This window comes from Octopus bimaculoides, chromosome 6 (assembly GCF_046866305.1).
Source record: "Octopus bimaculoides isolate indiv1 chromosome 6, ASM4686630v1, whole genome shotgun sequence".
Taxonomy (NCBI): domain Eukaryota; kingdom Metazoa; phylum Mollusca; class Cephalopoda; order Octopoda; family Octopodidae; genus Octopus; species Octopus bimaculoides.
In genome coordinates, this window is record NC_142933.1 from 88,755,819 (window position 1) to 88,827,907 (window position 72,089).

General features: G+C 36.1%; 3 protein-coding genes, 1 long non-coding RNA gene and 1 other non-coding gene across 5 annotated transcripts in view; 2 read left to right on the forward strand and 3 right to left on the reverse strand.

Moving 5' to 3' along the window:
* The window catches only part of LOC106869346 (N-alpha-acetyltransferase 35, NatC auxiliary subunit), a 44,764-nt gene extending 37,055 nt beyond the window's left edge, over positions 1-7,709 (reverse strand). The window contains exons 1-5 of the mRNA XM_089354213.1: positions 7,472-7,709; positions 3,623-3,760; positions 2,588-2,702; positions 1,346-1,420; positions 1-64 (exon numbers count right to left, since the gene is read on the reverse strand). The exon at positions 1-64 is cut by the window's left edge and continues 104 nt beyond it. Coding sequence (XP_089210339.1) covers positions 1-64; positions 1,346-1,420; positions 2,588-2,702; positions 3,623-3,760; positions 7,472-7,539 — 460 coding nt within the window. The 5' untranslated portion in view covers positions 7,540-7,709. The remainder of the gene's footprint in view (positions 65-1,345; positions 1,421-2,587; positions 2,703-3,622; positions 3,761-7,471) is intronic.
* A 727-nt stretch (positions 7,710-8,436) lies between these two features.
* On the forward strand, positions 8,437-11,663 carry LOC106869345 (uncharacterized). Its single transcript, XM_014915060.2, has 2 exons — positions 8,437-8,849; positions 11,654-11,663. Exons 1-2 carry the CDS (start codon positions 8,437-8,439, stop codon positions 11,661-11,663), a joined length of 423 nt encoding a protein of 140 aa, XP_014770546.2.
* Positions 11,475-11,546, reverse strand: Trnaw-cca (transfer RNA tryptophan (anticodon CCA)). The gene has a single exon. It is a non-coding gene; the product is annotated as a tRNA-Trp (tRNA).
* An 89-nt stretch (positions 11,664-11,752) lies between the features above and the next one.
* On the forward strand, positions 11,753-19,640 carry LOC149135298 (uncharacterized). Its single transcript, XR_016242353.1, has 4 exons — positions 11,753-12,033; positions 13,832-13,885; positions 18,065-18,143; positions 19,503-19,640. It is a non-coding gene; the product is annotated as an uncharacterized LOC149135298 (long non-coding RNA).
* Positions 19,641-24,109: 4,469 nt separating this feature from the next.
* LOC106869358 (GTP-binding protein 4) lies at positions 24,110-50,925 on the reverse strand. The gene is made up of 17 exons (XM_089354214.1): positions 50,834-50,925; positions 47,965-48,135; positions 46,671-46,774; positions 43,405-43,488; positions 43,124-43,277; positions 41,940-42,032; positions 40,842-40,991; positions 39,508-39,615; positions 38,251-38,340; positions 37,370-37,477; positions 36,847-36,924; positions 35,782-35,833; positions 34,842-34,942; positions 34,431-34,543; positions 26,761-26,905; positions 25,961-26,095; positions 24,110-24,333 (listed from the first exon to the last, which is right to left on the reverse strand). The coding sequence occupies exons 1-17, from the start codon at positions 50,879-50,881 to the stop codon at positions 24,181-24,183; spliced, it is 1,887 nt and encodes a 628-aa protein (XP_089210340.1). The 5' UTR covers positions 50,882-50,925; the 3' UTR covers positions 24,110-24,180.
* Positions 50,926-72,089: the final 21,164 nt, after the last annotated feature.

Genomic DNA, 72,089 nt, shown 5'->3' on the forward strand with positions numbered 1-72,089 from the left:
GGTTGTGCAGATAAAGGTTAGTAAATACTGTCTGAGCAAGAGAATGTCCCTCTAACCATGTAACCTAAAAAGAGATGAAACAATAGCAGAAGTTAACTAATCATTGTTAACATGTACTCATCACCGAGCATAAAGCCACCTCCCTCAGTACTACACCCCAAAGTTGAGAAGGATCTTGTCTTGCACACACACACAACTGTGTAGTTAAAAAGTTTGTTTTCCAATCACATGGTTTTATGGTTTTGAGGTTAGTATCACTGTATGACACCTTGGGGCAAGTGCCTTCTATTATAGCCCCAGGTTGATCAAACCCTGTGAGTTAATTTGGTACATGGAAACTGAAAGAAACCCAGAGAGAGAGAGAGAGTGTGTGTGTGTCCGTCCGTCCGTCCGTCCGTCCGTCCACACCTTGACATCACATGGTAGTTGGAAACAAGTGAGTGTTGGCCACAGGAAGAGCTTATTTACCACACTGAGTAATATTTCCCACAGCCAGATATACAATCCACAGAAGACTGGAAATGAACAGTATCATATAATGATGATGCTCGTTTACAATTATCACATGATGTCAAGACAAGGGTATAGAAAAAAATATATATATATATCACACACACACAGTGAAACATGTACGTTGCACAAAGTTGTAAGGTGATGCAAAAGCACTCAGTTATGAATGCATTGCATCTTATAGCAGAAACAACTGTAAGCTATTAAAGTCCATTACATAACTTCTTGTTCGCTTGTCATTTATATAATTTATTACACTCTGTACCTGACAAATGCTTTCTCTGAAGCATAACTATATTGAGTTTTAACACCAGGTTCTTAGCATCACTATACCTAAGCAAAATACATATATATATATATATATATATATATATATATATATCATCATCATCGTCGTTTAACGTCCGCTTTCCATGTTAGCATGGGTTGAACGATTTGACTGAGGACCGGTGAAACCAGATGGCTACACCAGGCTCCAATCCGATCTGGCAGAGTTTCTACAGTTGGATGCCCTTCCTAATACCAACCACTCCGAGACAGTAGCGAGTGCTTTTACATGCCACCGGCACGAAGGCCAGTCATGTGGTACTGGCAACAGCCATGCTCAAAATGGTGTATTTTACATGCCACCTGCACAGGAGCCAGTTCGACGGCACTGGCAACGCTCTCGTGTGTGTGTGTGTGTATGCAATCACCATCTGCATCTTCTGACATTCCAAAACAGATTGGTTGCAACATTCCTCGAATGCCACACTCACACTACATACCTATTTACCAAACATTGTTCACAAACTTATGTATAGATCATTGAAAATAATGTCACTAAAATACTTACTAGACAGGCCAAAGTAGCATCCATGATACCAATTAATTTTGGAAACTTGAGATCTTTTATTGACACAGTACTAGCCTGAAAAATAAGAAGAAAAAATGCAATCAGTAGTTATAACTTCTATTTTATGAATTATATATGTAATTTTTTTATACTGTTATTTCTTAACATTGGTGGTGATATTGTTACATAATACTATTATTCCTAGTGCAGGATATCAGCATTAGTGTTGCATAATGCTGTTCTTTAAGCTGCTATTTTTACATAGCTTTTTTATTAAACTCATAAGAAATATTCTTCATATTTTTATTCTTTCATGGCCATATATCTAAAAGAATTTTGATTAATTTTGAAAATGCTCAAGAATTTAGAAGAATTTATTGAAATAATCAACTTCAATATTAAATTGATGTTTAGAATATAACTGATAAAAAAATTCTTACATAGAATTATAATACATTATTTGAATTGAAATATGAACACCTTATAACAGTAAGATTTGTATCATAGAACCAGGAACGGTCTCAGGTAAATTGGTTATCAAAAGGATGATGATTATAGCGAATAAATTCCCGATACATGATTACAATACTAATTCAAAGGTTATCAGTTCAAACTCTGCTTACAGCATTTTACTGACCTTAAGTTTTTCATTATCTTTTTTTTTTTTACGTTTTGGAATGTTCTCATAACTTTGACTATTAACTATTAGCAATAAATTCTGAGGCAGAGTTAAGTCACTAGGTAGTTGACCACTGACCACAAAGTCAAAGTTTCATATCCCATCACTTCCACTGCACTATACCTCGGATCAAAGTACTTTAAGCCCTTTAGCATTCAGCTTACTCAATCATTTAAACAGCTTATTTATTACATTGTTTTGAATTAATCATGCATCGTCTTGTAACTTCAAGATTTCAATGACGTGATTGCTTATTTTTAGAATGATATTGTAGCCTAGGTGTAAGAGGCAGGATCTGGTCAGTTTGAAAATAAGACAAGTAGAATATTTGGTTAGGAATGTCCAGTTTAAATGCTGAAGGGTTGAACTCAGAAATCCAAGCACAAATCTTGGTCGTTGTGTTTTATGACCAAGAAACATAACTCTATTTGAATTAACCTGCCTGCTCTTCCTAAGAATAGAATTCATTCCAACTCCACAACAAGGAACAATGGGGAGAGCATCCATTGCTCTAACCCTAAGCAATTATTCAACTGAGCAAAAATCATTAGTGAATCATTTACCTTTATAGATTGCTCAAAATTTAACACTTTTCTCTTGGTTTGATTACAAAGCATACCAGCATCCATTTTGGGGTCCATCATTTCAATTGCTGACATTGCTTCAAAGAGGGTAAATCTGTAAAAAAAGAAAAGCTTCTAATAATAATAATAATAATAATAATAATAATAATGGTTTCAAATTTTGGCACAAAGCCAGTAATTATAAAGGAAAGTGTAAGCCAATCACATCGATCCCAGAGTTCAACTGGTGTTTATTTTATCGGCCCCTAAAGTACAAAGGCCAAAATAAACCTCGGCAGAATTTGAACCCAAAATGTAAATAGAGATGAAATACTGCTAAGCATTTTGTCTAGTGTGCTGACAACTCTGCCAGCTCAGTACCATAATAATAATAATAAAAATATCAATCCTTTCTAAGATAGGTACAAGGCCTAAAATTTTGTGAGATGCTAAGTCAATTAAATGGACCCCAGTACTTGACTGGTACTGATTTCGCTGACCCTGAAAAGATGAATGGCAAAGTCAACGTTAGCAGAATTTGAACTCAGAACACAAAACCAGAAGAAATGTCTCTCAGTATTTCGTCAAGCATAATAATGATTCTGCAATCTTGCTCTCTTAATATAACAATAATGATGATTCCAAGTTTTTGGCCACAAGGCCAGCAATTTCAGGGAAAGGGGTAAGTCGATTACATCAACCCCAGTGCTCAACTGTTACTCATTTTATTGACCTCCAAAAGGATGAGAGGCAAAGTTGTCCATGGCAGAATTTGAACTCAGAATGTGAAGACAAACAAAATTCCACTAAACATATATTTATGACAGGCTTCTTTCTGTTTCCATCAACCATGTCCACTCCCAAGTCTTAGAGGTCTGCTCAGAGCTAAAATAAAAAGCATTTTCCGAAAGTGTTGCACAGTAGGACTGAACCTGAAATCACATATTTGGGAAGCAAAGTTTTTAACTACATAACCATCTCACACAATCACACACAAACACACATGCTCACAAATATATATATAAATATACTCACGAAGAATCTCTAAGTAATTCGCCAAGATGTAGCTCAGAACATGCTTGGGAAAATTCATCTGTAATATCAACCCACTGGTAGACAAGTCTTGTAGGTTGTTGGATTTGTTCAGAAACCTCTGGTACCATCTCATTTTCACTGAAAATATTTATTTTAAATTATATATATAAAAAAAATTTACTGAAATTTTTTTTAATCAAATTATAGCTAGTTCTTTAGTATCAGGCTGTTAATTTCCTCGAGAAAATGCATTCTATTTTATTCTATAAACTTTTCTCAGGTGAAAATTTTCAATTGATCAATTCACAACTGAATCTAAATCTTTTAAAAGTGTAAAAATCGTTTATCAATTTTTATCAATTTTAAATGTCAGATTTCATGGGGGGACGGGGTAACTAAATTCCAATTTAGGTTCAAAATTTGATTCTCATTTAAAAAATATTACTTCTTTCAGTCAAGCTTTCCCCCATAGATCCTGGCTTTAAAAAATGTTTTATCAATTTACAATTTCAAAATAAAATAACTAAAAAAAAAAACAAGAAAAAAAGTTAGCAAATCAAAATTTACATAGGTTGTTTGTTGATAATTTAATTTCTATAAAAGACAATGCTTCATCATCATCATCCTTTTAACATCTACTTTTCCATGCTGGCATCATGGGTCAGACAGAATTTGTTGAAGTGGATTTTCTACAGCCAGATGCCCTTCCTGTCACCAACCTTTACCTGTTTCTAAGTAAGGTAATATTTCTCCATGACCAGATATGTTTTCACAGAAGATTGGAAATGAAGGACACCACTTGCATGAATGGTGATACTCATTTACAATTATCAAAGCAAGGAGACAATAACACACATGCATTCATACATATATACACGATGAACTTCTTTCAGCCACTGCCCACCAAATCCACTCACATGGCCATAGTTGGCCAGAAGCTATTGTACAAGACATTTGCCCAAGATACCACGAGTGGAACTGCACCTGGAACCATGTGGTTGGGGAACAAACCATCCACCATACAGTCACTTCTGCATATCAGTATGTTGAAAATGTAGTTTTAATTTAATTATAAATAAAGTGTTCAATGTGTCATTCAACAGCAGTTCATTTTTATACAGAGTCAGAAAAGTTAGAACTCTTTTGAAGAAGTGTCTTTATATCATCCTCATCATTTAACATCCTACCCATGCCAGCATAGGTTGGCTACTTTGACAAAGCTGCATTGCATGTCAGCTTTGTTATGGTTTCTATGGCTAGATACCCTTCCTAATGCCAAACATTTTACAGATGCACTGGATGTATTTTTCATGCCACAAGCATGTGTGTGTGTGTGTGTGTAGTCTTACTATTTGAGGCAGTTATAGTTCTTAATCTTTATTAGAAATTTAAATATATAGAGATTAAGCATAAGATAAAATATATTGCATCATTATATTTAGAAAATATGTATTATCTAAGTTATCATATGCTCATATGCAGTATAGCTTATATGTGTGAAATGAACTATATTTATATGTATATGTACATATATCATCATCATCATATTTAACATGTTTTTCCATGCTGACAAGGGCTGGCAATGTTCATATGTATTTTTATAACATAACTCCTTTCAATATTCTCCAAATTAGAGTTAATTTACTAAAACGGTAATTATAATTGATTTTCAGAATGCTGATATGTTTATTATAGATCTTCTCTAACTGCAATCTAAATCTCTATTATTTTATACAGATATATTGGCTAGCTTCACCATATAATGTTAGTTCATTCATAATATCATCTATGCCATAAGATATTTAAACAAATCCAACAGTTCTATAAACCCTAGATGTTTTATCAATTTGGCTGTATCCAATTTGTCTTCGATGCACTGCAGAGGTAATGCTAATGCAACAATCATTCAGCATCATAGAAATTTTATACAGAATGTTAAACCATTTCTCTTTGAGAAAGACTGTAGCTGATACTGGGGGTGAAAACAACAGAGCAAAATGTCAAAAATGCAGAACCAACAGCACCATATTCAGAGCTTCTTCGAAACTATTTCAGAAAGGCATTATCAAATCAAAGTTAGATTTCAATGTCCCTTTTAAAAAGGGTGTCAAATAAAATTCCAGTCAAAATAAAATTACACTTATTTTATCGTTTGATTTCAACACATGGAAAGACTAACGACGTAAACTAGAGTTTGATGGGTAATAAAAATCATATATGGAAAAGAAACGGTAGTAGCCAAAATGTACTAAAATGGGACTGTAGACTTAATTCAGATGCTAAATAAACCCAATAAAAACCATTAAAAAATTCTATTACAACCAAAAACTTTTGTATTCTATTCATTTGAGTCTTATCCTTCAAATATTCTGTTGAATTAGAAAACTAAGCTTTTAACTAATTAACTGTTTCTAACGTAGACATAAAACTAGAAACTTAGGTAAGAGAACAGCCGATTATATCGTCTCCAGTACATGGCTAGTACTTTATTTATCAAGCCCAGAAGGATGAAAGGCAAAGTTGATCTAGGCAGGATTTGAACTCAAAACATAAAAAGCCAGAACTAATGCTACAAAAGCATTTTAATCAACACCGATTTTGCAAATACATTACCCTGAACAGACATCCGTAAGTTGAAATCTGTACAAAAGAAATGCTATATGATTTACTCTCTACCCTTGTAATCAAGAATCATTCGGAAAGAGGACTGCTTCATTCATATGTAGATCTGTTGAACAAACAATCGTTCAAAGAGACTAAGAACCAAGATCCATATTTATTTTTTCATGTTAATTAAAATTATAAATGTATGATTTGAAAACAAACTATGAAATAATTCCAACAGAATGTTACTAAAAGCCGCTTCAAATCTTCATATATAAATGATATTCAGGGTTGCTTTTGATTTTGAAATATAAATTTAAAATAATTATCTATATATATATATATAAATCATAGTTTTAAAACAGAAAGGAAGATTAGTGTTGCCGCAATATTCAGGCAGAACCAAAGTATTTTCAATGAGTGGTGAAGCAATTTCGAATACCTACGATTATAAGAGATTAGAACTTGTTTGATTTTTAGGCGTTATCTATTCTCGCACGTATTTTAGTCTCTACATCTGAACATTTCGTTTTGCTTAAACTATAAACGTTTATATTATTATGGCTGGCGCAGAAATCTAAACAAAATATGGCCGACCAAAGCCTTGTGAGTGGATTTGATAGACGGAAACTGAAAGAAGCCCGTCGTATATATGTATATATATATATATGTGTGTTTGTGTGTCTGTGTTTGTCCCCCTAGCGTTGCTTGACAACCGATGCTGGTGTGTTTATGTTCCCCCGTCACTTAGCGGTTCGGCAAAAGAGACCGATAGAATAAGTACTAGGCTTACAAAGAATAAGTCTCGGGGTCGATTTGCTCGACTAAAGGCGGTGCTCCAGCATGGCCGCAATCAAATGACTGAAACAAGTAAAAGAGTAAAAGAGAGTAACTAAAATTCAGCGTTTCTTCCTTAAAACGGTTAAATTATAACGGACCTTGATCTGCAAATATGATTTTTCAAATCTTTCAATATTGAAATACCATTGTTGAATATTGACTGGTAAGGTTTAAAATAAACTCTAAGAAGCAGAACAAACAACAAGGAAAATAAAATTACAACTGTTTGAACCTCGGATACGCATGTTCGCTATAGAACAGGACTCGAATCACACAAGCTATAGAAGATAGAGTTTTGGTTTCCAGATAACAATTCAAACGCAAAAAAGATCTACTTGTATAGATAAAAATGTATTTCATTGCTCCTGGTCAAGACAGAATAGGAAGCAACTAGGATCCACTTACACGATGCCATCCTCTGCTTGGACTGCCATTTTATCAACAGCGTAGTCTGCGTAATACAATTTTTCCATTGGACAAAATAGTTTCGATTTTTCACGTTTAAATTTTCTAGATAAAGATAGAAAATATCGTTTCTCAATAAAAATTATATTTAAAAATGTTAAATTTCAGTCATTTTCAAAATTTCGGACTTATAAAAATCAGCGTTGAACCGAGAACTTCTAACCGGTGATTGCTAAACAAATGTTCCGAATGACAAGGAAGAGCGGGATAAATTGCGCTAGAAAAGAAACTTTAATAATAATAAAAGTTGAATTATTTGAATTATATCTTATGTGGATGACTGTTTGATTTGAAGTGAGGAGCTTGTTTTGTTTTTGTACGAGTGGGCCTTTTGGTTGTTTAATAAAATTATTTACATTCAAAACTATTATGCGTTACACAAAAGCATAAAAAATCCCAAACAATGTAAAATAAACGGTTAAACTAAAGGGTTTGACCCGAGCAGAAAAAAATAAAGAAAAAATAGTGGAATAGGTGTACAACAACATGTAGTAAACGAATATGAAAAAAATGTGCGCTCGCAAACGGGGGGTGGGGGAGAGGACTTGGAAAATTCATATCGTCAGACCATGACCTTTAAACTCTAATGTTTGACCCGAGCAAAAATAAAAATTTTAATAATGTAATAGGTGTACAACAACATGTCCTTTAAACTTCAGTGTTTGCCCAAGGTGCCATGCAGTGGGACTGTACCCGGAACCTTGTGGATGGGAAGAATATCCATTTTGTTTAGGGAAAAAATCGGATCCTGTGAATTGTCCTGTTCCTCTCTCCCCTCTGTTCGCCAGTGTTTTCAACCTCTCGATTTAGCAGCATCCGAGATGCCTACATGTAATATCAGCAAAAGCTCAGATCAGGGGCAGATACTTAAAAGGTATCATCTAATCGTCTGGGATGAATGCACCATGGCTCACAAGGGAACTTTGGAAGCATTAGATAGAGCCCTGAAAGACATCCGAGACTGTCAGGCTCTAATGGGAGGTGTAACACTTCTGTTGTCATGTGATTTCAGGCAAACTCTTCCTGTCATTCCGAAAGGAACTAGAGCAGATGAGGTTCAAGCATGCCTAGAGTCCTCTGCCCCGTGGCATCATGTTACGATCCTCAGTCTTACTACTATCACGAGAGCTCAGCTACACGGTTACCAAATGTCTGCAAAGTTTGCACAGAACATTTTGACACTTAGTGATGGCAAAGTGCCTCTTGATGCTGCAGGAGAAATGGAAGTGTGGCCATTTTCCTCTGTTGTTAATTCTGTAGATGAACTCAAACAGAAAGTCTTTCCCAGCTTCACAGAAAACTACCAAAATCACAATTGGTTGTGTGAAAGAGCAATATTAGCTCCAAAAAACGTCACTGTTAAAAGAATAAATCAACAGCTAATGCATTCTCTTCCCGGCACTCTTCACACTTACAAGTCTGTTGATACAATTCCAGATAAAAATGAAATGGTGAACTATCCTCCTGAATTTCTCAATTCGTTGGAGCTTCCTGGATTACGTCCCCACATATTAGCACTTAAAGTTAGAACTCCTATCTAATGTTTTAATTTGAAACTTTCAGTTGGCAAAGTTCCCCACAAAAATGTATGTCTGTGTGTGTGTATGTGTGTGTGTGTGTGTGTGTGTGTGTATGTGTGTGTGTGTGTGTGTGTGTGTGTGTGTGTGTGTGTGTGTGTGTGTGTGTGTGTGTGTGTGTGTGTGTGTGTGTGCGTCAATGACCAGAACACTGATTTAATATACATTGCTTTCAACACTCCATAAACCTTAGACAAATTTCTGTTTGCTGCAATTAATATCTTGTGACATTAATTATAAATTTACCTACAAACTGATTCATCATCATCATCATCATCATCATCGTTTAACGTCCGCTTTCCATGCTAGCATGGGTTGGACGACTTGACTGAGGACTGGTGAAACCGGATGGCAACACCAGGCTCCAATCTAAATTTGGCAGAGTTTCTACAGCTGGATGCCCTTCCTAACGCCAACCACTCAGAGAGTGTAGTAGGTGCTTTTACGTGTCACCTGCACGAAGGCCAGTCAGGCGATACTGGCAACGGCCACGCTCGAAATGGTTTCTTTTATGTGCCACCCGCACAAGCCAGTCCAGGGGCACTGGCAACGATCTCGCTCGAAAATCCTACGGAAGCCAGTCAGGCGGTACTGGCAACGGCCACGCTCAAAATGGTGCATCTTATGTGCCACCCGCACAAGAGCCAGTCCAGGGGCACTGGCAACGATTTTACTTGGCTTGCCGGGTCTTCTCACGCACAGCACATTTCCAAAGGTCTTGGTCAGTAGTCATCACCTCGGTGAGGCCCAATGTACGAAGGTCTTCCTGGGCCTACCTCTTCCACGGATTCCCTCAACTGTTAGGGTGTGGCACTTTTTCAGGCAGCTATCCTCATCCATTCTCACCACATGTCCATACCAGCGCAATCGTCTCTCTTGCACACCACAACTGATGCTTCTAATGTTCAGCTTTTCTCTCAAGATACTTACACTCTGACGGGTGTTCACATTGACATTACACATCCAACGGAGCATACTGGCTTCATTCCTTGCGAGCTTACGTATGTCCTTAGCAGTTACAGCCCATGTTTCACTGCCATGTAGCATGGCTGTTCGTACACATGCGTCATACAGTCTGCCTTTTACTCTGAGTGAGAGTCCCTTTGTCGCCAGCAGGGGTAAGAGCTCTCTAAACTTTGCCCAGGCTATTCTTATTCTAGCAGCTACACTTTCAGCGCACCCACCCCCACTACTAACTTGGTCGCCCAGATAGCGGAAGCTATCGACTACCTCTAGTTTTTCACCCTGGAATGAGATTAACATTGCCAATTTACTTTTCAGATATATATCTGGAATTACTTCAAAATATATCTCCATATCTTTTTATCTTTTACTTGCTTCAGTCATTAAACTGTGGCCAATAATTTTAGTCAAACAAATCAGCTCCAGTACTTTGTTTTTTTTTTAAAGATTAATACTTAATCTATTAGTCACTTTTTACCAAACTATTAAGGGTGATGAAGCAAACCATCATTAGTTGTTCCGTAGTTGCCAGGAGAGAGTGAGAGACATACGCACTCACACACACATGCATATACAACAGGCTTCTTTCAGTTTCCATCTACCAAATCCACTTACAAAGATTTGGTCGGCCTGGAGCTATCGTAGTAGAGTAAAAACACTTGCTTAAGATGCCATGCAGTGGGACTGAACCCGGAACCATGTGGTTGGGAAGCATACTTCTTACCACACAGCCATGCCTGCACAAATTTTCAGGATGAGTGTTTTTGGTATTATTGGCTGTAGCATTTTATTTACTGAGAACAGAGACAGATGTTCTTCAAAACTGTTATATTTCATGTAAAATTTTGCTTCAGTTGTTTAAACAAATTCAGGAGAAAATCTTGATATCAAGTTATTATGATAGTTTTCTAATTTATTGTAACAATACTAGTTTCTTTGAACTTTTAGTTCTTCTATCTTTGATAAACGAGTAGCTGAAGATTGCTCTAAGATTCATTTGTTTTACTAAGGCAAGATACGTCTTAATGGGTTCTTGTGTATTTGTAGTACTCCTCTGATACTATAAAAGGGTTCCAGTCCTGCTGTAAAGGAATAGCAAGTTCATTTTCTGGATTGTTAACTTAATCTGTTGTCCTATTGGACACTCACTGGTCTCATGGAGTATTTTTGTGGATTCCTCTAGTCTGGGAATAACTTTTGCCTTTCATCGAGTCCTGGAAAAAAATCATGTGCACCACCCTTCCTTCTCTGAGTGTTCTCTTAAACAGGGGCCCAAACATCACATCTACCAAGTTAGCTTTTTGATGTTAAAGAATGAAAAAAGCAGAAGTAAAATTGAAATGAAACATTTCAATTAACTGCCAACAAAGTATTAATAAAATTTAAGGGAAAAAAAAGTATTATGACCCCGACGTGATTCGAACACGCAGCCTTCTGATCTGGAGTCAGACGCGCTACCGTTGCGCCACAGGGCCTTACGATACTTCGGCTTCGAATATAATTATTTAATTGCAATATAAGGTTGAATTGTGGATAATTGTTCTATATTTCTTTTGAATTTTAAAATTGTTTATACTAATAGCATTCGATAACTTAAATAATCTGTTTCACCTTCTGCTCCAAATATCCATTTCGCCATCATATGATAAAAATTACTTCATTGTTCTGACTTCCTCGTTTACCCTTTGTATGACTTTCGTTATATAACTCTGTAGTTAAGTTGGTAGTTCAAACAAAGAAAGAAAATATTAATACTTATTTTATTAACAATTAAAATAGGTATATTCAGTAAATATCGAATTACTGAGCACATGCTACGTAACTTCGGATAGAAATATCAGAAATATATAGGTTATTTGTAAACAAATACACCAGTTTCTCCCTTTCCTTTTAAAAATGGAGACGGCACTCATGTTCAGTGACGAATATTTGGCTGAAAGGAAGACGGAGGCGTCACGAAAGGTTATTTATACATATCTAATTATTATACATAATGTTATGCTTTGGCGATTTATCTGTTATTAAATTGTTTATTTCAAGTTTGAAACGTCAGATAGCTTCAAAGAATAAAATCGCCATCTCCGAATAGGTTGTACCTATTTACCTCAACCAAATAATTCGGCACTTATTTGTCTTAGTGGGAAGAAAAAACGACTCTAACCCTGTTGGAATAGGCGGGGAAATATGAACAAGTGCTTAATTATAAAATATAAGTAGATTAATTAAGGGTGCTAGTGCACTTTCTCTAACAACTTCTCTTTACGTCAGGTTAAAAGCTATATATATAAACTCTGCATTGGTTCCCGTCAAGTATATTTTCACTTTGACGTGTTTTCTTTGGATGCTATAATAAACAACGTAAGCAAAAAATGAGTTCAAAATTTTGCCAGTACAGATTGGCTACGATTCAACCACTGAAACTTCACAGATTATTACCAGTTCCAACATTGGGAAAATTGTGACTCTGAGCTAAATGAAAGTAAAGTGCTATTGGTGCCCAAGAAGGAATTGTAGGACTGCCCATACCATTAACTATTATCCTGCTAAAAGCCATAAGATTGCCTTAATCCACGATTACGGCTTTAAATAAACTCAGTTTTCTGTCGTACATAACTTCCGATTAAACCTACCCACTTAATTTTTCTTCTCAAATTGTAGACTTCGTTATAAACATTATGATATATTGATAGTGTGCCACCTGATTGTTTATTTTATATTACAATACGAAATTGTGTAGTGTAATTCTGATACAGTGTACACTACAGGTGAATATCATTATCTGCTCTGAGATCGCGATCACCTAACTATCGAAAATAATTCTGAGTGGACAGATATACATAGACCTTTTTTTTTAGAATGTCCGATTCTAGTTCTGGAGATTATGACTGTGACTTGTATTCCTTAAATTACGAGGGTTCAGATTAGTAGAAATTAAATTTTCAGATTCGTTGGCCGATGTAGACACCAGCTTTCCGTTACACCTTGATTCAGTGTGAATGATCCTTGGTCTGTTACTGCTCCTGCCCATGGTTTCCATTGTTCAGAGCAAACCGGGATGTTAACGGCAATTTGAACTATTAACTTGGAACTAGTAGATTTCTTTTTGGCTTTATTTATTCCAAACCTCTGTCAAAGAAATTGTTGAGGAGACTAACAAGTACAGAAACAGACACCTCTGAGAACGACGATTGATAGATAGGATTGATCCCAGCTTATAGCTGGAGGGATGAAAGGTAAAATAAACTTTAGTGGGATTTGGACTCAAGATGATGGACGAGGAAATCAGTTGACCACCAGATAAAATACCTGGCAATATTTAGTTATATCCATTTACATTGTGAGTTCAAATCCCGCATAGTCAATTTAACCTTCCAGGATCAACAGAATAAATATCAGCCAAATACTTGGATAGATTCGATTGACTGTGATTCTGTGCTAATGTTAAAAACCTATGATAAAATAAAGAAATACTTGATACCCAGAATGGTAAATAGAGTAAAAACTTGTTGAATTTCTTTGCCATCTACATTGACTTAAAGTACAGGGTGCTCAAATAAATAAATATGACGGTTTGCATAAAAGGAAAAGAAAATAATATCTCATCCAAAAATAAAATTAAAAAATATCAACTAGATTATGGCTACTCAAAGTAGCCGTCCTCAGCTTCTACCATGGCCTTAAAATGGCTCTGGAATCTGGGGCATGTATTCCTCATTGTATGCCTGTGAATATATGTTGTTTGTTCTCTCTATTTTTTCAGCTTCAAGAATTTATTGTACTGCAGGAAGAACTTAAAACTATTAAAAAAGATGCTGTAAGTATGCTGTGGTCATATATACAATGCTTCATTTACTTTTGTCAGTTCTTAAGTCTCCACAAGAGAAGCGGCGATTGTAAACATTTTTGACTGAATGCGACTGACTAGGGAAGATGAGGGCAGTTAATTTAATTTTCTTAGTCACCTAGTCACCTACCGCTCCGGCAGACACTCTAGCCAAATCGACTACATCCTCGCCAGAAATAGGGAAAGAGGGCAGCTTATAAATGCCAAAACCTACCCTGGCGAAGAATGTACCCCACAACATAGATTAGTAGTTAGTGACTTTGGGATCAAGGCAAAATGGGAGCCCGGAATTAGACCGGCTTGGAGGAGAAGGGTGTGGAAGCTTAAAGACCCTGCAAATGGACAGAGACTTAGAGACAAGTTACTTGAAGCATTTAACGAAATAGAAGGGGATATAGCATCATACAACGTGGAAGACAATTGAAGATTTCTGCGGGACAACCTGTTGAAAGCCACCGATCAGATCTGTGGCTGGTGTAAGGTCCCCTCTCGACCCAGAGTAACGTGGTGGTGGAACAAGGAGGTAGACAGGGCTATTAGACAAAAGAAACAGGCTTGGAAGGACTGGAAGAACGGTGGTAGCAGGGAATTGTACCAATGTGCCAGAAGGGAGGCTAGGCGACAGGTTTATTTAGCCAGAGGGGAAGCAGATAAGAAAAGATTTACCAATGTTCTGCGCTGTGAGGACCAAAGACTCGAGGTATTTCGTGTTGCAAGACAGTGTAGGAGAGAGAATAGTGATGTCGTAGGAGAGAAATGTGTTCTCATGGATGATGGTACGCTTGCACTAAATGAGGATGCAAAGAAAGAGGTCTGGAGATGCCACTTTGATAGATTGCTTAATAAAGAGAATGAATGGGAGGAAGAGAGCCTGCCGTATGTCGACCCAGTAGAGGGACCAGCTATCCGAGTTGATAGTACCAGGGTAGATAAAGCAATTAAGAGTATGAAGACTGGGAAAGCCCCTGGCCCATCAGGAATCACTGCAGAGATGCTCAAAATATCTGGCAGTGTTGGCTATAGCCTACTCACCCGTATTACAAACCAGGTGATACACGAAGGAGTCATACCCAATGACTGGTGTAGCAGCATCATAGTCAACTGCTACAAAGGTAAAGGTGACGTTTTAGATACAAATAATTACAGAGGCATCAAGCTTTTAGATCAGGTTATGAAAGTTACAGAGAGGGTCATAGCCCAACTAATTAGGGAGCGAATCAATTTAGATGAGATGCAGTTTGGGTTCGTGCCAGGTAAAAACACTACTGATGCCTTATTTCTAGTAAGACAGCTGCAGGAGAAATACCTAGCCAAGGATAAACCTCTGTACCTGGCTTTCGTTGACATGGAGAAAGCCTTTGACAGGGTCCCCCGATCCCTTATCTGGTGGTCAATGAGGAAACTTGGGATAGAAGAATGGTTAGTGAGAGCTGTGCGAGCCATGTACAGAGATGCTGCCAGTAAGGTGAGGGTTGGAAATGAGTACAGCAATGAATTCCGGGTAGAGGTAGGGGTCCACCAAGGTTCCGTCCTCAGCCCCCTCTTATTTATCATAGTCCTCCAGGCAATCACAGAGGAGTTCAAGACAGGTTGCCCCTGGGAGCTCCTCTATGCTGATGCCCTTGCCCTAATTGCGGAGTCACTATCAGAACTAGAGGAGAAGTTTCAGGTGTGGAAGCAAGGTCTAGAATTGAAGGGCCTTAGAGTCAACCTAGCTAAAACCAAAATCCTAATAAGTAGGAAGGTAGATAAAACACAAACCCCTTCAGGTAGATGGCCCTGCTCAGTATGTAGAAAAGGAGTAGGTAGTAACTCTATAAGATGTACCCGGTGCAAGCTATGGACACATAAGAGGTGCAGCAACATCAAAGGCAGGTTAACTAGGAAGTTAGTTTTTGTTTATGGCAGATGTTCAGGTGCAATAAAAACTGTAAACAAACAGGAAACAACTTCTATCTCATTCCAGGGTGAAAAACTAGAGGTAGTCGATAGCTTCCGCTATCTGGGCGACCAAGTTAGTAGTGGGGGTGGGTGCGCTGAAAGTGTAGCTGCTAGAATAAGAATAGCCTGGGCAAAGTTTAGAGAGCTCTTACCCCTGCTGGCGACAAAGGGACTCTCACTCAGAGTAAAAGGCAGACTGTATGACGCATGTGTACGAACAGCCATGCTACATGGCAGTGAAACATGGGCTGTAACTGCTGAGGACATACGTAAGCTCGCAAGGAATGAAGCCAGTATCCTCCGTTGGATGTGTAATGTCAATGTGAATACCCGTCAGAGTGTAAGTATCTTGAGAGAAAAGCTGAACATTAGAAGCATCAGTTGTGGTGTGCAAGAGAGACGATTGCGCTGGTATGGACATGTGGTGAGAATGGATGAGGATAGCTGCCTGAAAAAGTGCCACACCCTAACAGTTGAGGGAACCCGTGGAAGAGGTAGGCCCAGGAAGACCTGGGCTGAGGTGGTGAGGCAAGACCTTTGTACATTGGGCATCACCGAGGCGATGACTACTGACCAAGACCTTTGGAAATGTGCTGTGCGTGAGAAGACCCGGCAAGCCAAGTAAGATCGTTGCCAGTGCCCCTGGACTGGCTCTTGTGCGGGTGGCACATAAGATGCACCATTTTGAGCGTGGCCGTTGCCAGTACCGCCTGACTGGCTTCCGTAGGATTTTCAAGCGAGATCGTTGCCAGTGCCCCTGGACTGGCTTGTGCGGGTGGCACATAAAAGACACCATTTCAAGCGTGGCCGTTGCCAGTATCGCCTGACTGGCCTTCGTGCAGGTGACACGTAAAAGCACCTACTACACTCTCTGAGTGGTTGGCGTTAGGAAGGGCATCCAGCTGTAGAAACTCTGCCAAATTTAGATTGGAGCCTGGTGTTGCCATCCAGTTTCACCAGTCCTCAGTCAAATCGTCCAACCCATGCTAGCATGGAAAGCGGACGTTAAACGATGATGATGATGATGATGATGATCTATGGAAATGCTGCATGTTTCAATGAAATGTACAGCTCTGTAGATAAGATTACTCAGTCTTTAGCATGGCATTTAGTTGCAGGACTGGTATTGACAAAAGTGGAAATGACATAATCATTGAGTTTATCACAAAACCTCTGTGGCAGTTTTAAAGGTAGAGAGAGGACATATGACATGTGTCAGCAAATTAAATATTGTTTAATCAACCTCATCTTATGTCTGCTTTCCATGTTATTATGGGTTGGAGAAATCATCACAATTCAGTCAGTTCGTTTGCCCTTCTGGATGTGGCTAAGAGACCACACTCTGGAGAGCAGTCTCTTCTCATTTTGGAACGGTTTTCACAGCTGGATGCTCTTCCTAACACCAGATTCTTTATACTGTGTATTGGATGCATTTTTTGTGTGGTACCAGCGCTGCTTTTCCTACAAGTTATTGTTTGTATTCCCATTTTAGAATAAGTAAATAGCTACACTACATTATTGTTTGTTGCAAGAAGTGACTAAAAGAACTGGCAACAAGAAAAGCAGCCAGCCATAAAACATTACCATTGATAACCTATTCCATGCATGCAAGCATGGAAAAGCAGACTCAAAATGACAATGATGATGGCGGTAATGGTTATGGTGATAATTTTTTTTTTTACAAGTAATCCACATAGTCTAAAAGTGGAATGTGTTTTCTGTTTGGCACATTCATCTAAATAGCTTTATACTTTGCTCATGAGCAGAGAACATCACAGTTATTGTACTTCGTTAAAATGTATTTATTAGAATCAGCAAATACAGAATAGAATTGTTGTTTTTTTTTAAGCCTTGGTTTATTAACTTATTAATAATGTATCTTAACCAAAAAGCTAATGCAATTTTTGTAACAAATTTATAAATTATTGCCAAATTCCATCACGTAATCTTCACAAGTTCTTTTAAATAAGCACAATGTCAATTTTTATAGACATTTGAATTGATCTGAGCACATTACAGATATTTATTTAACACATATTAGAGTTGATAAATGCAAATTTAAACTCTAGCATGATTTGAGTTCAAAACCAAGAGAAACAAACTTAAATATAGTGTTTAGTCCAGTCATCTTCACTTCTTTATATTACAAAACATTATTGAATATTTGTGTGCAGTAAGCTTCAAATATTTTAATTGCTTATCTTTCAGAATTTTTATAATCAACAACCAAACAGTAACATATTCTTTAAGGTAGACAATAAAGACAAAGTGTCACTTCAGTGTCAAGGTATTCTGTTTTTTTTTCTCTCTCTTCATTTGTAATATCTTATTCATCAATGTTTAAAATAATTTTATCTCATAAGTTAAATGGTAATCTTAGATTACCTTTTGCTAACATCTTTCAATTTGATATCTTTTTATGCTGTTCACATGAATCCATTTTTATTGAGTCATTCTGCTGAAGAGTTTCTTATGCTGCAGAATAAACTTGTCTTTTGATAATAAGCTAATCTCTATGGCTTCATGTATTTTAGTAGAACTTAGAAAGTTAGGTTTTATAGAGGAAATAATGAAAGAATGAAATTTTGCTCCACAACCACATGGTTTCATGTTTAGCTCTATTAGACAGCACATACCTTGAGCAAATGTCTTCTACTATAGCTCCAGGCTGACCAATGCCTTGCAAATCATATTGGTTGGCAGAAACTGTATGGAAGCCTGTTGTGTGTATGTGTGTACATAAATGATGATATTCTACAATTTTGTTTGTCACTATTTCAGCAAAAGAGCTATATAATGTTTACATTCTTTGTTGACATTCTGACCAGTTAGTTGTTCTACAATTTTGAAGATCAATCACTTACTTGAAAAATTATAATGGTTGGCAACAGCAAATGCATCTAGCCATAAAAATACTGACTCAAGTCTCTTTTCAAACAAATGATAGAAAAACCGATGTTAAATGAATGAACAAAGAATATATTGATGTTGCCACTTCTCCAAAGTTTTTCTCTCTGGATTCAGATTATTAAAGCTTTCGGTTTTTTTGTTATGAGTTTTCAGTAAGACAGCAAGTTGGCAGAATTATTAGCATGCCAGACAAAATGCTTAGCAGCAATTTGTCTGCCTTTACATTCTGAGCTCAAATTCTGCTGAGGTCAGCTTTGCTTTTCATCTTTTCAGAGTCAATAAAATAAATACCAGTTAAGTACTGGGGTCAATGTAATCTAACTTCCTCCTCCCCTCAAAATCTGTTGACCCTGTGCCAAAATTTGAAACCATTATGAGTTGACAGTGTGAGAAATTTCTTCATTATCACTATTGCACTATTTTAAATTTGTTTATTCAATACTGACGTAGTTTTTGTCTTTAGCTAAGAGATAATTTACTACTCATATTATCTCCTGACTATAGAGAAATAGAGATGCATAAATGAGGAGATTTGTAAGAAAGGATAGCCTGACCCAGAAGACTTTAAAACATTAACAACATAAGAAAAATGTCTAAAAAGGGTTATATTTGTTATATCTTTAATTACAAAGAGTAAATGGGTGAGAGATTTTTAGCTGCAGTTTATTCTGCAAATAAACTGAATACATAAGGTTTCAAATAATCCTTAAATTTGTGATACAAATTTATTTTTCAGATTCCATAGCAAAACTGAAAGAAGAGATGAAAAATTTGGAACAAATGACACCCAAAACAAGCTGAAAATATTTCTCTAAGAAATTTGTTTGTTTCTGTAAAATGTAAATAAAATAAAAAAAAATATATTTTTATTAAATATTGTCTTATTTCAATTGAGACCAAAAAAATAAGTATTTTCATCATTTACAAGATAATTAAAATTAATTACTTTAAGTCTCTAACTGTGATATCTAATTTTGTGATTATTCCAGTAATGATTTTAAATATCAACCAAAAAATAAAAGGGGATTTTCGCGCAAGTCACATTACCTCAGTAAACTTGATGTATTTCAACAAAAAATAATTTCAAACATGACATTCCCAAACAAAAGATAGATTGATGTAGAAAACTGCTTTCTGCTGTTAAGGGTAATGAAATTTTGAGGTGATATATATATATATATATATATATATATATATATCTCTGATGTCTGCAGTAAAAAGGTTGAGTCAAAGTGGAATTTTTTATTTATATATATTACTCTTTTACTTGTTTCAGTCTTTTGACTGTGGCCATGCTGGAGCACCGCCTTTTAGTCGAGCAAATCGACCCCAGGACTTATTCTTTAGAAGCCTAGTACTTATTCTATCGAACTCTTTTGCTGAAACGCTAAGTTACGGGGACATAAACACACTAGCATCGGTTATCAAGCGATGTTGGGGGACAAACACACACATACAAACATACACACACACATACATATATATATATATATATACAACGGGTTTCTTTCAGTTTCCGTCTACCAAATCCACTCACAAGGCTTTGGTCGGCCCGAGGCCAAGATGCCGCGCAGTGGGACTGAACCCGGGACCATGTGGTTGGTAAGCTAGCTACTTACCACACAGCCACTCCTACGCATATATATGTGGTTTAAGGGAGATTATATATATATATATATATATATATATATATATATATATATATATATATATATATATATATATATATATATATATATATATATATATATATATATATATATATATATATATATATATATAATCTCCCTTAAACCACACTCTTCTGCCTTAAATAAAGAATATTCTATGATTATAAACATAATTATAATTAGGGGTCAGCTAATTGCTTCACCACATACCGAATTTAGAAATAGGAGTTAAAAATTCCTTTTCTGATTTTTCAAGGATAGATAACTCCTACTGCTTGTTAGAATTAAGGAACTTCGTTTAAATAAGAATATCCACGACAGTCACACACTTTCTTACGTAGGCAAAGATACAAAAGACAGGATTTCGCTCTTGGTTCACATCGTTCATTTGTTAAATATTTGTTATTCCAAGTTAGCATGGGTTAGATGGAGACATATGAGTATTTGAGGCAGCATTTTGCAGTCAGATGCCTTTACTGTTGCTAACTCTTATCCAGGTTTTTTAAATTTTTTTATTCAACTGATCAATGTGGAATATCATTTATGCATGCACTCACATAAAGATATATATATATATATATTGTCATTAATACTTCAGTGTCCACTTTTCCATGCTCTCATAGGTCAGGTGGAATTTGTTGAGGCAGATTTTCTGTGGCTAGATGCTTTTACTATCACCAACCCTTACCTGTTTCCAAGTAGGGTAGTATTTCACCATAGCTGTATCTATTTTCACAGAAGACTGTTAGTGAAGGACACTGCTTCCAAGACAGTGATGCTTGTTTGCATCTATGTGGAGAAAAGAAGAGACCAACACATACACAAAACATATATATATGTGTATACAATGGGCTTCTTTCAGTATTTATCAATGAAATCCACTAACAAGGCTTTGGTCAGCCCAGAGATCTAGTCGAAAAACACTTGGCAAAGTTTCGTGCAGTGGGACTGAACCCAAAACCATGTGATTGGGAAGCAAGCTTCTTAACTCCAAAACTGATGCACCTAATTTTAAGTTGATCAAGAAAAATATCACATTTTATATATTGAACATAAATCATCTGGATATATAGATTTTGGAATATCTGTGATAATTGTTTAGATCTGTAAAGGACATTTTTTGTATCAGAGAACCAGAGGTGTCCTCAAGCAACTTGGTATCAAAAGGGTTAATGTGCTACTTAACATATTTTGAAATAAGAACGAGGCCATCAGAGCATAGAAACCTCCAAGAAACTCTAAATCATAACTGTCCTCATGTCTTTGACTATTCTCTGCTTTCTCAGCACCCACCACATTACAGAGTATGTGTGGGATCTTGTCATATGCCTCTCCAAGTTATAACATTTATGAATAGGAAAAATGCTCAGCTTATGTTACTGTCAAATGATATGATGATAGAATGCTTTATTTACCTCAACAGCAGTTGTTATTAGTCAAATATAAAGAGATACATATTGGTTGAGAGTACACACATGCATTTTATTCAAGAGTAGGGAAATCATTGTAATAGCAAGAGAAGAGACATAGAAAAAAAAAAGTAGAACGTTTGTGAGTCAGTAGCTGGATTTTTGCCAATCAGTTAAATGGTCTTCTAGTAGATGCTAGCATATGTAGCAGCACACCATCCCATAAATATGAGCAGTACAGTAGTGGAGGGCCTTAAGTTGTGTAAACAGCATGCAGCTGAGCTGAAGTACTTCCTGACTCTTAAGAGGAATTCCAGTTTTTTTATAATGTTTTGGTAATGCTATAGATGTGAGGATATCAAGAAAGATTGTGAAGCTTTGCATTGACAACTGTTGCTATATGATGTTATGTTAGTACACATGTTAGCCCTGGTTGAGCAGACTTATAATCAAAAGTATTTCAGCTATAATCACATTAGCCCTTTTTATAACAGTAGGGTGTGATCTGAATGAGATATGGTTGCTATTTCTAGTAGATTGAACATCCACACAAGTTCCTTTGGTTCAATATTGTTTTTACATTTGAGTTTCTGTGTAGAGTGGTAGTTAGTGTTTCAGTTTAGTCTATATGTATGGTCATAAACTTTGACAAAAGGACAATTTTTTTTTTTTGGTGGTAGTGGTGGTGGGGAGTTGATTACATTGACACCAGGGCTTAAAGTGGTGCTAATTATATCAACTTTGAAAGGATGAGACAAAGTTAATCTCATTGGTATTTGAACTTAGAATGTAAACAGTCAGAAGAAATGCTACTAAGCATTTTGTCCAACACACTAATGATTTTGCCAGCTCACTACCTTTTAGCTTACTAATATGATGCTTGAAAGGAACAAAGACAAGTAAAGAATCTCTTTACTCAATTAACAACAGACAGCTAATCTCCATTTGAAAAGCATATGTATAACAACATGGGAATGTTGTAGTCTGAAAGGTCAGAGTTGAGTATATTCCAAGAATGGTTGCCAAGAAGAGAATCAAATCTAGGGTATAAAATGCTTTGAAAAATGTAGACAGATCACTGGATGATGCTTGCTTGAAACTGATACTAGGTGACACAAGAGTCAGAGTGAGGAAGATTTAGGATTGGATGAAGAGATTCTGTAGTGCTGAATTGTCTTAACCGTTACCTATATGGTAAGACATATTAAAATATTGACCCAAGCTAAAAAATAGAGTAATTTTTTAAAAATTAATAAATCACGTTTTTGTTTTCCGTCCACAAAAGCTAAAAACATTTTATAAAAATTATGAGATTTGGATAAATTTGTATGTTGTGAAGATACGCAAGAATTGATGTTTCAAATAAAACCTTTCTTCAAAGAAATAAATTTTTTTCATGTTTAGGATAGTATTCTATAAATGTATTTGATTTGCAGTGTTATCTTAAACATACAAATTTTTCTTACTTTGTTAATTTATTAAATGATTTTGGCTGATGCAGAACACCAGTTTCTGTAATTATTAAACTTTATGTAATATTCAATTTTATTGTATTCTTTCAATACCATGGGTAAACTGGATTGGAATCTCTAAATAAATTATTTACTTGCCTTTATGTTAAAAGCATAGTAAATATTTCAAAAGTTGCCAAAAGCAGCCCGAAAAACTTCTGCATGCCATTTAAATAAATACACATTAAAAGGAAGGTGGCAATAAATAACCAACCAACCTCTCTTACTCAGTTGCAGACCATCCCACATGTCATGGGGTATCAGACAACAAAAGCTCTCCAATCAGCAATCACAAGCCCTGTCAGGAGTCAACTTCAAGCCAATCTTCCTCATACACACTCCATCGCTTACGACGTCGAGGGTTCCAGTTGATCCGATCAACGGAACAGCCTGCTCGTGAAATTAACGTGCAAGTGGCTGAGCACTCCACAGACACGTATATCCTTAATGTAGTTCTCGGGGGATATTCAGCATGACACAGTTTGACAAGGCTGGCCCTTTGAATTACAGGTACAACAGAAACAGGAAGTAAGAGTGAGTGAAAGCTGTGGTGAACGAGTACACCAGGGTTCGCCACCATCCCCTGCCGGAGCCTCGTGGAGCTTTAGGTGTTTTTGCTCAATAAACACTCACAACACCCGGTCTGGGAATCAAAACCGCGATCCTATGACCACGAGTCCGCTGCCTTAACCACTGGGCCATTGCGCCTCCACTCCTCATACACACACAAATTAAAATACAGAAAAACCAGCGTATTATTAGAATTTCTTTTTAATTCAGAAAATCTCAATGAAATCATCCAACAAGCATTTATCTCATAAAAATTATCGTCTCTGTGTCTTTCCAATACCACGTTTACCACTGAAAATATGTTTTGGTTTCAAATCATGAATGTGTCGATCAGATTCTCCTTTACGTCCGTCCATTGTGAAGGACTTCATAGCCTTGCGTGTCATCTTTCTTACTTTATTGACCATCTGAAATATTTAAAATTAGATTTTAATGAACATGTGAAAAATAATATATGCAATACATACAATTTTTGTTTTGTTTCATTTCTTTACAAGAATAATTTAAGTTCCAGCGGCTTTGGAAATCTTCATAAAAATCATATGAAATGATTTTTATTAATTTTTAAAAGGCATTTATTTATCCTAGAGTTGAAATGGTTAATTAATAATTACAGATATATTAAAATATAATTTCTAACTGAGAAACAAGGGCAGCAATTTTGAGGGGAGTGAGTAAGTCGATTACATTAATCCCAGTACTCAACCAGTACTTATGAATAGATGAAAGGCTAAGTCAACCTTGGCAAAATTTGAATTCAGAATTTAAAAAGCTGAGAAAAATATCACTAACAACTTCGTCTGGCGTGTGAAGAGTTTTGCCAAATTGTCACTTTAGATATATTAAAATACATTAACTTCTAAATTTGGGACATTTTGGTTGGGAGAAGTCTCTAAGGAACTAATTAACTTCAGTATATTAGTGGTACTATTTTTAATTGACCTTCCATCTCCTGAAGAATGAAAGAAATGTAAAACCAAACCCTGCTCAAGACAAAGTGACCTGACAATATACTAGAAGTTATTTTACCACTTTCTACAAGAAGTGTTTTACAAAATTTTCAAAATAGTCACATAAACTCAATCAAACATTTACAAGTAATCCAGGAAAATACACTATTTTACATGACTACCAATATTAACAGCAACAACTATAAAAACGGAGGCTATATCGATAGCCTCCCTTCGTAATATCACAGGCCTGCACACTATAAATTAAAAAATAAACGTTCCACCCAAGAAAAATCTTAACATTTTGCAATACAACACTAATGACATCATTCTAGAACTACAAAATTTTATCAACATGCAAATTCATGCAGCTGTAATCCAGAAAACATTCTTACTAGCAAGATACTGCATTCCAAAATTCACTCACTCAGACTAGAAAGACGTGTCTTTATGATGGAATGGTCTTATCACACATAAAAACGTATGAAAAAAGTGAAACTAAGAGTTCCCACAATCACCAACAGCAGAGACATTGCAGTAAAATAATTATAGACATAGCTAAAAGGAAAAACGTATCCCACAAAACAATGTAAAAATTACAACCTAAATTACACATCAGAAATGGCTAACCTTACAAAAAACCCCACAAAACATTCAAAACTACACACAACCAAAATAATAAAAAAAAAACCTTTCGCCACTCAAGAAAATAATCTAGAAAAACAAAACTGGTAAATATTAGTATTCAAAATAAACCACAAAACTATATAGCAGCATCGACAATAATAACAATGGTCATATCATATAGTGTATCACACTATATGATTAACAATAAGGAACAAAGCAATTCCAAGTAAGGAGAAAGAAAATAGCTGCTATATTTGATGACATATACGACACTTTTCACAGAAGACAAAAGTCTCAAAAAAAAAATCCCCCCCAAGTCCTATATGTGAAGTTAGGCCTATATAATGCACTAAGAATGTTTTCCCCTTAATATATGCTGTTGAAGTTAAGGTGTATCTAATACATCCACCAACAAACATGGCATATCTATTAAGGTGAAAAAATATATTTTATGTACCGTTTCATCTCGTAAACCAGATCGATCTCGAGGAGTCCTGGAAGAGCTACGCATGGCTGCTTGAGAATCTTCTCTCTTTCGTTTCAAAGGCCTGCGTGTTGTACTACGGGATCTTTGTGTTGAGTAGTTTTTCTCCTGAAACAGAAATATTCATATAATGAATGGCTTCAAACAACATGAATTAATCAAAGGAGAAACTGAAATGAAATCAAAATATACATTAGGCTTTAATTTTTCATAGGTGTTAAAAAAAAACACTTCATTATGTGTTGAAACTGAGTATGTGGGATTTGTTATTGCTCAGCCACATTCTAATTTCTATTTATCCCACACCTACTGCAAGACAGTCAGCCTTCTTCCGAACTGGTTTGTTATTCATTTTTACGAAATATTTTTTTTGTTCACTCTGTAATTTGCTCACTATGACGACACATTAAAACATGCTATTCTGTAGCCACTTTTACATATATTATCAGTATATAAATGGCTGTTAAATTTTTGAGAATAAACTAACTACTATTAATTAATAACTATGTCCAACTAATTTTGAGTAAAATTTCTGAACAGCGTGTTCTATATTGTCATATAAATTTCAACTAAATTGAAAATTTTAAGTTCACTTCATAATTTGAACAAAAAATTATTTATACACATTAAATAAACTTCTTTCTATGCCCTTTGTATCACCAACCACCCAGCAGAGTGGACTTATCATTCAAACTAACTTACACTGATTCTGTATAATAAAATGTTTAAAACCGAAGTTAAATCAATCAAAATGTATTCAGCAAAAAACTTACTGCACGTTCTAACTGTAAGCCCAAGTCATCCATTTGTTGCTCCAAATCACCAACAGTTCCAACAACTAATTTAGATCTTGGTATTTTTGATGCCTTTCGCCTTTCTCGTGACTCTAAGATCATCAGTTGTCTCTTTTCATGTATTCTAAAAAAGAAAACAAAATAGTCATCATCATCATCATCATCGTTTAACGTCCGCTTTCCATGCTAGCATGGGTTGGACGATTTGACTGAGGACTGGTGAAACCGGATGGCAACACCAGGCTCCAGTCTGATTTGGCAGAGTTTCTACAGCTGGATGCCCTTCCTAACGCCAACCACTCAGAGAGTGTAGTGGGTGCTTTTACGTGTCACCCGCACGAAAACGGCCACGCTCGAAATGGTGTCTTTTATGTGCCACCCGCACAAGCCAGTCCAGGGGCACTGGCAACGATCTCGCTCGAAAATCCTACAGGAGCCAGTCAGGCGGTACTGGCAACGGCCACGCTCAAAATGGTGCATCTCATGTGCCACCCGCACAAGAACCAGTCCAGGGGCACTGGCAACGATCTTACTTGGCTTGCCGGGTCTTCTCACGCACAGCCCATTTCCAAAGGTCTCGGTCCGTAGTCATCGCCTCGGTGAGGCCCAATGTACGAAGGTCTTGCCTCACCACCTCAGCCCAGGTCTTCCTGGGCCTACCTCTTCCACGGGTTCCCTCAACTGTTAGGGTGTGGCACTTTTTCACGCAGCTATCCTCCTCCATTCTCACCACATGTCCATACCAGCGCAATCGTCTCTCTTGCACGCCACAACTGATGCTTCTAATGTTCAGCTTTTCTCTCAAGATACTTACACTCTGACGGGTATTCACATTGACATTACACATCCAACGGAGCATACTGGCTTCATTCCTTGCGAGCTTACGTATGTCCTCAGCAGTTACAGCCCATGTTTCACTGCCATGTAGCATGGTTGTTCGTACGCATGCGTCATACAGTCTGCCTTTTACTCTGAGTGAGAGTCCCTTTGTCGCCAGCAGGGGTAAGAGCTCTCTAAACTTTGCCCAGGCTATTCTTATTCTAGCAGCTACACTTTCAGCGCACCCACCCCCACTACTAACTTGGTCGCCCAGATAGCGGAAGCTATCGACTACCTCTAGTTTTTCACCCTGGAATGAGATAGAAGTTGTTTCCTGTTTGTTTGCAGTCTTTATTGCACCTGAACATCTGCCACAAACAAAAACTAACTTGCTAGTTAACCTGCCTTTGATGTTGCTGCACCTCTTATGTGTCCATAGCTTGCACCGGGTACATCTTATAGAGTTACTACCTACTCCTTTTCTACATACTGAGCAGGGCCATCTACCTTAAGGGGTTTGTGTTTTATCTACCTTCCTACTTATTAGGATTTTGGTTTTAGCTAGGTTGACTCTAAGGCCCTTCAATTCTAGACCTTGCTTCCACACCTGAAACTTCTCCTCTAGTTCTGATAGTGACTCCGCAATTAGGGCAAGGTCATCAGCATAGAGGAGCTCCCAGGGGCAACCTGTCTTGAACTCCTCTGTGATTGCCTGGAGGACTATGGTAAATAATAGGGGGCTGAGGACGGAACCTTGGTGGACCCCTACCTCTACCCGGAATTCATTGCTGTACTCATTTCCAACCCTCACCTTACTGGCCGCATCTCTGTACATGGCTCGCACAGCTCTCACTAGCCATTCTTCTATCCCAAGTTTCCTCATTGACCACCAGATAAGGGATCGGGGGACCCTGTCAAAGGCTTTCTCCATGTCAACGAAAGCCAGGTACAGAGGTTTATCCTTGGCTAGGTATTTCTCTTGCAACTGTCTCACTAGAAATAAGGCATCAGTAGTGCTTTTACCTGGCACGAACCCAAACTGCATCTCATCTAAATTGATTCGCTCCCTAATTAGTTGGGCTATGACCCTCTCTGTAACTTTCATAACCTGATCTAACAGCTTGATGCCTCTGTAATTATTTGTATCTAAAGCGTCCCCTTTACCTTTGTAGCAGTTGACTATGATGCTGCTACACCAGTCATAGGGTATGACTCCTTCGTGTATCACCTGGTTCGTAATACGGGTGACTAGGCTATAGCCAACACTGCCAGATATTTTGAGCATCTCTGCAGTGATTCCTGATGGGCCGGGGGCTTTCCCGGTCTTCATACTCTTAATTGCTTTATCTACCCTGGTACTATCAACTCGGATAGCTGGTCCCTCTATTGGGTCGACATAAGGCAGGCTCTCTTTCTCCCATTCATTCTCTTTATTAAGCAATCTATCGTAGTGGCATCTCCAGACCTCTTTCTTTGCATCCTCATTTAATGCAAGCGTACCATCATCCATGCGAACACATTTCTCTCCTACAACATCACTATTCTCTCTCCTACACTGTCTTGCAACCCGAAATACCTCGAGTCTTTGGTCCTCACGGCGCAGAACATTGGCAAATCTTTCCTTATCTGCTTCCCCTCTGGCTAAATAAACCTGTCGCCTAGCCTCCCTTCTGGCACATTGGTACAATTCCCTGCTACCACCGTTCTTCCAGTCCTTCCAAGCTTGTTTCTTTTGTCTAATAGCCCTGTCTACCTCCTTGTTCCACCACCACGTTACTCTGGGTTGGGAGGGGACCTTACACCACCCACAAATCTGGTCGGTGGCTTTCAACAGGTTGTCCCGCAGAAATCTCCAATTGTCTTCCACGTTGTATGATGCTATATCCCCTTCTATTTCGTTAAATGCTTCAAGTAACTTGTCTCTAAGTCTCTGTCCGTTTGCAGGGTCTTTAAGCTTCCACACCCTTCTTCTCCAAGCCTGTCTAATTCTGGGCACCCATTTTGCCTTGATCCCAAAGTCGCTAACTACTAATCTATGTTGTGGGGTACATTCTTCGCCAGGGTAGGTTTTGGCATTTATAAGCCGCCCTCTTTCCCTATTTCTGGCGAGGATGTAGTCGATTTGGCTAGAGTGTCTGCCGGAGCGGTAGGTGACTAGGTGACTGGCAGGTTTCCTGAAGTTGGTATTGCAGACCATAAGATTGGTTGCATCACAGAACTCCAGCAGTCTGGTTCCCTCCTCGTTGCGGGAACCGAAGCCATAGCCTCCATGTATGCCATGGAAGCCCCCAGCACGACGTCCGACATGACCGTTGAAGTCTCCAGCCACAAAGAGAAGGTCCCTGTCACTCGTCGACGAGGTAGTTTGCAAGAGGGTGTCATAGAATTGGTCTTTCAGACCATCTGGTAGCCCAGGTTGAGGTGCATAGGCTGAGATGACAGTAGCTAATCTATGATGAAGCACTAGTCTGATCTTAAGTACTCTGTCACTTACTCTAACGACCTCGATTACCTTATCCACCCATTTCTCCGCTAGAAGTATTCCTACGCCCCCGACCCCGTCAGTGTTCCCTGCCCAGAAAATCTTGTACCTGTGTTCTTTGCCTGTGAGGAACCTTGCAGAACCTCCTCTCCATCTTACTTCCTGGATGCAGCACATATCTACGCATCTCCGTTCAAGCATCTCAACAATTTCACCAGATCTACCTTTCAGCGTGCCGACGTTGAGAGTGCCAATCCTAACAGTATGGGTGTTGGGGGTGTGGGCCTGTAGCCTGGGAAGAGGAAAAGCAGTGTCGTGTACCTGAAAAGAAAACTTGCAATTGGAAGAATTCATAAGCAAAACATTACCTACAACCTGCAAACATTTCTCAACCTTAATGCGCTACCCAAAGGTAGGGGAGAGGATGGCCAAGGCCACTAGATGGGTTCCGGGAGACAGCCGAGGTTGACAGGATGACAAAGGGATGAACTTCCGGTGGAGGGGGCGGGATGACAGAGGAATGAACTTACGGTGGAGGGGGTGGGATGACAGAGGAATGAACTTCCGGTGGAGGGGGTGGGATGACAGAGGAATGAACTTCCGGTGGAGGGGTGGGATGACAGAGGAATGAACTTCCGGTGGAGGGGTGGGATGACAGAGGAATGAACTTCCGGTGGAGGGGGTGGGATGACAGAGGAATGTACTTCCGGTGGAGGGGTGGGATGACAGAGGAATGAACTTCCGGTGGAGGGGGTGGGATGACAGAGGAATGGACTTCCGGTGGAGGGATGACAGAGAAATGAACTTCCGGTGGAGGGGGTGGGATGGCAGAGGAATGAACTTCCGGTGGAGGGGGTGGGATGACAGAGGAATGAACTTCCGGTGGAGGGGGTGGGATGACAGAGGAATGAACTTCCGGTGGAGGGGGTGGGATGGCAGAGGAATGAACTTCCGGTGGAGGGGGTGGGATGACAGAGGAATGAACTTCCGGTGGAGGGGGTGGGAGGGCGGGTTACCGCCAGCGAGTAGAGAGGGCTCTTAATTGTAGATTTTAAATATTTGAGAGACAACAATGCATAAATCGTAATTTTTTAAAAGAGCAATGAATTCTGGGTGATTAGAATATAACGTAGCATGAATTTAGGAAGCTTAGAAAATGAATAAGCATGAATTTAAGACAACAACTGAATTCAATTGAATTTCATGGAGAGAAACAAGATAAATAATAAGGGACAAAACTAAAGCGCAAGGTATTGAGATGTTTGAGGCCGTAAATAAATAAAAATCTCTATCTTATCTGCATCTTGGGTATTTCGTCGTAGTACGTCAGCGAGATAATTTAGAATGGGTTTCTCATTTATATATAGCCAGAACCTGAAGACCTTAAAGGAAAAACTACGAAGGGGGAGAGAGAGGATGGAGGGGTAGACAGAGGCATGGCGGGAGAAAAGATCATCATCATCATCATCATATATATATATAAAGAGAGAGAGAGAGAGAGAGAGAGAGAGGGGGGACCAGTCAAGCAGCACATCACGCTGTAATTCTTGGGCTGAGAAATCAACACTTAAAAGCCATAATTTTAAGGAGCGATAAGAATTTTTGAATAAAGGAAAATGGGTAGTGGTGGTGGGTAGGTACCGCCAGCGAGTAGAGAGGGCTCTTAATTGTAGATTTTAAATATTTGAGAGACAACAATGCATAAATCGTAATTTTTTAAAAGAGCAATGAATTCTGGGTGATTAGAATATAACGTAGCATGAATTTAGGAAGCTTAGAAAATGAATAAGCATGAATTTAAGACAACAACTGAATTCAATTGAATTTCATGGAGAGAAACAAGATAAATAATAAGGGACAAAACTAAAGCGCAAGGTATTGAGATGTTTGAGGCCGTAAATAAATAAAAATCTCTATCTTATCTGCATCTTGGGTATTTCGTCGTAGTACGTCAGCGAGATAATTTAGAATGGGTTTCTCATTTATATATAGCCAGAACCTGAAGACCTTAAAGGAAAAACTACGAAGGGGGAGAGAGAGGATGGAGGGGTAGACAGAGGTATGGCGGGAGAAAAGATCATCATCATCATCATCATATATATATATAAAGAGAGAGAGAGAGGGGGGACCAGTCAAGCAGCACATCACGCTGTAATTCTTGGGCTGAGAAATCAACACTTAAAAGCCATAATTTTAAGGAGCGATAAGAATTTTTGAATAAAGGAAAATGGGTAGTGGTGGTGGGTAGGTACCGCCAGCGAGTAGAGAGGGCTCTTAATTGTAGATTTTAAATATTTGAGAGACAACAATGCATAAATCGTAATTTTTTAAAAGAGCAATGAATTCTGGGTGATTAGAATATAACGTAGCATGAATTTAGGAAGCTTAGAAAATGAATAAGCATGAATTTAAGACAACAACTGAATTCAATTGAATTTCATGGAGAGAAACAAGATAAATAATAAGGGACAAAACTAAAGCGCAAGGTATTGAGATGTTTGAGGCCGTAAATAAATAAAAATCTCTATCTTATCTGCATCTTGGGTATTTCGTCGTAGTACGTCAGCGAGATAATTTAGAATGGGTTTCTCATTTATATATAGCCAGAACCTGAAGACCTTAAAGGAAAAACTACGAAGGGGGAGAGAGAGGATGGAGGGGTAGACAGAGGCATGGCGGGAGAAAAGATCATCATCATCATCATCATATATATATATAAAGAGAGAGAGAGAGAGAGAGAGAGAGAGAGGGGGGACCAGTCAAGCAGCACATCACGCTGTAATTCTTGGGCTGAGAAATCAACACTTAAAAGCCATAATTTTAAGGAGCGATAAGAATTTTTGAATAAAGGAAAATGGGTAGTGGTGGTGGGTAGGTACCGCCAGCGAGTAGAGAGGGCTCTTAATTGTAGATTTTAAATATTTGAGAGACAACAATGCATAAATCGTATGGTAATAATAATTAAGAAGATTTAACAAGATTAATCTCAAGTTACTTGGTGACCCTGTCAGTGCAGGTGCCACTTAAAAAAGCATCCAGTCCACTCTGTAAAATGGTTGGCATTTGGAAAGGCATCTAGCTGTAAAAATCCTGCTAAAACAGTCACAGAAGTCTAGTGCAGGCTTCTGCTAAAATGGCTCTCGTCAAACTGTCCTGCTCATGCCAGTATGGAAGGCAGATGTTAAACAATGATGATGATGAATCAACAGATGCAGGTATGACAGCTGACACTCTTGTTGCAATCACCATGTTCCATTCGGAGTTTCGCCCATTGGATAGAATCTTAGGCAAGTATTTTCTATGGCTTTGACTTGACAAATGCCTTGTGAGAAGAAGTGGAGATGGAAACTTGAGAAGTTCATAATATCAACATATACGTGTATGTGTGTGAATTCATTTCCATGTGTTTTTTTTTTAAACATCCTTCTCTGGTAAGCAATAATCCCATAGGTTCAGCAGCTTTGCTGCTTTCAATTTGTGAGGACCAGTGGTGTGAAAATACCTTAAGTGGAAAACAAGTTAAGTAAAGGCTGGCCATAGAAAATTTACCTCAACAAGTTTCTAACCCATGCCAGCATAGAAAAGAAAAGCAAGAACGATAACTTTGCTGATAATTAAAATACCGTATTTTAACGCACATAAGCAACCCTCATGTATAAGGAAACCCCTAATTTGGGGTGCTTAAAATTTTGGAAAAAAGGTTTTATAAGGGATTATTATACTATTCATGTATAAGAAACTCCCATATTTTTTTAACCTAATTTTTGACAAAAAAGGGTTCCTTATACACATTAAAATACAATAAATACTATTTATTTAAAAACAATAGGGATGGAGTATTAAGATATGAAAGAAAAGGTAATTTTAGTATTCATGTTATCCATTTTTCCATGAGAAATCACTACAATTCAATCCTTTCTTACTGATAAACTAGTAAACTGTGAAATAAAGAGTTCTGTTATCAACCATATAGATGTGAAAAGTGAAGTCAACTTCAGTCAGATTTGAATGCAGAAAGTAAAAGGACCTTTCCATTAGCCTAATAATATCGATCTATAACAAGGGTACAAGGTCATAAGTTTTAGGGGAAGCTTATAGTCAATCATACTAATCATCAACTTCATTGGTGCATACTTTAGGCAAAGTCCACCTCAACAGGATTTGAGCTCAAGCTGTATAGGGACATAACTAAATAGTGAGAGGTCTTTGATCTATCACCCTACTGCTTCTACTAATCTACACAAATCACTAATAATAACATTTATTAATGCTTAAGTAACACATAGTACAAATAAAGCAGTGAAAATAAAATGAGCATATTTAAGCAAAAATCATTAAGGTTAATTACTTGGCGGCAACTTTTCTAATTTTCTTCATGTCTTCATCTTCTTCTTCATCTAAGTTGTTATAATATCCTGCAGCAATTCTCAGCTCTTCTTCTTTCTCTAATGCTTCCAGTTTCTATAAATACAATTGTTAGACATAACACCATTTGAAAATTTAAAAAGAAAAATATTCAAATACATTTGAATTGTATTTAAAAAATAAAAAATTTTCTTTTTTTTCTCAAAAATCATCATTATTTAACATCCATTTTAGAATGCTTGTAATGAAAGCGAGGGTTAAATGATGGAATATGTTAAGACAGATTTTCCATAGTAAGATTTACTATTTGTTACACCATGGTATAATTTAATTAAATACTAAGTATTATGCTTGATAATGACTACACAATGCAATCAGTTTGAGATTAACTAACCTGCATTATATTTGGGTCAATAAAATCAGCTACATTATGTCCTTCCCATATTTCTGGCATGACATCATATTTTTCTTCTGGATTCGTCAAATCCCAGGTTTCTGTAACAAAAGTTTAGAAATAAATAATAGACAATGTGAACAATTCAAATCATTTTCATTCTATTTTACTAATTTCAGTTTGAGGACTGTGACCATGCTGGAGCCCTGCCTTCAAAGATATATTACCATCATCATAATTTAACAGCCATTGTCCATGCTGGGTTGGACGGTTTGACCAGAGCTGCACCAGGCTCCAGTCTGATTTGGCATGGTTTCTACAGCTGGATGCCCTTCCTAACACCAACCACTTTTCAGAGTGTGCTGGGTGCTTTTATGTGGATTCCAGTTCTTGACTGTTAGTGTGAGATTTGAACTCAGAAAGTAATCAAATACTACAATGGAGTATTTTACAACATTTCTGATCACATTTGACATCCTTGGTGTAGCCCTGGTTGTGTTTTTGCAATGCAAAACCTGCTCCTACTTGTCAATAAAATATAGCAACGGTCATGTACTGGAATTGATGTAACAGACTAATACACACACACACACACACATAAAATTCAGACCATGTGCCAATATTAGAAAATTATTATTATTAGAGTGAATTATAAGAATTGGACAAAATATTTTATAAGTATTTAGTTACAACTCTTACTTGCTGAGTTCAAATTTTACCAAAACACTTTTACCTTTTCTTCTTCCAAGGTTGATAAAATGAAGCACCAGTCAAGTACTGGGATTAATTTTTAATCAATTAAGTCTTGTCCTTCCCTTAAATTTGTAGCCTTTTACCTTTGTTAGAAATAATTATTATTAACACTCTAAAGGTAATATCACTATATTCATGGCCTTAATTCAAATTCAATCAAACATTTACAGTCAAATAATTTACTTACTTCTCAAATCTAAAATGTAATCATCTCCCATTTCTTGTTCAATGTCTTTTTCCTGCAAAGAAACAGAAATATTTTGGTCTATTTATAAAATAATCAAAAGAAGGAGAGGCAATGCCTGGAGATCTTTGCAAGTCTTTCCAGACTGATGAAATTGATGTTCAGTTGAAATATAGATAATAGCAGTGTTTAGTGTGGTGAGATAGTAAAGGTGATCATAGAAGGAATGATAGGTAGGGAAAATGGGACAGAGTGAAGTAGGAAGCTAGTTAGTTCAGAGGACATGCAATAGCAAAAATGACATACCTATGAGCTAGTAATTGAAGGCTGCTGGTTATTAAATCATTGCCAGCTTGGATTTGGTGAAGGACACTAGTTTCCAATCAGTGTGTCACAGAAAGTAGTTTGTGATGTCATTAGGTTTTAAGTTTCAACAATGCAACTGACATCATTTGCCAGAGGCACATTAAGGGTGGCGTATACATTAAGCATGGGAAGTTAGGGAGGCAGAGACATTGGAAACCACTTGTCTTGGATGTTAGTGTATAGCAGTAGCACCAGTCTACAGACGTAAGCAACATTTTAATGGGGGTTTTACAACTTTTTGTAATCCTTTAATCAGGAGGGAAGATTAATGCCTAAGACCTTTTACAACTCAGTGTGGAGGAAGGTATCCTCAAACTGAAAATCTAGCTCAAATGTTTGCAACAAAGTGGACTCTGCTAAAGACACCCACAGATCAAGTGGTGATGGTGTAAAACTGGGTAATGGATTAAGTCTACCACCTAAGCAGGCCAAGGTGGGATCTGAACTCAGAATGTAAAGAAAAAGGAGAAATACTGCAAAGCATTCTATCCAACACATTCTAAATGACTCTGCCAATTCCCCATCTGAATTTGTGACTTAAAGATAATGGGTTTGACTATGACAGATTCCAAGTGTTGCAAGAAAGATTTATCATCCATTTCTTTTTTCAAAGGCAAAAATTTCACACCCACTCTCTTAAGTCTCGGAAGCTAACTTTAGTAATGTAAACAGTTCCACTGAAGACAAATAAGTAAATCTTACCAATTTCTTCTTTTGCCCATCGGTTTCCATTTTTTGCCTTTTCTGAAGAACAGCTTCAGGGATATGAACTGATCTTTCCTATTAAAAAAAAAAAAATAGAAAGAAAAAAAAAATCATTTCATCACAGATCATCTTGCTATAATTAGTGGTGGTTTTGCTGTTTATATATTTTTGCTCCTCATAACAGAATTGGTACATTGTCCTTAAATTCCAATTTTAAGAAGGTGTGGGGTTATAGCGGGTTGCTTTATCTACTGTTATTCCTTCAAGAAAGATGTGAACTTAAACACAATGGTTGTAATGTGTTTGAACTCACAATAATGAAGCAAAACATATTGCGATTCACAACAAAATGTTACACATAACAAAAATCCGTATAAGAAAGAGAAACAGTCACCCAAAAGGAAGGTTTCCATATGTGAAGGTGTCTTTCAAGAAAAATAGTAAACAAAACTCTCTAACAAACATTAAATTGCAAATATCATATTTTGATTACATTCTGATAAAACATCAGAAACCTTACCTTATCATCTCTCTTGTTTGGCATTGCAACTCTTAATCGTGATAATAAGTCATCTTTTTTCTGACGAATCTTTGTTTCCACTCGATAAGCTAACAGACGATCACAAGCCTAGATTAGACAAAATATGAAAATAACATTTCCTCATTGCCAGCCCAATATTATGAAACGAATCATGACGGATAAAACAAATTATTTTTTCATCGACACCAAATAAATTACAAATTAATACTAAAATACTTTTAAGTGTTAATTCTCAAGTCAGTTCTGACTGAGCAAAACCTATGGTCAAACCATTCCAGGTTTGACCATCCTGTTTTTTTTGTTTTTTTTTTTTAAATATCTAGAAATATATTCTACTAATATGGTAGGGTTTGATTAAAAAGAAATGTCGCTACTGTTTCTAACAGGTCAACTAACTACATGGAGGCTTCTCCCTTTAGTATTGGTTTGTAAAGAACAGTTATATTTAAAGTTAAATTACATAAATAAAAAATGTCAGTATTTTTAGACTTAAGGGATGGCTGTACAGTTAAGAAATATGCTTTGTGACCGTATGAATTTAAGTTCAGTCCCACTGCATGGCATCTTGGGCAAGTATCTTCTATTATTGTCCTGGGCTGACCAATGCTGTATGAGTATACCTAGTAGACAAACAGTACAGAAGCCCATCACTCATGTGCAAATGTGTCTGTGCTGGCATGTTTGTCGCTCAACACTTTACAACCAATGTTGGTTTGTCTTTGAAACTTTGCAGATCCACAAAAAGCAAACAAGTATCAGACTTTAAAAAGAAAGGTAGTGTGATCATTTTGATTGACCGAATCCTTCAATGCAATGCTCCAGTATGGCCACAGACCAATGACAAATATTCAAACACTTACCTCATTTTTGACATTCATGACTCCTTCTTCAGTGAGTGTACTCATATACATTATTGGAACATTTTCCTCTTCTATTTTCTTGATGGAAGCCTTTAAAATTAAGAACACACAACCATCACCATATATTTAAATATTTATAAATTTATGAAATACTTCTAATAAATTGCATTCATTTGTTTCAAATACATTTTTCTATGCTAGTGTGGATTAAACAAATACATATTTTTGAGGTATTGGTCTACTGAAAGTACTCTGTAGCTAACTCTTATTAATTCTTAACTATTTTTCAAGTGAGGAGTTCTTTCATTCCACTCATCTTCAAAAGTTAAAAACTTGAAGACAATTTGTCGAAGAGGATGTCAACAAACATTACTGTTTCTAGTTCAGTACTGTTTCATATATTCATACATGCGTAGGCATGTACATGCACAAACACACACAAAACAAAAGGACATCGTGGAATTTCATTCCCAAAGTTAAATTTCTTAGGTAGATGTCGCTATTCAAGAAATAGAAGTTGCTAAAATAAGTACCAGACAAGACACTGGGGTTGATAAAACGTAAAATCCCTTGAAAGTGGTGCCCCAGTATGGCCACAGTCCAAAGACAAACTACTAAAAAAACAAAACGTAAATGAAGTCTAAAAAATTTCAGGGTAGGAAATATAAGTTATAATTTTCAAGAACTTTTCTTGGCTGTGTACTCTACTTTAGACTGAAGCAATTTTAAGTACACCTATTTATATGTAGTATATATAGCATCAAAAGACTAACATCCAAACTACAGGGTGTCCTCAAAGTCTGGGTACATGGGGATTAACACATACTTAAACCCATTACCTCCCATAATTCTATTAACTGGAATTTTGACAGATAATTACGAAATTTGTAATTTTTAAGTGATCTCATGAGATCACTGGTAGGTAATGGGTTAAGAAATTATTTCTTAAATTTAATTGTTTATGTTATAATTTTATTTACTCCATGTAGCCTGACTTTGTGGGCACCCTGTAGATTTATTACTCATTCATTTTATGTTTCAGAACCAGATCAAACCAAACATTAATCCTATCACATTTTATTTCATAAAAGGACCAACTAGTTAGCCATATGTTATTTTTTCATGTCTTGTGCATGATTTAAAGAAACAAATGTAATTAGAAAATATATCATATGAAGTATCCTAAAATAATTCATACTACATTATTATATTTAATGAGAGAGAGAGAGAGAGATCATGTGTGTTGAAACAAATTACTTGTGTAGCTTCTGGGAGGTCTTCAAATTTCAGAACATCTATTTTGTTGATGCAAACTAAGATGGGTTTATTCACAAATAATGGTTTAATGCTTTCAAATAAGGTAATCTGAAAATTTAAAGCAAAAATATATATAAAATATAAATTAAGCATACAAGGAAAAGTAAATAGCTAACAAACTGAAATAAAACCAATGAGATTAGGTCATTAAACATATGGCTACCTCCCGTAAGCACTGGGGTATGTATAGGAGGTAGCTAGGTACGACATGAATAGAATAATTTTAAATATTAATAGGCAATGTATTTCATTGCAAGATTGGTAATGAAATGATTAATATATTTCGGTAGTTAAATCATTCACATTTATATAAAATATATAAATACCATTTATAATATTTTCATTTTTAACTTTATACACAAAGTGCACCAAAATACTTTTTATTTACTCTAAGTATACTGTGATAAAAGGAAAAAAAAAAAAAAATAATAATTGGGGAACGACTGCATGAGACAACCTAAATAATCCCAATTATTTTAGAGAATTAAATTTGTGTTGGCCAAGTCTGTAATTCCATATTTTTTGAATAAATCAATGAAACGAAGGATTTTATGTCAACCACCCAATAGCAGAGTAAAAAAAGGGTAGTAAGAAGAAAACAAAGCAGTAATATAATAGTTAACGCATTTACCCATTCAGCATGTGTGAAGTTTAGTTTGGATGTGGAGGCAATTTGTTCCTGGATTCCTTTGTATCTTATTGTATTCAAAATGTTTACATGTTTTTTAGCCAATGCTAATTCACATTACAATTCTCAGTTAATTCAAACAAACAGCAGTTGTGATAGTAACAACTAAAATGGAGTTCTATATTTAAGAGATGAAGAATTATGTACATTATTTACAATTGACGGATATTTGTCCTCATCTTGTTTGTTGTTAACACAATGTTTCAGCTAATATGCCCTCCAGCTTTCATCAGGTGTCTTGGGGAAATTTCCAACCTGGGTTCACATTCCTAAGGTATTTTCCGATGATGATGATGATGATGATGATGACGATGGTGGTGGTGGTGTTGTTGTTTATTATTGTTGTTTTTTTTAAAAATTATTATTATTATTATTATTATCATTATTCAGGTCACTGCCTGGAATCCAACTCGGAATCTTAGGGTTAGTAGCCTATGCTCTTAACCACTACACCGTATGGTATATCAGCTGAAACGTTGTATTAACAACAAACAAGATAAGGACAAATATCCGTCAATTGTAAATAATGTAAATAAGAGCCTAAAATGGAGACAGCCACTGTTTGTATTTACAAACAAACTCTTACCTGTTCATCAATTGTTTGGTTACATTGTTCAGAGATATCCATAATATACAGTACTGCAGCTTTTAAATGAGCCAATGCTGTAATGGCCTGCATTTCAATAGTGTTTCTATTTTCTAAAGGATGATCCAATATACCTGGAGTATCAACAACCTATTTGGAAAGGGAGAAAAAATAGCATTTAGAATATAAATTGTTTCAAAGAGTAGTTTTTATTATATATACACTCCCAGCGCTAGGAAGAGCATCTAGCTACAGAAACCTTGCTAAAGCAGACAGTGGAGCTTGGCATGGCTCTCTGACTTTCCAACCCATGCCAGCATGGAAAATGAATGTTAAATGATGATGTGCTCCACATACCTAAGAAATAGGAAACAGATGAAATGTTGATTCATACATAACAAAAATGATGTTGTAGGTCATGTGACTTAACTCAAACATCACACAAACAGTCTTGTTTAACAAAGCTATGACTGAATTCATTGTAGGAACTTGCATTATGCTATTGAACAAGATTCTGGGAATTAAGAACTTTGTATGATTTAAGCTTCAGGGCGAGACTTTATTACTGAACTTATAGAAATACTTAGAATTATTACAACAGATAGTGTATTTCTTTGGAAATATAGTCACAGAAGTTTTAAAGCAAGACGCTTTCTCAATCCACTTCTGTTCTGAATACCAAGTATTTTCAATGCACTCTAGTTATAATTCTTTTAAGTGACAAAAATATCTGCTTATACATATACCATAGCTGTCACTAATAAATATTAACTAAGATCACTCCTTTATGACAATATTAATGATAAAAATACAATCAAACATACCATATTTTCTGGCATAAAAGTCAAATTTTTCAAACTAAAATTTACAGCAGAAAAAGTGAGGTAAACTCTCGGAGACGATTTTGGAGGACCAAAAATTCTATGTGAAAAGCAACTGGATTTGGAAAGACTGATGTTTGAATTTACACTATATAACACACTAACTTGTGGGCTGGAAAATATGTTACTTATATATTTGAAAAGGAAAAGAAGAAATAAATATTAACAGGAAATAAGATTTTTTAAAATGAAACTTTTCACAAAATAGATATCTTACCTGCCAACGTAGATACCGATGGTCAGTGTGTCCGACAAACAATGATTTGGTTGTGAAAGCATAAGGCTGCACTTCAACGTCGGCTCGTGTAATCTAGAAGTTAACAAAATTATTACAAGAATAATAACTGGATATTAGAAACAATAAACACTGATTAACACATTCAGATATTTAAATAAACCAGTACAGCAATATTTTCTAAATGTCAACAACTCAGCCATGAAGTAAGTGGTATTTCTTATCAGTTAGGTAGAGTGGATAAAAGAAAGTAATGTACTCCTCTTAAGGACATCCTATGTCAATGAGAGCATTTAACCCATATATGCCCATAAAAAAAATGAAGTCTTAAAATTTCACTGTATTTAGATTAAACGTTACGGTAAGCTTCCACAATCTGAAAGAAAAGGACAGTATGCAACTGTTAGCTACGGGTGTTGACTACCAACTGCACATTTCGTATGCTCAGTCAGATGCTTCCTGGCGAGTTCATGTCCAAACAAGAAGAAGTAGGTTTTGTGTTGCGAAAAGGCAACCAGGCGGTAAATACAGGTTAAAATTGATATCTTTTGTTCACTGGTTCAACATATTAACATTTGGTCACTGTATCTTATCTTAGCCCTTCAGCGTTTAAATCAGCCATGTCCAGCCAAAATAATCGACTTGTTTTATCTACAAACTTGCCAGATCCAACCTCTCACACTTACTCTACAATATTATTCTAAAAATGAACAATTATGTCACTGAAGTCTAAAAGCTATAATGTAATGTATGACTAATTCAAATCTATGTGAATAAATAAGCATTACATTTGACACTGAAATCTGAATGCTAAAGGGTTAATCATAATTGTTTCTGACATTATTACAAGGCCAGAAATTTGGAGACGAGTCACCAGTACTTGAACTGAAGGATGAAAGGCAAAGTTCACCTCAGCAGGATTTTAACACAGAACATAAAAGAACTGGAATAAATACTACAAGGCATTATTCTCTAACAAGTCTGCTAATCCACTGTCCTCATGTTAATCATAATAAGGAAAAGAATAAATATTTGAAAGTAGTAACAGAACATTTAACATCTGAAATCAAATAGGATCTGTTGATTAAATCTGTCTTCAGTTCTCAGAGAGAGAGAAGTTGGTTGGTTTAGTAACTAAGAACACTTGGAAAAACATTTATACAAACCTTATTGATAAAGCTTGATTTTCCAACATTAGGGAATCCACAGACAAGAAGAGTTCGGGTAGTAGGATCAATGGATGGCAAACGAGATAAATGTTGTCTAACTTGTTCTAGATATTCCAAGCTCTGTTTCTGACGTTTCAAAATGGTCACCATTCTAGAAATACATACCATAATATACAATTGTATAATATGTTCTTTAATTAAAGTATATAACAACTGTTCAATGTTAATTCCAAACAGTAGATTTGTATTTAACCAATTTAAATATTACAAAAACTAACCTTCCTAGAGCTGCTTTTTTCAATTGCTTGCATCGATAAAGTGAATCAGCATATTTCAGAAGTCTAACATAATCCTTTGAAACACTGCAATGGGAACATCTCAATTTTAGTCTTAAAAATAACTAAAACTATACATACATACATACATACATAGAAATATTGCACAGATAAACTGTTGCTTCAGACAACAAAAATGATAACATTCTAAATTATAACCGCATTATCCTAAGATTTAATTTGAGTTCATTTGATTTGTTACAATTTCCATTGATAGAACAATATTTTTTCACTTTACTATACGTAGACAAACGTACACAACTACAAACAATAACAAATGTAGAGTCAGGGCATAAACAAATACACAGGTTACATGTTTTACGCAATTTCAATGATGTCTTCTATAGTGAAAAATATATCTTTTATCTATTACTAGTTTCAGTCATTGGCACACCACCTTGAAGAGTTTAGTTGAACAGATTGACTCCAGTACTTGCTCTGTCAGTCTCCTCTGTCAAACTTCTAAGTTGCAGGGAAGTGAACAAAACAGCACTAATAGTCAAAGCAGTAGGAGAACAAAGCACATGTACATATAAACACATACACAACAGGCTTCCACACAGAGTTTTTGTCTTACAAATTCGCTTATAGGGCATTGATTGGCCCAGGGTTATAATAGAAGATACTTGCCCAAAGTGCTGCACAGTGGGACTGAACCCAAGACTGTGATTGAAAAGTGAACTTCTTACCACACAGCTAATGCATATATATATATGCCTTTCCCTTGGATAACTGTGGTGGCATGGAGAGGGGAGGCTGGTATGCATGCGCGACTGCTGGTCTTTCATAAAACAACCTTGCCCGGACTTGTGCCCCGGAGGGTAACTTTCTAGGTGCAATCCCATGGTCAGTCATGACCGAAGGGGGTCTCAGTATAAAGATCTAATCTTTCGAGCGAGATCGTTGCCGGTGCCCCTGGACTGGCTCATGTGCGGGCGACACATGAAATCTTTCGAGCGAGATTGTTGCCAGTGCCCCTGGACTGGCTCTTGTGCGGGTGACACATGAAATGTTTTGAGTGGGACGGGATCGTTACCAGTGCCCCTGGATTGGCTCATGTGTGGGCGACACATGAAATCTTTCGAGCGGGATCGTTGCCAGTGCCCCTGGATTGGCTCATGTGAGGGCGACACATGAAATCTTTCTGAGCGGGATCGTTGCTGGTGCCCCTGGGCTGGCTCTTGTGCGGGCGACACATGAGGTTTTTCGAGCGAGATCATTGCCAGTGCCCCTGGACTGGCTCTTGTGCTGGTGACACATGAAATTTCTTCGAGTGAGATCGTTGCCGGTGCCCCTGAATTGGCTCTTGTGTGGGGTTGTTGTAGGATTTTCGAGCGAGATCGTTGCTGGTGCCCCTGGACTGGCTCTTGTGCGGGTGGCACATAAGATGCACCATTTTGAGTGTGACCGTTGCCAGTGCCGCCTGACTGGCCTTCGTAGGGTTTTCGAGCGAGATCGTTGCCAGTGCCCCTGGACTGGCTTTTGTGCGGGTGGCACATAAAAGACACCATTTCGAGCGTGGCCGTTGCCAGTACCGCCTGACTGGCCTTCGTGCGGGTGACACGTAAAAGCACCCACTACACTCTCTGAGTGGTTGGCGTTAGGAAGGGCATCCAGCTGTAGAAACTCTGCCAAATTAGATTGGAGCCTGGTGTTGCCATCCGGTTTCACCAGTCCTCAGTCAAATCGTCCAACCCATGCTAGCATGGAAAGCGGACGTTAAACGATGATGATGATGATATATATAAATAAAATCACATAAAGTAAAGTAAGTTAAACAAATAAACAACTGCAACTTACAGTCTAGAAAATATTGTGAGCAAATAAATTCAATGAAATCTGTTATACAATGAGGCATCTTCACATCATTATCATCATTTTTTTGTGTCTGCTGTCATGAGTTGGACAAGAGTTCATGAGGCAGAATTTTAAGGCTAGATGCTCCAATTGACACCAATTATCCACTCGTTTTCAAGTAAGATACTACATTTTACTGCTCTTTGCAAGTTAAAAGAGTGACATTTGTTTATGCAGGACATAAATGTCACTGGGTCAATGCACAGACAAACAGAACACATGCACAAACATTCACATTCATACATGTAAATATGTATGTAATGTATATACACACACACATCTGCAATAGGGTTCTGTACTGTTTCCATTTACTAAAGACATGGCATTGGTCAAACTGAGGCCATAGTAGCAGATACTTGCCCAAGGTGCCACAGCGGGATCGAATTTGAAAGCACATGCTTGCAAAGTGAATTTCTTAACCACAGTCAATATCGCCCTCCTCCACTCCCCCTCATCATCATTGTTGTTGGATGTCTGTTTTTTTATGCTGGTGTGGGTTGGATGGTTTGACAGGATCCAATGAACTGCAGGACTGTGTTGAGGTTTAATGTTTGCTTACAGTGAGTACTGAATACATTTTGAGTTGCACTAGCACAGAAAAAAAAAGATTTTTTTTTTTTGTGGTACCAGCATATGAACAACATGTTGGAGCCACCATATAGCTCACAAGACTAGAAAATCAGAGGTGAGCAGAGATGAGGGGATTAAAGTACAAGGGGTGGGTGAAAGTTTCCATCAACTAAATTCATGCATAAGGCTGGAGGTATAGTAGAGGACATCGCCCAAGATGCCACTCAGTTTGATTGGACTAAATGACCACAGGTTTGTGAAACAAACTTGTTAACTTCACTATCATATATTGTCTCTGTACGTATGTGTACCTGTTTGAACATTTGCATTCTACATCCTTGCACAAAAGCATTAAACAAAAATGTAAAAAGTATGACATTATTGACATTCCCAGCTAACAAATCTTTGCATAGCTCTGTATTTTCAAAGAACACTGGGATAAAAAAATCAATTACTTGAAAAATAGGTAAAAATTAGCAGTAGAAAGACTGTAAAATAGTCTGAAGTCCTTCCTTTTATGTAACAGGAAGGACATCACACACACAAGACAAGTTTCTATATGGTTTCTGTCTACCAATTCCACCCACAAGACATTGTTTTACGGCTACAGTAGACACTTGCCCAAAGTATCACAAAGTGGCATTTAAGATCATATCTACACAGTCATACCTGCAAAACTGGTAATGGAGTAATTTGAAGAATGATACAAAGTGAAATGGTATCTATTACATAGCAAAAATATAAATAAAATGCTTAAAAAAACACACACACAAAGTACTTACTTGTCAACTAGATGTCGAGCTGTGTTTATTTGTCCCAGAGCAAGTTTGTAATGGTCCCGGTCATAGAGAACGTTCATCAAATCAGCATAAAATGGGTGAACATCCTATAAGTTACATAAAGGAATTTTAATCTGAGAGCATATATTTAATAACACAGAATAATATAAAGTTTGTGTAGAAAAAAAATATCCTTATATAATTTTCTATTTCATGAAATAATACAAGCTGTCACTGTGTGCAAGCCCCATTTTTCACTGTTTGAAAATCCAAAATATAAAACTTTGTCTAAATCTAACTTGATACACCATGCATTAAAATTTATATCTGTGTATTTATTTTAACTTTAAAGGAAGCCTATACAATCGTAATTGCGGTTATGTGTGTTACACACAACTGAAACTACATGACAAAACTATGCTCAGTATCATATATGAGAATTACATGGTAAAACTAGTAATCATAATTATTGTTAGAGCTCTTTGTGTTTTAACATCAGACAATTTTCTTTTTCACATGTAGAGTATAATAAACTGTTTTGACTATAGTTATTATGAACAGCAACATTATGAAAAGTAAATTAGAAGAGACTGTAAAGATTCTGGAGCTGAGACAAGTAGATGTGTGCTTTGTTCAAGAATAAAGATAGAAAGAACCTTCACAGACAAGGAACAAAGGTACAAATGCTTCTGAGTGGGAATAGTGATGGAGTAGGTATACTGTTGGCTGAGAAATGGATAAAGTAACTGAAGTAAATAAAGTACATGACAGAATAATAGGCGCAGGAGTGGCTGTGTGGTAAGTAGCTTGCTTACCAACCACATGGTTCTGGGCTCAGTCCCACTGCTTGGTACCTTGGGCAAGTGTCTTCTACTATAGCCTCGGGCCGACCAAAGCCTTGTGAGTGGATTTGGTAGACAGAAACTGAAAGAAGCCCATATATATGTATGTGTGTGTATATGCTTGTGTATCTGTGTTTGTCCCCCCAACATCACTTGACAACTGATGGTGGTGTGTTTACGTCCCCGTAACTTAGCGGTTCGGCAAAAGAGACCGATAGAATAAGTACTAGGCTTACAAAGAATAAGTCCTGGGGTCGATTTGCTCGACTAAAAGCGGTGCTCCAGCATGGCCACAGTCAAGTGACTGAAACAAGTAAAAGAGTAAAAGAACAAATGTCTGTGTTTCACATTGGCATAATGACCTTCTCAAAATACAACTATACAATTGATTAGTTCAGCAGAAGAAAAAAAATCTATTCATCAGTATATTGTATAAATCAAAAAGAAGTACTTACAACTAACTTCGGAAAGTCATTTATTATGTGCGTTAACTTATCATGAATGTTCTGTTGTGTGAATTTCACTTTGCGCATATAAAACTGCCGGATCCTTGAAATCTTATAATGTTTGTGAACAACTGTCGGAGTCTTACGCTGTGTCTTTGACAAAATAATGTCAATAAAATCCTAAAAACAAAAAACAAAAGGCATTTGTGAAATATAAAAACTACAAATAAATACATATGTAGAACATCATAAAATCCGGAAAGCTGTAGTGTTTTCAATACACTGCACATATATCTGTCTGTAACAAACTATGCACACATTTTAAAACCATTCTAATACTAGTTTCCTTGTCATCATCATCATTTAACGTGTTTTCCATGCTGGCATGGGTTGGACAGTTTGACAGGAGCTGACCAGCTGAAGGGCTGTTCAGGCTCCATGTCTGTTTTGGCACAGTTTCCATGGCTGGATGCCCTTCCTTACACCAACCACTTTACAGAGTGTACTCGGTGCTTTTACACAGCACTGACACAGGTGCTATTTATGCGGTACAAGCAAGATTAGGGATACTTAGCAGGAGAGGGTTGCAAGAGATGTGCCTGTATGCAAGAGCAACCACGCTTTTACTTAGCTTGATATATTTTTTCAAACCACCAAGAGTCTTGGTCCCCTGTCGTTCCCTCTGTGAGTAGCATGGGCACTTCAAAAGAAGAATGTCCCTGGAAGACAATGAGTAATTAATGATCTGCCACACGAGTCACCCCCGGAAATGTGGTATTTTGCATTGAGAGTTCTTACCCCAGGACCAGACCATCGGTTGAGAGTTCTACTGCAATGTTTTGGAAGCGTTTGGGAGAGGACATTCGGCAAAAGCGACTGGATCTGTGGAGCACAAAGAATTGGATTCTTCATGATGACAATGCACCCTGTCACCGAGCTCTCCTTACTTGTGAGTTTCTCACCAAAAACAACATGATATCACTTCTGTGCCTGCCCTATTTGCCAGGTTTAGCACTTGCAGACTGCCATCTTTTCCCCAAGATGAAGATGCAGCTCAAAGGTCACCGTTTTAACACCATTGTCAAGATCCAGAGTGAATTGCAGAATGTCTTCAACTTACTTTTGGAAAACGACTTCCAGGCCAGATTCCAGAAGTGGCAAGTACGTTGAGACCAGTGTATTGCTGCACAAGGTGACTATTTCAAAGGAGATGATGTTAAAACTCAGGTAAATAAGTTATTTTAAAATTAAACATAACTAGTTGGGAAGCTAACTTAACTTTTTAACTACACAGCCATACTTGTGCCTATAGCATCTAGCCAGTACTTTACTGGCCAATATTTTATTTTCATTCCTGAAGTTTCATTTTGGCCAGAACAGCACCTATCTTTGACAAAGTAATACTTTAACTTTCATGAGACACTGGAAAAGAAGCACAGAACAATATTTGTCATATAATCCAGGAGACATCAGTATTTTGGTGGAATTAATCCAGCAACCAGGACTGAATCCCTTGTGGTTTTCCTAATAGAGCAACAGTAACAATTTTAGGAATTGTTCGATATATTATTCTGGGCCTAATGTCTGGTCCAGGTAATTTGCTCCAAATTATCGTCAGACAGTCATGCATGACTATAACTAAGCTGATCCTATCAGATGAGAACATACAAGGCATGTTGAATGTTTTGTGAAAGGATTGCAAAAATATTGGCACTACTTAAATACAGATATGTGGTGTAGCGCTCACTCTACGATACCCATCTTCTCTGCTTTCCATTTAGGGCAAGTTCACGTAGTGGAAAATATTGGATGGAACTGCTGGAGACACATCTGGCAAGATTTTAATATATATTTCCGAGTGGTGCCCAATTCTATGATACATCATTTGGGCGACCCTTGAGATTGGGACATCACTGTCGCAAGAGGGAACGTCCTAAACACAAAACGCTGTACTAACCGAATTCTTTGTTAATTTAAGTTTTAGCCTTAGCTTTATTCTTCGTATTATTTTTTAGTCTAATCTCAAACATATTCACCGACACATCAGTATACACGCACGCAGACACATACATACGGGTATGTATATGAGTGAGTGTGTTTATATTAAAAAACGACAGTATTCTAATAAAAATATTTAAGGAACGAAAATATTCGACAATGGAAGTAAATCGATTGTCTTGTAATGGCCTGTTTTTTTACTTTATTGTCAAACTGGGGTTAGGAAGTCTTTCCCTGGAGTTAAAAGTAAGACTTGAGAATAATTTTGCCGACGTCGTCTAGTGATGCGATAATGACAATATATTAAAAGCCTAGGGCAACTTGGGTCTCGGGCCTTGAGGCATTTTCACGTAAAAATGTTGCATTTATTTGGATCTGATGAGGATTGTACTTCGAGGTAATGCTGAAAGAGTAAATATAATAAAAGACGTTCTCGTGACATCTGTGTTTTATCTAGACTATGTATATCAAGGACTACATTATCCCATGCATCCAATTTCTAGCAGATTGATAACCACGTAGTAACAACAACAGTTGGCTCGTTTAGAATAACACGGTTCACTAACATTTTTCTTCATGAAATGGCTTAATAATGTTATCTTCCGTAAGAATGATTGATGATGCTAACTTATAGAAAAATACAGAAATATCTGATAAATTTTAAAATTAGTAAAATATTAGAAATATTTGACACAATTAATCACATGTCTGTATGTATTTACTGACTTCTGCGTGTTAGACTCACCATTGAAGGATTAACGTGTAAGTCTGAACATAGTGTAAGCTTTCCAAAGTAAGTAAAAAAAAACTCTAAAAACAAAGCAGTCAACATATAAGCAACAAAAATAAGTTCATTAAAATAACTTTTGAAATATTTTACCTGTGAAGGCGGCACAACAGTGATCTTTTTGAAGTTATAATGCGACATGGTGTTACGGTAAATTGAACTTTCCGGACCACATGGACTAAAAGGAAGTTCGCAGTAAATTTCGCAGATATATTTTTAATATCATACTTATCTATTTATTTTTGAATCTTTTCCAAATTTCAACAATAATTTTTTAAAACACAAATAATGGATCTTACATGTAAAATAAATAATTTTAATCGTATATTTTTTCAATTACATATTACGGGCAAATATTAAACTATGTGCCCGATGCTCTCTTTCAGATCACGGTATAATTTCACCATAAATGCAATATCGTGAAATCACACTCGAAAATATCAAATAAAATAAATTTCTGAAAGGCTTTTTTTAAATTTACTTATGATTTTAATAACTTTACATGGGAAAACAAGAAATCAAAGCCGTTTTTCTTTTAAAATTATTTTTTCCATATTTTGAATCGTCATTTTATTTTATTCCTCGTAGAAATATGAATACCAAATTTATTTTACATTCGTTATTTTTATACTATATCATAGTCAATCTCCCGCATATGTATGTACATATGAAATTCTGAAAGTAAAAAAAAAAAAAAACTTCTGGTAGGATATGACGGGAAACAAATGAACAAACACACGCCAGTGCGCGCACACACACACACACACGCACACACGCGCGCGCGCGCACACACACACAGATATCGAATGTGAGAGAGATGAGTTATCTAAAATATAAGAACTTAAATAAACGCCTTGAAAAAGTTCAACAGTATTTGTTTCTTAATCTGGTTGGCAAACTGTATCCGAATATCATACGAAATAATGTATAGAACTGGTTTTTAAATCCAGCTGGTAAAAGCAACTGATATGTTTAAGTCTGAGAACATTCTCTGTAGAGCTTATTCAACTTAGTAGGTGATCAATATATACGAAAATAGAGGGAATGCAATAATGCTGATAAGGAATATCCATTGGGGCTGAGAGAAAAATATCTCAGGGAAATATTCTGCAACTAAATAAAAAAAAACAGGGCTCAAAAAGTAATATCTTAGTGTATCAGGTTTGTTGCATTATGCCAGAGCTCATCCCAGTTTTCATAACATAGAAGCAATTGAAAATAAAATATTCCACACTGAACAGGATGCCAGTCTCTCACAGGATTAACCCCAGCTGTTGTTGGTTCTTTCAGCAGAGTAAACTGGAGAAATGTCAAATGAAGTACTTCACTCAAAAACAGAGCAAATTGCCCAGTCTGGGAATCAAAACTATGATCTTACTATCATGAGTCTAACTCCTTTATAATTTTTTTTACCCCATCTCTCTATATCACAATGTAATAAATAGAGTGATATATATATATATGTATATATATTTGTATGTTTAGATCTCTACCAAATATTTAGTAAAAATATTGTACCTGTTATCAACATAGCAAAATTCTCACTTGAAAAGTTGTTTATGAGACAGTTTTGTGTGCATATCAATTTAAATAAGAGCCATAACGCAATCCATAATAAAACTTGTTTAATAATCTATGCACATTTCAATGCAAGATCCTGACTCACTCTTGTCTGAGATAAGAAAATGGATTCTTGCATCTCTTCAAGGTCAAGTTACATTAATTCACAGCAGACAGCAAACAACAGACAACATTAATAGTTGTCCTTAAATTACATGTGTATAAAAGAGTTATAATCAGGTTGTAACGACATGAACATATTGAAACTGTTTACAATATTGGTTTTCTTCCTCTATAGTGTAAAACAAATTTTTTCATTGTTAAACTGGTATATGGTGTATAACAAAACAAAGTATACTTACCTAAAATGATGTGTGTTTTAATTTAAAAGTGAACACCTTGAAATCAGATATTTTTCAACATGAAACTAAGGGCAATTTCAGATTGGTTGATATCAAAAGGGTTATCAATTTCTGATTAAATTTACATTCCATCGCTTCCATTATTTCTCTGATAAAATATTCTTGAAATAATCTTGAACAGCTCATCTGAAATATTTTTTACTGTCTTTTGAATACAGGCATTCTCCAGGCTATGGAAGCACTGCATTCTTGAAAACATTACCATTTATGAAATTCTGTAGCATGAAACCTATCTTTCCATTGATTTTTCATGTTATAAATTGAGATGAGTTCTGACAGAATTTTTGGAAAATACATAAAACAAATGCAGCCAATTTTATGCATGAAAACTGTAATTTTTTAACCCACAGGTATGGCTGTGTGGTTGCTTCCTATTCACATGGTTTCAAGTTCAGTCCCACAGTATGACACATTGAGTAAGTTTCTTTTATTATAATCCTGGGCCAACCAAAACCTTGTGAGTGTATTTGGTTTATAGAAACTGAAAAATGCCCAATGTATACGTATGTCTGTATGTGTGTGTGTGTGTGTTACTGTTTCTTTGGTTTGACATCATGTGACCGTTGTAAGCAAGTGTTGCCATCATGCAGATGGTATCCTTCATTCCTAATCTTCCATGAAAACATGTCTAGTCATGAGGGAAATATTACCTTATTTGGAAACAGTAAGGAGGGTTGGTGATAGGAAGGGCATCTAGCCATTGAAAACCCTGCCTCAACAAATTCCATCCATCACATGCAAGCATGAAAAAGTACATGCTAGAATGATGATGATGACGATGATGATGATGAGGAGGAGGAGGAAGGAAAGGCAGAGGAAGAGGAGGAGGGGAAGCAGAGAGAAGAGCCCATCCCCCACTCCACTACCTTCTACTAAGTAAATCATCCTCATCAGCTTATGCTTCAGAGGCATAGAACTTACCTAAAGTTGTTTGATGTTTATGGTGCACCATCTTTTGGTAAACTCCACTTGTAATTTTTATATTACAATATCAATTATATCATTACCAACAAAAGCAGCTTGAAACATCTCCAGTCATCATCATCGTTTAGTATCCATTGTCCATGCTGGCATGGGTTGGTTGGTTTAACCAGGGTTGGTAAGCTTGGGGACTGCACCAAACCCTAATCTGATTTAGCATGGTTTCTATGACTGGATGCTCTTCCTAATGCCGACCACTCTGAGAGTGTAATGGGCTATTTTATGTGCTACCAGTATGAGTGTCAATATTTATCAATAAAGGTAAAATTAAATCAAGTGTTCAAGCAGCTGCTCTATAAACTGAGAGGACGTCGTTTGTTTCATAGATCGGACATAACATCTAACATGGAACAACTCCTGCATGTGTGCATTGGTGATTAGATTGTGAAAAATCAAACGTTTGTAAAACATCAAATTTAATACCCAACATAACCTTTTTTATGAATTATTTCTACGCTATGATCTACACTTCCACTTGGTCTCTTTCTAGTTATCTTGAATACGGATAATGCACTACACTGTTCAAATTTACAGTTAAATGCAATAGCGTTGGAAATAGACAACGAATCCACTCAAATGGTAAAACAGTAGAATCTGTGGAAAGTTATGATGTTCTCTATCAGCAATAATAGTAGCCATGCAAAATTGTGATGGCACCTGTGCCCAACGTCACCTTTCTGGCACTTGTGCCGGTGGCATGTGTAAAGACTTTCGAGCGAGATCATTGCCAGTGCCACTGGACTGGCTCTTGTGCAGGTGGTACGTAAAATACACCATTTTGAGCGTGGCCGTTGCCAGTACTGCCTGACTGGCCTTCATGCCGGTGGCACGTAAAAGCACCCACTACACTCTTGGAGTGGTTGGCGTTAGGAAGGGCATCCAGCTGTAGAAACTCTGCCAGATCAGATTGGAGCCTGGTGTAGCCATCTGGTTCACCAGTCCTCAGTCAAATCGTCCAACCCATGCTAGCATGGAAAGTGGACGTTGAGCGATGATGATAATGATTACTTCACATGCAAGAAAGAACATAAGAGAAGTGATGTTGAAAAGCAAAAACTGTCTGATACAAGAAGTGTTGTATGATTAATGTTAGTAGCATGATCCTGATCTGTGAAACATGTATGCATGGAAAAGGTGGAGGAAGAGGAATTTATCTGAAAACCCAATATATATTATTTCTAAGAAGAATTACTTTTTATACATATTTGTATTGGGATTTTAGTTTATGAAACTGTTAAAATTTACCAGTTTCCTTCATGGCACAATTACAGGCTGTACCTCAAGATTTACAAGATACTTAAAATTTTCTTAAGTATGGAATTCTGTAACTAGAGCTTCCATTAAGGTATGGAATGGCTCTACTTCCAATTGTTGTTTTCCTTTGTCTAAGTACAAAGTTTTTGTAGTTTCAAGAAAAAAAAAAAAGAACATATAGCAAGTTATGAATACTGTTGTTGCTCTTACTGATTTAATTTAAGCTCAGATCAACTCTGATTATGCACATAAGGCATGACCATACTGCCGTTTAGGGATGTGAAGGACTACATTACCAGCGTCCTTTCTTTGAATAAGATGACTGTGTGATCCGAAGAAGACCTGGCTGCTATCTCTATTAGTTGAAGTGATTAAGTAGAAATTCCTCTACTGGCTTGATGTAACCTATTTTTTTATATATAAGATTCTAGTATGTGATTTAAGGGAGAGTTAGTTGTTATTTATTGCAGGTCAGATACTGGAACTGGATCAGACATGTTCTTAGACAATATCAAGAAAGCAATTGTATGGTGGCACTAAAGTGGAAGCCTGAGGGAAAAGAGCAGAAGGGCACTCTAAAACCACATGGTGAAGGACCATTGACAAGGAAAGGAGCTGAGAAAAATGGAGAATCTGGAATGAGACCAGAACAGTGGCAGAAAACAAAGCTGGTTGGAGAATATCATGTTGTGGCCTTGTGTGCTTCATGGCACAGAGAGAACTAACTAACTATTGCAAGTAAAGTGATAATATAAGGTTTCCTTGTTAGATTGTTGCCATTTGTACTTTCTCTATGATATTACTGGTACAAAGGAAGTGAAATAATTTCATCAAGAATCAAAACAATAGCACAGAATTAGTACACCAGGAGCCTACTTTTTGCACTACATCTCTTATCAGCATCTCTAATTAGTGATGTATTTTGTGTATGCGTGATTAATTTACACGAAAACAAAGCCAAGGAAATTTTTTTTCTCTTTTCAATTTATTTCCATTAAGCATAAACATTTTTACACCATAAAATACATTTTATTGTAGTATTGTAATACAAGTGTGGATATGAAGAAGAGTTTATATTGCTTGTACACACATTCATTCATTCATACAACAAGAAAAAGCACCATTAATAAGAACAGTATCAGTGACGACAACAACAGTAACAACATGAGTAACAACAACAGCAACAATAGCATCAGTAACAACAACAAACAAACAATAAACAACTCAGCATACCCATACAAATGGAATGTGTTATTACATTATATACTGAAATAAAACCTGAACTTGATGAATCAGAAAAGATGCTTTCCAGACAGGTTGCCATAGTGTATTCATTAACTTTTAGTGAGAACTGACACGAAAAGCATCCCTTGGCAAAGTCATTAGTTAACTTGCTCTGCCAGCAGGCAAAGCATTGATGAGATGAGAAAAGATAAATAGAAAGAGAAAAATGAGAGGGAGGGGGGAGAAGAGAAGGAGAAAAAAAATGGGATGTGTTATGCAAAAGATACATTATGAAGATATCCATATTTAACTAGGAAGTTGACAAAGCAACAAATAAATAAAAATTAAGCTATTCTTATTGGTTATGAATATGTCGGTTTCTTTTTCTCTGTCTTTGAAAATAAATGAATTAATCTCCTCCACTAATTTTTGGTTGAAAATATAAAGAAAAGCAGCCATAGTGATTTTTTTTTTAATGTCAATAATAAAGGAATTGACCTATATCAAAATAACAAAAGAAAATTGTTAAACTGAAACAATGAAAGGACTAAACAATAAGAAAGTGAACCAGTTTGATAAGACTTAATGTATTTACTAGTGTATAAGTTGCACTATTTTAAACTTGATTTTAACTGAAAAACCTGGGGTGTGACTTGTATATAGAGCAAAACTAAAACTATGAAGGGAAAAAATTTTTTACTAAAATTTTGCACTAAACTATAGGTGTGATATATAATACGAGTGCAACTTATGATAAATATAGTAGTTTATTTTATTCTCTCTCTCTCTCTCTCTCTCTCTCTCTCTCTCTCTCTCTCTCTCTCTCTCTCTCTCTCTCTCTCTCTATCTCTCTCTTCCTTCACAAATCAATCTCTTCTTTCATCTTTTACTTGTCTCAATCAGTGAACTCTGATTAAGCTGCGACACCATCTCGAAGGGTTTGGCTGAAATCATCCCCAGTACTTATTTATAAGTCTGGTGGTGGGGGACAAACACAACATAAACACAAAGATACACACACAAAAAAATGTAACACACACACACACATACACACATACACACACAAAAACACACACACAAACATGCATACATACACTCAATGTTCTTCCTATTCTGTCTCATATTCACATACCTGGACTTCACATCTTTCATTCTCTCTTTTTCTCTTCCACTTTCCAGGTGGACAAGTCATGTATTTATCTCTTCAGTAAGACACTTGCTTCTCTCCTTCTATCATAGTTTCTTTCTCCAGTCTATACTCTGCTCAGTTGAGGGGTCTTATCATACGAATACTTGGCAACCCCACCAGTGCTGGCACTACAAAATAAAAAAAAAGCCAGTACACTCTGTTAAGTAATTGGTATTAGGAAGGGCATCCAGCTGTTGAAACTGTGCCAAAGCAAACTTAGAACTTAGTACCTAGGGGAGCCTTCACACTCATCTATTCTCGTCGAACTTTGCCTTTAATCCTTTTGAAGTTGATGAAATAAATATCAGTTGAGCACTGGGGGTTGATGCAAGCTACCTGCCCTTCAAGCTGGCAGAATGGTTAGCAAGCTAGGCAAAAACCTTAGTGGCATTTCATCTGTCTTTACATTCTGAGTTCAAATTCCACTGAGGTCAACTTTACCTTTCATCAAAATGTTATTGTTGGTGTTTTGTTAGCACATCATCATCATCATCATCATCATCATCATCATCATCATCACAAATCATATAATCTAGCATACTGGAAGATTTCTCACCTGCTACTGATATGGCTGGATTTTAGTAGAAGATTTCTCAAGGTAAATACTGTTGTATTATGGCATTCTAACAAAAAAAATCTACATTAAGTAGGACATAAAGATTGCTATTCAGTATTAATACTGCTTCTGCGGCCAATGTTTATTTATTATCATTATTATTGCTAGCCCATTTCCCAGAATTATGGGCCTTGTGCCCATAGTAGAAAAAGTTTGTATCAGTTTTATAGCTGCCATGTGCCAAAATTAGGAAAAATTATTTTTGTGTTTCTGTATTTGTCCCCCCATCACCACTTAACAACTAGTGTGGATGTGTTTACGTACCTATAACTTAGCGGCTCAGTAAAAGAGACTGATAGAATAAGTACCAGAGTAGATTCATTTGACTAAAAATTCAAGGCAGTGCTCCACCACAGCCGCAGTCTAATTACTGAAACAAGTACAAGATAAAAGATAAACCCTTTGAGGTGGTGCCCCAGCATGGCTGTGGTCCTATGGCTGAAACAAGTACAAGATACAAAATTGTCTGAATGACTGACTGCATTATCCTTCAAAATCAATTAAAGAAATTTGTTACATAAGATAAGTTTATGCGCCAGAGAGATAGGTGAATTCCGACGTTTTTGAGTTGAGTCTTTTTTTCTTTTTGAACAACTGAAAAATATTACCAATAATCCAGCTCCTTAATCTCCGAAGCTATAAAATATAAAATAAAAAGGTAAAAAAACCCATCTTTTTAATTTACAAAGTAAAAGTTCAGCTATTTATTTAAGCTTGAAATCGATGTCTTAAAATTTATTAATAATTACATGAATCTGATTAGATCTTGTTTGTTAATCGCTTAGAGTTCACTGAGGAGAAATGTAAACTAAACTCTTAACATGAAAGAATTTGCTGCAATTTTTTTTGTTTCATCTTTTAAGGAATGTAAAATTAATTTATGCTTTTTTTCTTTTTATGTTTTATTTCTAGAATCTCATTTTAAAATACTTACCTAAATATTTTTCAGTTAGTAGTACTGGTGGTAGTGGTAGTGGTGGTGGTAATGGTTGTAGTAATGATAGTAGTAGTAGTAATAGCAGCAGCAGCAGCAGCAGCAGCAGTTGTGTATGGAGGCAGTTGTTTTTTTAATTTTTTTAGCTGGTAGAATTTTCACTAATAATTAAGATTCTTGATAACGGTCTTAGAACTTGTTGCATTTTCAAATTTCAAATACATGCTGACTCCAAATATCTTCTTATTTCTGCTTTTGTATAATATTGATTTCTGAGCTTGGCAAGACAACCATTTAGTTCTTAGTTGAATGAATGAATCAATCTTTATGCAATACCAGTAATTATTTTATTGACCTTTGATGGATAAAGCATAATTGTTTTTCATGTTAGAATTTGAACCTAGAATCTAGTATGATAGATTAAACACTGTTAAGTATTTGATTAACACATTAGTAGAAGACACTTGCCCAAGGTGCCACGCAGTGGGACTGAACCCAGAACCATGTGGTTGGTAAGCAAGCTACTTACCACACAGCCTATTGAATTCATAAAATTGTTTTTTGTACTTGGTGAAAGTATGAGCAAATATGTTGTTTCATTTGTTTCTTTATGGTCTTATTTAATGTTATAGAAGTTGTAGTATTTTCTAATGTTTTGTTATTCTATAGCTGGGAGTGGGACAGGTTAAGATGTTTTGTTCAAAGTATTTATTACATCTTCAAGAATGTACATTGTGTAAAAGAGAATTATTTCATGTAAATATTGTTTGTGCTCTTACCCCAGAATTTTGATGACAGGCTTCTCAATGTTTTTTTTTTTTCCTTTTTCTTTTTCATATTAAACACAGTTTATATCAGCCATTTTGGAGAATGTCTCTCTCTCTGCAGTTCATTTTGGTTTTCTAAACCATTGTGCTAAGACAGTATGCCCAGTTTCCTACAATAATGTGTGTATGTGGAGAGGGGGGGCATGGCTGTGGGATCAAGAATTTTGCTTCCCAGCAACGTGGGTTTGGGTTCATTCTCACTGTATAGCACATTGTGCAAGTGTCTACTAAAGCCTGAGATTGACCAAAGCCTTGCAAATGGATTTGGTAGATAGAAACTGGAAAAAGACTGGCATGTACATGTATGTATGTATGTATGTATGTATGTATGTATGTATTTTGCATGTTGCATTATATTTATTTTATCTAATTGACTCTGTATGGATATTTTGTAATTCATGAACAACTTCATATGACTTGTGCAACGTTAATTAATCATGTTTAGATGTTTACTTGATGTTATTAAATCATTACGCACAGCTTCCAACCATCACAATACCACCATCCCAACAATATTGGTGTGAATGAAGCAACAGATTCATTCATTCATTCATTCACCAGGCACATGTCTCTCCAGCTGGAAGAGACCCTCTCTCAACTCCATCCGTCATAATCTATTTGGCGTTGGCCTCTGTTTTGAATATGTGTGTAACTCACCCCACTTGGCCAACAGGTTGGCAAGGGTGTACTTTTGTTTTAGGAACCTGAGTAGAACTTGACTCAGAATGCAGGGAGCTGGAACAAATACTGCAATGTATCCAATCCAACATTCATACAGTTCTGCCAATCCACAAACACTGGATTGGTGTCTTTTTTTATCAACACAGAAAGAATGAAAGGAGACAAAATTGATCTCAGCAGAATTTGATCTGAGAGTGCAGAGTATGTAAACAAGCACTGTGCGGTATTCAATTTGTCACTCTTAAAAACTCTGCCAATTCTTTCTTCTTTCTTTCTTGTCTTTAACCCTCCAACGCAGAGTATAGGCCACTTATAACTGAATTCCATGTCGCATAATTTTTCGCTTCTGTACTTATACTCTGCCATGAATGTCCCCCTTTCTCTAGTTCCTTTTGTGTTGATCTACACCATGAGTTCTTAGGCCTACCCCTCTTTCTATATCCATCTGGATTCCACAGTAAAGCACTTTTCGTTACATTTAGTGTGTCTTTTCTAATTGTGCTTCCAATCCACTTCCACTTTTTCTTAAATATTTGCTCTCTAATCAAAACTTGATTCGTTCTTTGCCATAGCTTCATATTGCTTATGTGTTCGGACCATCTAATTTTAAGTATACTACGCAAGCATCTGTTGATGATGAATGACTATATTTGCTTATTTGACTTAACTGTTGTTCGCCATGTCTCAGCCCCATACAATAACACCAATTCACATGATGATTAAGTTGTATGATATGCTAATGTCATTCACATTCCTGACAATGACTTACTACTATTCATAATGACATCAATGCCTCACAGAATGAAGGAAACCACAGTAAGTGTCTGCTTAATGGGTTGAAGTAATTTTTTTTCTCTAATAATTCCTTAATTAAATGATTGTAGATAAAAGAATAAAGTGTCCAAAAGTGTACACAATATTTTGGAGTGACTTATACTCATTATCAAGGACTTCTCCAAGATTATATAGCATACAGCTATATGTTGAATACTAGCTGCATGCTGGAAATGTGTAGGTCTGTTTATTAAATAGATGTCTATTGTTATATGTAATTTGTGTGTTATGTGGACTTAGAAATCTGCATCAGATCCTTGTCATTGAATTGCAGGTGGTATTTACGATTTGAACAAAGATAAATAAATGGGAGATTGTGGAAAGCAATCATTATAAATTAAGCATCTCCTGCCAGTAACAGACAAGCCAGATGCATGTATGTATGTGTGTGTGCCTGCGTGCGTGCATTTGTGTGTATACACATACACACACACACACACATTATACATATGTATATATTGTTGTTTATTTGTTCAATACACAGGATTTGAAAGTCTCCTTGTATTCTGTCCTGCCTGCAGCTCTGTACTAACATTGAGAATGTACTTATTATCATTTTATCATCGCACTTTTCTATATTGTTTCTCCTGCAAAAAAATGCTCTTCCAGGTGCCATTCCTCATTTGTTTCCAAGAAAGGAATTATTTCTTCAGGTTCTTTGAACAATGACATGTTTTTGCAGCAGATTGTAAATGAAGAAAATGTTGTACATACAATGACATTTGCTTTTATGCCAAAACAACGGGGAGGCATAAACATATACACACACATACAAACATTCATGCACACATGCATATTATGCACATGCACATATACACAAACACATATGTAATATACATATGTGTGTGTGTAATATACACAAATACAAAATATATGTGTGTGTACAAATATATATGTACATATGTGTGTGTGTGTGTTTCATCATCATCATCGTCATCATCATCATCATCACCATCATTTAACATCTGTCTTTTATGCTGGCATGGGTTAGATGGTTTAATACGAGTTGGTGAGCAAGAAGTCTGTGCCAAGCTCTGTAGCCTGCTTTGGCATAGTTTCTATGGCTAGATGCCCTTTTGAATGTCACTATATAATATAGAATAATATAATTTATATGCATGAGTGTATACATACATACATGCATACATACATACAGACAGACAGATATATATGTACATGCTTATGTATACATGAAATATATATGAAGGAGATGTGAACCTCTCAAGCCATATCACAGACTTACTTATTTCCCAGCACAGTAACTCAAAATAAAAACTCATACAGGATAGAGGAGACGCTTTAGTTTTGTCAAAGATAACAACTCTAGTGCTAAGCGCATAATAAAATGCACTGATTCCAAATTGTAAGACACATACAGTAGCTCGCTTTGTAGCTGTGTATACCAAGTAGCAATGGCCACAGCTATGATGAGTGATATCACACTGTAAGATCTCTCCAACCCATAGGTCATAACTAAATATTTCAAGGCATTTTGTCTGATGTGGAAATCACCATTGTCATCGTTTAATGTCTGTTTTCCATGCTGGCATGGGTTGGATGATTTGACTGAAGCTGGTAAGGCCAGAGCCTGCACCAGGCTCTATTATCTGTTCTAGCACAGTTTCTATGGCAGGATGCCTTTCCTAATGCCAACCACTCTACAGAGTGTACTGGGTGCTTTTTATGTGGTACCAACAACAGTGCTTTTAATGTGGCAACAGCACCAGTATCAATTCTACTGTGGATAGATCTTGAGTACAGTAAAGTACCAGATATCTCAGTCCTTTCTCATCTTCTTTGTAAGACTCAGTGTCTTGAGATCAGCCTTCAATACTTCGTCTCACATCAATTGACCTTCTTTTTGAAAAATATTTCAAAGTATTAGTTGTTGTTATGGTAATTTTCATTTTGGTGGCCATGGGCAGAACACAATAATGTAATTGTAGACAATTGTAAGTCATAAATAAACTATAAAACAGAAGTGTAAATCTGAGTCCATAAAACAATATTAAATAGGTTATATAGCAACACATAAATGGATAGAGAAAAAGATTCCTTAGAAATGTTAGTTGATTCAATTTTCATTTTTTACTTTCATAATCTTTTAGAAAATGACATTTGGTTGAGTCATTAAGCTAAAAGAACAAACTGAAAATTCCTGCTTTTTCCCAAAGAATTATACCACAGCAAAATAAATAGTATGAGTTTTATTACTATAATTTCAATGATCAGAATTCTATTCATTATGAAAACCAATTTTTTTCTTTTTTTTTTTAGACATAAACTCAATGGACAATGGCCTTATTGCATTTGTGTTCATCCAAGATAGATAAAATTCCAGCTACTGAGCAACACAGTGCATTTTGGTGATTGAGATTATATACTATTTCAAGTATATTGCTTTAAGCATTATACCATGTCGTTACAGCTTCTAGAATAAATAAGATAAAATAAACAACATATTTTTTCTTGCCCTTCAACAATAGCATGGAGATGAATAGAAACCACAAAACTACATTAGTAATATGGATTGATTCTACAAATGTGTTTCATAAAAATGGGAGGAAATAAAAGAGAGAAAAAAATGAAGAAGTTTTTAAAAAATAACAGTTAACTTTTATCTTTGGCTGTCCTAATTCTATATAAGCGAATCAAATCTCAACATATTTGTACATTTAGAATGATACATCTTTGGATCAATTATATGTTCTGCCAGTCAAAGAGAAGTATATAAAGTCTTATAAAACTAAATGAATAGCAAGCTGAGAATCAAGGGTATCAAAAGGCAAAACAAAGAAATCGAAAAGAAAATGTTTGCAGTGATATGGAGATATATGATGAAAAATAGATGAAATGTGCCATGTTGGTGAATATCAAAATATACAAACAAACAAAGCTGAAGAAGACAAAAACTTGTTTTTTTACAACATACAGAATAAGGAAAGATTTCTAAAGTAATAGCTTGGATAAATTCTTATCTTTAACTGTTTATCTGTGAGGATTGGACATGAACTAATATCTTATTTTCCATTTAACCTTAACTAAAGGCATATATTCACAGAATGTGTTACTAAAACATTTTATTTTTACTGTTTTACTCTTTCTGCACAATTTCCAAACACAGTATACAGTCAAATATATGAGATTTATTTTATAGAATAATGTTTTAAGTAGAATAAATGAGATGCATTTTATAGAATGATATTTTAAATAGATTTTAAAATGCACGGGTATGCAGTGATAGTCTACTTGAATGTCAATAATTTTATCAAATAAGGTTAGAAAAAATACAATATACAGAATGCAGAAATGAAGAAAGGGGGAAAAAAATATATAAAAAGCTCATATTTCAATGATCATTGCAAGTAACTTATAATGTTTAGTTAGTTTAAGTCAATCACAATATAAACAAATATATAAATTCCTTTCTTCAGTATATCTCCCTGTATTTGCGAATTTATCCTGAGTATTTAAATTGTATTGTTTTAAACACTACGCTATTTCAGCTTCTAGAATAAATAATCTTTTCTATTATAGGCACAAGGACTAAAATTTTGGGTGTGTGGGGCAGTCAAATATATTGACTCCATACTTGACTTGTACTTTTTCTTTCACTGTTACAGCATAGGGTAAAGGGTAAAGGGTAAAGACCCTCTTTAGTCATGGGACTGCACCTGGAAAGTTACCCTGCACAAGTCTGGACAAGGTTGTTTTTGTGGAAGGCCAGCAGTTGCCCATACATACCAGCTGCCCCTCTCTATGCCATCAATGTTATCCAAGGGAAAGGCAAAGGCTGATACAGCTTGGCACCAGTGATGTCGCAACTCATTTCTACAGCTGAGTGAACTGCAGCTATGTAAAATAAAGTGTCTTGCTCAAGAACACTACACACAGCCCAGTCAGGGAATTGAACTCACTATCTCATTATTGTGAGCCCAATGCTCTAACCACTGAGCCATGCATCTTCACAATATGTTACAGTGTGGTGTCACAATAAGCTTAGCTTAGATAGATAATCCTTCTTTGGTATTCAAACTGGTTTATGAAAAATGTAACTTTTGTCCTTTCAAAGGTATAGTTAATGTCTGAGACTTATTTTAAGAAAAAAATAGTTCTCAATGATGGGAAATACAGTATTTATTTTATCAACCCCAGAAGAATGAAGGGCAAAGTTAGCCTGAATGGGATTTGAAACCTTAGCTGCCGTTCCTGTTACCAGTCAAGTTACGTTATAAAATGCATCATCATACTTATATAAAATCTATTTTTCTGTGTTGATATTGGTTGAACAGATCTCACAGCATCTTTCCATTTGTCATGGTTCCATATCATCTGGCACACACAACAACAAAGAAAACCACCAATCATATTGCTCTGTATTTTATGTTTTTGTGTATGTATCAAGATGTCTTCAAGCCACCAGTAAATTTACAGCATAAGTTAAAGACATTTAACAACATTAGCAAGGTTGTCTGTAGCAAGCCTAAAGAGTTCTCCTAACTACTTGTTATAAATTTTTATTCAGAGGTACCGTTCTCTCAGACAGGTTGTGTGCACAGCAGCTTGCAGACTCCATGTCTTCTACATTTATTCCTTCTTTTATTGGCATGGTGCTGTAACTATATCTGACAAAGCATTTTGTCATACACTCAACTAATTCTGCCAGGAAACATCCATACTTTAGTTGTTAAAGACGATAATGTAGTTATGTACAGTCACATTGATGTAGCAAGTGCGTTTTCATGATAAGATACATCAAGTGATAATGTCCATTGACTAGGAATAACAAGAGGTGGGGAAAGTATGCTATGAATTACAGATAAAATAATACAAATATGCTCACACACACACACACACACACACACACACACACACACACACACACACACACACAGAGGCACACAGACATATGCAGACACAAACACACATGCTAAAAGCTACAAACGCACAAACACAACATATACACGCACATACTGATAGACAAACTCATGCATATGCGCATACACACCCCAAATACATACAAACGAACCAATGAAGGAGTCTTCATATCATTGCTTGACTTGTTAGAGATAGTGACCAAATCTCACCTAAATCACACCCAGTGCCATGAAGTGGCGTAGTACATTTGACAAAGTTGTTCTAGAAATCTCCAAAGCAATGATCAATCACAACTGTAATATTCCTTTAAGTAATATTTTAGTGACTTCATTGACAAGTTCTACCTGTTTGTCATGATATTTTTTGAGAGAATACCATGGTGGTTTCCTGTTGTGTTCCTTCGGGTGTTTTTAGCCAGCCAGACACAGACAAGTTTGCTGTACCTGCCTGGTCACACACAACATTAAAAGCCTGAACAAAACATTTTGTTCAATGCTCTAAGAATTCCATCAATCCACGATACTGGACAGGTGGTAGTCTAGGAGTTTATTGTATTGACCCTAGGAAGAAGAAAGCAAAGTTGATTTCAGCAGGATTTGAATTCAGAACATAAAAAGCCAGAACGAAAACTGGTCCAGCAATTTTGCTGATTTGCCACCAATGGTTGTAATATCTTTCCTCATAAATCTGTTCAGTGAGCATTGACTTGGGGACTGAATAGCAACAATAAAAACAACATCCACAGGCTACCTAGACACAAACACACACATATATATACAAACGCACACAAACTCACACCAAGTTAATTTGCAACCAAAGCTACATTACAAATTGGTGATAGAGAATGATACATACACATACTGATACAGATACACAATCATAAACACATACAAAAAATATACATTCATACACACATACAATCATACACAAACATGATCAAACACACACAATCGTACAGACATAGATGATTATTAGACTGTATGAGAAAATTCCATTAGGCACAGTGGTTCTGATGGGAGGGAGGAAGGTTATTCTTATGTATACTAGTCATCCATAAATATTATCCATAAATACTTGTCAGCTACTTGAGATTTATGGCTACATTAATTAGGGACCAGCATTTGAGCGAACAAATTATAATTGTTTTATATAAAGGACTTTCCTCTATTCTTGCTTTGTGTGATTAGGTACAGCTGAAAATAAGATCGAGGTTATTGTTCACTTCCTTTCTTTCTTTTTTTAGTACCAGACCTTGTAGAGACATTCACACACACAACACACACACAACACACACACACAAACACACACACACACACATGCGTATTTATGGGTTTAAGTATGCCCATGTAATTAAAAAGTTCACTTTGCAATTACACTATCAGGTTGTGCTAGATTTTGATTGCACTGCATGGCATTTCTGTGTGTGTGTGTGTGTGTGTGTGTGTGTGTGTGTGTGTGTGTGTGTGTGTGTGTGTGTGTGTTTGTGTGTGTGTGTGTGTGCATGTGTGCATGCATGTGGTGTTCATGTTTTCTTGTCTTGAAATCATGTGATTGTTGTGAAGGGGTATCACCATTGTACAAATGGGTTTGTTCCATGAAAACATGTCCAGCCATCGGGGAATATTACCTTGTTTGGAAACAAATGAGAGTTGGCAACAGGAAGAGCATCCAGCCATAAAAAATCTGCCTCAGACTCATGAAAGCATGGAAAAGTAAATGTTAAAGCTCTGATAATACATCTACATGTATAAATATATACTTATTTAAAAATTCATTATCAGTGACAGAAGCAGTAGTAGTTCAAAATAGCATTCTGTGTGTCTTACTTAAAGCAGATACATTGTCAAAAACCTGATAAACTGCAATATTTGTCTAATGACACCATCTCTTCTAGATGCAGAGTGTTAAAAAAACGCAAAAATATATCAGTAGCAAATGAAAATGGCCTAACAACAGTGGCAGCATTGCTAAATGTGTATTTTTGGCTCTTTGGACATTGTCGGTAGCAAGTAATCACACATGAAGACAAAATAAGCCGCTACTGATACAGTAAAACAACAACTGAAAATCACTGATATTACAATTAACTGGCAGGCTGAATAAGAATTCATTATGAGTAATAGAAGCAGTATTAGTTCAAAATAGCAATTTTTGTATCATACTCAAAGTAGATACATCATTGAAAGCTTAATAAACTGGTATTTGTCTCAAAGACTTCTTACCTATACAGTCATAGTGCATGCATTCACACTGAAGCATGCATGCACATACTCATACACATACACATGCAGACACATACACACAGCCATACACACACACACACACACACACACACACACACACACAACACACACACACACATACACGTACACACATTAAAGAGTACTCAATTTCAAGCTCCACTTGTGGCATAGTATTATACGTCTAAGTAAAACATACTTGACTTCACTAGCTTCAATCAACTTGATTGGAATTAGATATGGCTGTTGCCGCTTCTTGTTGCCAGTTAAGTAGTGTCACTAAATAACTGCTCTGATGATTCATGCATTTACTTATGCATCATCAAACCCATTGTTATAACCGAAGTCCTGTACTAGTTACTGTCTCACCAAGCCACAAAGTGATATATGATCCTTCGAAGGAAGAATCTACACAGTTGCTTAACCAGCAAGACATAGCAGTAAGATCTTTTCAGTTTAGACCCTACCATCTTTACAAAGAAAAGGAAGGAGGCTTTAAATAATAGTCTTACATGTAAAACAACAACAACAAAGCTACAGAAACAGCTTCAACAACAACTACAACAGATGATATTATGTTTCTTAAGATGATAGGTCTTTGAAATTATATATATTTGTGCAGGGAGAAGTAAAAAATTATCTACACTATCACTAAACTTTTTTTTTTAAGATAGCGTCACTACCTTCAGCACTTATGCACTTAAAGGTGCTACTCTTATGGTTACATAACCAAGGTTTGGCCTTGATCACCTCCGTTTTCTGTCTTGTGTTACAAAGTAAACATGTCTGTCTGGAGACAAAAGAACTGCAGTGGGAATATGTTTCTACCTCAATGGGCATCACCAGCACAGCGATTGCTCTAACTTGTCTTTAGCAGAGCAAGATACTTAGACATAGAAAAAAGAGTAGAACACACACACATACACACACACACACACATGTAGGTATGTATTTGTTCATTGCATGCAGAGTACTTGAACATCCTCTTACATTCTTTTCTACCATGTAGTATACATATATATATGTATGCATGTATGAGTACACACATAGTTATATAATATATATATATATATATATATATATATATATATATATATATATATATATATATATATATATATATATATATATAAATATATACATATATATATATTATATATATATAAAATCTATCTATCTCTCTCTCTATATATATATATATACACATATATATATATACATATATACATATACATGCATGCATCTTTATATGGATATATAAATATATTATATGTGTGTATAAGCACACACACACATGTATATGCATACATAATGACTGGTATGACACAGAACAAAAGGCAAGAATCATTCTATTTTTATGACATGATATTTAATGCATTTAAAAGTGTATCTCCAGTATGTAATTATGCTTTTGATATATGCTATTATATATATCGAGGTTGACAGACACAGGGAAATTAGGTCTGTCTACCATAAAAAAAAAGCTATTCACCATTTACTTAATTATGTGTGGAATTTCATGCATTAAATTAGCATTTTCATAATGAACTGGAAATAATTTATGTTTTATTAATCAATAATTGATATTTATATGTTTAGTCTGGGTATGCTTACCTCACCTACACAGAAATCATATCCCTGGTGTAACTAATAGGTGTCTGTTGTCAGTACAAGTTTCTCACACTCGACACAATCAAAATCTTTGCTGATGTGAAAAATAATAACTTAGTCCTTATCACATTTCACATGAACAAAGGAAAAGGAGAGATGGTGTGTCTTCTGTAGGTAGGACAGTTTGGAAACCTGACAACTGAGTAGAGAAAAGTCAATTCTGCAGGAAGAAACTATTTTAGGATGCTTCAAAATTTTAAATGTATTCAGTATTAAAAAATTGTTTATGTCACACTTGCCAAAACCATTTCTGTTAACACTTGACGATTCTATCTATATAATTTATTTATTCTTTTCCTGGCAAGTTTTTAAACTTTTTTGATATAAACCCAACCATATCCACCATTTGTTCCATGATATAAAATTCTTGTTTTAAAGAAATCTAAATTAAAATCTTTCTAAAAAAAAATTTTGTTTATTTATGTTCCAAACTCCAGCTTAATAAATAAAAGCAGAGTTATTTTACTAAGCTTTTCATTATTTTCGAAGTTATTTGAAAGAAAGATAATGTATTTCAACAACAATATGAGAACAAAAAGTTAAACTGGGAGCTCTTTTAATTAACTTTTAAACACTGAAATTTAATACATAAAAAACACAGATACTTGGTGGATTATTTTATTGTCAAAATGGAATGTAAAGAAACAGTAACTGAAACAATCTTTGCTACAATAGTTTTATGATTTTTAATTCAAAAAAGTAAACCAACTTCAGTTGTTAAAGTATGTTTGAACACGTCAGAATTCAGTCAATCATTTAGAAATGGAGTAAGGAATTATAGTTAATTCTTACTCATATGCAACTGACTCTTCTTGTTACTATATTTGATGGCATAAAAAACTCACAGGAATGTTTGACATACCCCAGTTTCAACAGTGCATATTCAGGGGAAAATGTTTTTAGTGTATTAAAGTATGTAATATAAACCCAACTTTATATATAGGACTCAGGGTAATTTTTTCAAGACAAGTTTTTGGAAGAAAAGTGAGTCTTATATGACATCAAATATAGTAATTATTTTAGTGAGGTAATTATACGTAGAATAAGGTGGTGAGCAGGCAGAATCGTTAGAACAGTGGGCAAAATGTTTAGTGGCATTTTGTCCATCTTTATGTTCTCAGTTCAAATTCCAGTGAGGTTGACTTTGTCTTTTATCCTTTCAGGGTTGATAAAATAAGTACCACTGTGGTCGATGTAATCAACTTAACTCTCCCCCCGAAATTGCTGGCCTTGTGCCAAAATTTGAAACCAATATTTCTGATCAGTAACATTAATTTTGCAACTACCTGGTTAGTATTGTTGTTGCTGTTGTTGTTTAGCCTAAACTGATCCCGTTCGAGCAGACTTATGGTCAAAGGCAGTTTAACTATGATATGATCATCTTGTCTTGTGTATCTAGGACTACATTATTCAGCATGTCTTTTCTTTTTTAAGATAGCAGGGTGCAATTTGAGGGAGATTTGGCTGTTATATCTAACAGGTCAAATATCATATGGAGCCTCCTCACCATCTCAACAGTTGACATGTTTATTTATTAATGAGGGGTTTATTTTACAGTCTCTCTTTTACCAAACCAATTTAGAGAACTCTGTGTTTAAGATGTATTAACACAATTTAAGACTAACATATTCCTTATTTCATAGCCCTCTGCTTCTATTTAATGTCTCACAAGAACAACTTCAGCCTCTGTCATCTGAAAGTTTCTTTTGTTAATTCTTTAAAAGTAATCACTTGTTCAGGTCAGACAATTGGTTGAACCTTGATTAATGCTATTCAATGTTATGCATAGAACTGAATGTGTTTTACATCTGATTCACCAGAAGCAGAACAATCGTAACTGAAATTGTTCTCTTATGCATGTTGCCATACAACCCTCATGTCCTTTGAATTTGTAATCAACAAAATACTTGAATTAAACAGCTCATTCAAATATGAACTCAGAACCAGCATGGAAGACAGGCGTTAAATGATGATGATGGTGATGGTGGTGGTGGTGGTGGTGGTGGTGGTGGTGGTGGTGGCGGCGGCGATGGCAGCA

Bases quoted from the DNA above. Each gene is read 5' to 3' on its own strand.
- LOC106869345 (XM_014915060.2), top strand. From the start codon at position 8,437: ATGGCTCACAAGGGAACTTTGGAAGCATTAGATAGAGCCCTGAAAGAC.
- LOC106869358 (XM_089354214.1), bottom strand. From the start codon at position 50,881: ATGTCGCATTATAACTTCAAAAAGATCACTGTTGTGCCGCCTTCACAG. The intron at 46,775-47,964 runs GTAAGTACTTCT...TGTAACTTATAG, and splicing joins ATGACTTTCCGAAGTTAGTT to GATGTTCACCCATTTTATGC. The intron at 36,925-37,369 runs GTAAGGTTTCTG...TTTTTTTAATAG, and splicing joins CAAACAAGAGAGATGATAAG to GAAAGATCAGTTCATATCCC.